Here is a 72,089-nt window from a genome sequence, read left to right as displayed (position 1 = left end):
AGGGGAAAAGCATAAGGTGAGAAGAAAGAACCAGAGGTATTAGCTGGATTTCACTTAGTTTCAAGATAGACATTGAGTAGCCATTGTAACTTCCTATATTTCATTAGCATTTGGGGCTAATGAAGTGCTTCCCATAAGTTTGGGAATTAAGAAAGTAAGACTGCATTTTAAAAGGTAGATTGTTAAGGTCAAAACATAGATCACACATCAATAAACAAAGTCACTAGGAAGAAACAGACTGCTCCCAGGCAACTTGGATTGACCACAACTCAGAGATCACTGGGCAGGTTAGATAAAGGAGTGCAGTTGACCAGGCAGTGGTAAACTGAATGAGATGATATTCTTTACTCCATTTTTCTTGAAAGGTGGACACCTGTTTAATTTTCTGTTTTCCTTCTCTGAGAGCTAGAACAACAGAATTTTATTTTTTCCTCAGGTTTATTATTGGGGGCAAAAACAAAACATAAAAGTAAATAATTGCAATGGACACTTGGCCAGAGTGGCAGAGACTATGGTGAACAGAACGCATACCCTGTCAAAAGGGGGCTGTCATTCCTCAGCTGTAGCTGGTTGTTGCCAGGTGAAATACAGGCCCAATATTGTCAGAAGACAAAAAATCTGAATTTATCAAAGTTTCCCAATTTGTAAACATTGACTTCAGTTTCCTTAAAACACTTTAGTTCAAACTAAAAATATGACTGAATTTGATCCTATCTCTACTTTGTAATATCTGCTATGACATAATTGGATATGTTAATATTTTATTATTTTATGAACATACCTGAAGCAAGTAGGAATTATTTAAAAAGTAATGGCCGATATAGAAATACAGTTATAATAGAGTCTTCGTATCTATTGAGGTGCATCTAGAGGAATAATATTACCCATTAATTCTTGGCTTTTTCTGATCTTAACACCATCTCAACAATTTCAGCAATTCCAATCTGGTCTCAGTTCTAATGTTAAGTCCACCTTAACCCATTGGTCCTGCTATTGTATACATTTTTCTGTGCATATTTACTTGAATTTCTGGGCATTACAGTGATAAAAACAACAGACAAGATTTGTCTTCTTGGAATTTACCATCTAATAAACTAGGTGAGGTTTAAATTAGATGGTTAAAATATACATCATTACAAACCATTGTAAGTTTATGAAATAAAGAGTTCAGTGAGATCATAAAAAAGGTGCAGCCCTATCTGTAGGACAATTTGAGCTAAAATATGAAAGATGGGTGGGAGTTACATAGATGAAGCCTTGGAGTTGGGTTGGGGAAGGGTATTCCAGGCCAAAGGAAGTAGACATGTCTTAGAAATGTTAAAAAGGCCAATCTGATTGGGATGCACAAAACAAAATACACGTGTTGAGTTGAAGACAGACAGTAGCCAGATTATACAGGTTTTTGTGAATCATACCAAGGATTTTGGTTTTTATTCCAAGATCAGTAGAAGTCATTAAAGGGGCTTAAGCATTTTTATGAGATCACCATTGCTATAATAGAACTGATAAGAAGGTTAACATGGATATGGATGGAGTGGACTAATAAATCAGTAAACTCATTATGCTCTTTATACTTGTTGATGCACCATAAGTCTCCACAAATCCCCTGGTCATCTCTTGTCCCCTTTCTCTAATTGCTTTTAGACTCTGTTCTTTGCCACCTCTTTGGTTCTAGTAACTCTTCCACAGTGTTAATTTATGGCCTGAGTTCTTAACCTAGATTTTAAACATTTTTTCACCTTCTTTTTTTTTTTTTTTTTTTTTTAGAGAGAGAGAGAGAGAGAGAATTTTAATATTTATTTTTTAATTTTTTCGGCGGACACAACATCTTTGTTTGTATGTGGTGCTGAGGATCAAACCCGGGCCGCACGCATGCCAGGCGAGCGCGCTACCGCTTGAGCCACATCCCCAGCCCTCACCTTCTTGCTATACGAAAAACGTGACTCTGATTACATTGCTTTCTATGCAGCTCTTTGAAGTGGTACCTAGTTTTTCTTCCACTGGGCTTGGAGATTAGAGAAGTCTTGTTCTCTTTGTTTACCATTTATTATTATTTTTTATTGTAGATGGAAACAATATCTTTATTTTTATGTGGTGCTGAGGATCGAACCCAGTGCCTCACATGGACGAGGCAAGCGCTCTCTACCATTGAGCTGCAGCCCCAGCCCCTTGTTTATCATTTTTCTTTCATTTTTCTCCTCTACATCCTCAAAACTTGCTGATTTTGAATCTTATGTAATCAAACGATATGACACATTATTGTTGTCAACACCCCTCGTAACTCTACAGTATTAATCCCTAAATCATGTCACTTACTCTAACACAATTTTTTAAGATTTTGGTATATAGTACCCTGGTCACTCAATTCTTTCAAGTCTCCTCTTTCAGTGATGTTCCCTATAATCACCTTCAGAACTTTTTATCATCACTAGTAACAGATTTTTCTCCATAATCTGAATTTCAAACTTCTTAACGAATAAATACCAATTCTTTTTTTTTCTGAAAAACACTTTATTTCCATTTACCAGATTATCATAAAAAATATTACCAAGGATAGACATGAACAAGGATAGACATGAACAAGCATCTAGCTGACTCCTTACCTTTAAGAGCAGCCTATTATATGTCAAATATTTCAAGGCACTTAAATTTTGATATCATTTTTTTTTAATTTTTTATTTTTTATATTGGTTGTTCACAACATTACAAAGCTCTTGACATATCATATTTCATACATTAGATTGAAGTGGGTTATGAACTCCCAATTTTACCCCAAATGCAGATTGCAGAATCATGTCAGTTATACATCCACAATTTTACATAATGCCCAATTAGTAATTGTTGTATTCTGCTACCTTTCCTATCCCCTACTATCCCCCCTCCCCTCCCCTCCCCTCCCTTTTTCTCTCTCTACCCCATCTACTGTAATTCATTACTCTCCTTGTTTATTTGCCCATTCCCCTCACAACCTCTTATATGTAATTTTGTATAGCAATGAGGGTCTCCCTTCATTTCCATGCAATTTCCCTTTTCTCTCCCTTTCCCTCCCATCTCATGACTCTGTTAAATGTTAGTCTTTTCTTCCTGCTCTTCCTCCTTGCTCTGTTCATAGTTGCTCTCATTATATCAAAGAAGACATTTGGTATTTGTTTTTTAGGGATTGACTAGCTTCACTAAGCATAATCTGCTCTAGTGCCATCCATTTCCCTGCAAATTCTATGATTTTGTCATTTTTTATTGCTGCATAGTACTCCATTGTGTATAGATGCCACATTTTTTTTTATCCATTCATCTATTGAAGGGCATCTGGATTGGTTCCACAGTCTAGCTATTGTGAATTGTGCTGCTATGAACATCGATATGGCAGCATCCCTGTAGCACAAGAATCAACAAATGGGACTTACTTAAACTAAAAAGTTTTTTCTCAGCAAGAGAAACAATAAGAGAGGTAAATAGGGAGCCTACATCCTGGGAACAAATTTTTACTCCTCACACTTCAGATAGAGCCCTAATATCCAGAGTATACAAAGAACTCAAAAAAATTAGACAATAAGATAACAAATAACCCAATCAACAAATGGGCCAAGGATCTGAACAGACACTTCTCAGAGGAGGATATACAATCAATCAACAAGTACATAAATACCAATTCTTATCTTCCCAACTCAACTCCCAGCATTTTAATTTCAGCAATTTTGACAACCTCTCCCAAACCCTGATTTCTATGGATTGTACACTTTTACACTGTTCCTCCCCTTTGATATTTTTATTTTCCCTTTTCCCAGCTTCATTTTCATGGTCAATTATTGCAAGCCCTGTCTTACATACACCTTTCATTCTTTCACCTTCTCTGACCTTATGTTATTCTTTTGGCAAAACTACATTCTAGTTAAGCCCAACTCTAATGTTCTGTACCTACTCTGTCAGCTGAAGTGGAGGCTATATAAAAACACTCAACCAAGTTGCCTGGTCTCACTTGAAATTCACGATCATGGACCTCAAATGGGTCCTCAATGCTGTCAGGTGAGCATTTTGTGAATTCGGAAGTCATTCTGTCTCTTGTTCTTCTAGATAATTATTTCAGATTCTCCCCCATTTTACTCAAACTCCCACATTTCTCCTCTGCTTGGCTGATGACCATGCTTCCAAGGTTATTGAGAAAATGGAAACCATCAAAAGAAAACATTTCAGACTTTTACCACTGCATCTACCTAAAAGCATTAGCACCTCCCACTGACTTCCTGTTACTACAGATTTCTAACCATTTCCTACTGCCAATTTCCCTACTTGTTCATTAGATTCCATTTCTACTTTTCTACTCAAGGAGAACATTCTACCAATCTCTCCTCTGTCTCCTACATCATCAGTGCAACTACAACTTGTTTTTTTCCTAATATATCACATCTTGTTTATTCATCAGATGATGGAAATTTCAGCTGTTTACATTTTTGGCTATTATGGATAATGCTGTTATGAACATTTGGGTATTTTAATATATTTTAACTTCTTTATTTGTTGTTTTTAGATATCATGATAGTAGGGAGTATTTTGACATACATACATAGAGTGTAATCATCTTTTGTTTGTTTTCTTCTGGATTCTTCCAATTAGCTTATAAAAGAAAGTACCTTGACTATTTCCCTCAACAATTACCACTCAAATTCTTTGCTTCTCTTTGCAACATGTCCCTTTAAAAGTATTGTCTGTACTCACTGTCTCTACTGTCTTGACTTCCCTCTTCTAAAATGATGCCAATGCTATTTGCCATCAGTGCATGGAAACCACTTTCTTCAAGATCACCAGTGGCTTCTTCTGTGGTTAATCTCTCTCCTCATCTTACTCTACCTATCAGCATTACGTGTCATATTTGATCACTCCTACTGTCTGGTAAGTTTTCTTCATACAGTTTCCAGGGTTTTATTTTACTAGTCAATCATTCTCCTTTGTAGGTTTTTCCTTTTCCCACAATCTTAAAATAAGGCATGCCCCAAGGCTAAATTGTTACTGCTCTTTCCATTGCTATTTAGAACTACCTACCTCACCTACCTCGGTGACCTCATGTTCACTCATGGCTTTAAATATTTATTTGTCAGTGACTCCTACATTTATATTTCTGGCTGAGATCCCTTCCCCAACTCCAGTTTGTATATTGAACTGTCAATTAATTATCTTCAATCAGTGTTTTGTGGACATTGCAAACTCAACATGTCCTAAAGAAGCTCCCTGTCTCTCCTCTACCTCTGCCACACACATGCACATATGCAGAAGACTTATTGCACTAGCAGCCTTTCTCATTGCCACTGATAGCAATTACAGACTAATGACTCATCTCTCACTCTGGCCAAGAAATATAGAGACTCTTCTTTATTCATATGCCACATCTGATCCATTAGGATATCCTAGTAGCTCTGCCTTCCAAATACACATAGCATCTGAATAGCTTCTCACTCCTTGTAGCTCTGATTTGTCTATCATTTCTTTCCTGTTTCAATTTTTTTCCCTAATAAGTCTCTACCTCTACAAAATTATTTTCCTAATAAGTTTCTACCTGTACAAAATTATATACCCTTACAAAATTATTTTCAGATAAATAGAGTGATCCTTATAAAAAGTAAATTTGAATATATATATCTGCACTACTTAAAGCACTTTAGTGATTGGCCTTTTTATACAGAGTAAAATCAGAGTCCTTGCAATGGCCAATAAGACCCCACGTAATCCACTTTCTAATCACTATTTTTCTTTTCTTTACCCTCCTAATTCAGCTTCAGCCACATTGACCTCATTGCTATTCCTTAAATCCTTAATGCTGAATTTTAGGTTGTTAACTTTTTTTTTTTTTAAAGATAGAGTGAGAGAGAGGAGAGAGAGAGAGAGAGAGAGAGAGAGAGAGAGAGAGAGAGAGAGAGAGAGAGAGAATTTTTAATATTTATTTTTTTTTTAGTTCTCGGTGGACACAACATCTTTGTTGGTATGTGGTGCTGAGGATCGAACCCGGGCCGCACGCATGCCAGGCGAGCGCGCTACCGCTTGAGCCACATCCCCAGCCCAGGTTGTTAACTTTTATATATCAGCATCCTAAAAACTTTTTCCCCAGTACTTGCTGAAATAATTCTCTTTTACTTCTTTCAAGTCTTCTTTTAAGTCAATAAGGCCTGAGTTTCCACCCTATTTCTACTATAAATTTCCTACCTCTTAGGTGTGAAAGCACTTCCAATTTTCCTTTGCTCTCATTATCCTCTTTATTTTTTAATCTTTAAAGAGTATTTAAAAAATTTTATTGATACATTATTCCTGCCCACATCTCGCGCGGGGTGGTGGAAATGGGGTTTCTCTCCGTGGAATGGGCTGAGAAATAAATGCTAAGAAAAATAGAGAGGTGAAAAAACCACAGAACACAGGAAATAATTTTAAAAGCAGGGGCGGGACTGGCTAGCCAATCTTAGGGATTGAGCTTCCACACTGAAAAGAGCAAAATAGAGCCCATGCTTGGTTTATTTATATCGGGGAACATCAAAGGTTTTCAATGGAATGTTCTTTGTCAAATAAGGTAGGAGGTGGGCTGTTATAGGGTTACAGAGCCCAACTCTGGAGCTACAAGAGAGGTATTCCTAGTAGAGCGTAGATAGAGATCATGTGCCTTGGACAATCTAATGTGCTACAGGGGAACCATGGATAGTTCCCAAGGATAAACCTAAATCTCCATGCCTCCATACCGAGAGAAGACCCTTAAGTAATCCACTGGTGGCTCCCTGCACATTATAATAATATATAATAGTGGAATTTTTTTGTGAATCCTTGTACATAACATACTTTATTCAATTTCATTCCCAGTATCTCCTTTTCCCTCCTCTTGCGTCCTCTCCTCTACTCATCTCCCTTCTATTTTCATGAGACTCTCTCCCCCGCTTTTTTCTAACTTCAACTTAAGAGAAATAATTTTTATTTTTTTTTATTTTATTTTTTTTTTAAATTTTTTTATTGGTTGTTCACAGCATTACAAAGCTCTTGACATCATATTTCATACATTAGGTTGAAGTGGGTTATGAACTCCCAATTTTTACCCCAAATGCAGATTGCAGCATCACATCGGTTAAACATCCACATTTTTACATAATGCCCTATTAGTAACTGTTGTATTCTGCTACCTTTCCTATCCCCTACTATCCCCCTTCCCCTCCCCTCCCATCTTCTCTCTCTACCCCATCTACTGTAATTCATTTCTCTCCTTGTTTATTTTCCCATTCCCCTCACAACCTCTTATATGTAATTTTGTATAGCAATGAGGGTCTCCCTTCATTTCCATGCAATTTCCCTTTTCTCTCCCTTTCCCTCCCATCTCATGTCTCTGTTTAAAGTTAATCTTTTTTTTCCTGCTCTTCCTACTCTGTTCATAGTTGCTCTCATTATATCAAAGAAGACACTTGGTATTTGTTTTTTAGGGATTGGCTAGCTTCACTAAGCATAATCTGCTCTAGTGACATCCATTTCCCTGCAAATTCCATGATTTTGTCATTTTTTAGTGCTGCATAATATTCCATAGTGTATAAATGCCACATTTTATTTTTTATCCATTCATCTATTGAAGGGCATCTGGGTTGGTTCCACAGTCTAGCTATTGTGAATTGTGCTGCTATGAACATCGATGTGGCAGTATCCCTGTAGCATGCTCTTTTAAGGTCTTCAGGGAATAGTCCAAGAAGGGCAATAGCAGGGTCAAATGGTGGTTCCATTCCCAGCTTTCCGAGGAATCTCCAAACTGCTTTCCAAATTGGCCACACCAATTTGCAGTCCCACCAGCAATGCACAAGTGTACCCTTTTCTCCACATCCTCGCCAGCACTTGTTGTTGTTTGACTTCATAGTGGCTGCCAATCTTACTGGAGTGAGATGGTATCTTAGGGTGATTTTGATTTGCATTTCTCTGACTGCTAGAGATGGTGAGCATTTTTTCATGTACTTGTTGATTGATTGTATGTCCTCCTCTGAGAAGTGTCTGTTCAGGTCCTTGGCCCATTTGTTGATTGGGTTATTTGTTATCTTATTGTCTAATTTTTTGAGTTCTTTGTGTACTCTGGATATTAGGGCTCTATCTGAAGTGTGAGGAGTAAAAATTTGTTCCCAGGATGTAGGCTCCCTATTTACCTCTCTTATTGTTTCTCTTGCTGAGAAAAAACGTTTCAGTTTAAGTAAGTCCCATTTGTTGATTCTTGTTATTAACTCTTGTGCTATGGGTGTCCTATTAAGGAATTTGGAGCCCGACCCCACAATATGTAGATCGGAGCCAACTTTTTCTTCTATCAGATGCAGAGTCTCTGATTTGATATCAAGCTCCTTGATCCATTTTGAGTTAACTTTTGTGCATGGCGAGAGAAAGGGATTCAGTTTCATTTTGTTGCATATGGATTTCCAGTTTTCCCAACACCATTTGTTGAAGATGCTATCCTTTCTCCATTGCATGCTTTTAGCTCCTTTATCAAATATAAGATAGTTGTAACTTTGTGGATTAGTCTCTATGTCCTCTATTCTATACCATTGGTCCACCTGCCTGTTTTGGTACCAGTACCATGCTGTTTTTGTCACTATTGCTCTGTAGTATAGTTTGAAGTCTGGTATCGCTATACCGCCTGATTCACACTTCCTGCTTAGAATTGCTTTTGCTATTCTGGGTCTTTTATTTTTCCATATGAATTTCATGATTGCTTTGTCTATTTCTACAAGAAATGCCGTTGGGATTTTGATTGGCATTGCATTAAACCTATAGAGAACTTTTGGTAATATCGCCATTTTGATAGTTAGTTCTGCCTATCCATGAACAGGGTATATTTTTCCATCTTCTAAGATCTTCTTCTACTTCTCTCTTTAGGGTTCTGTAGTTTTCAGTGTATAAATCTTTCACCTCTTTTGTTAGGTTGATTCCCAAGTATTTTATTTTTTTTGCGGATATTGTGAATGGAGTGTTTTTCCTCATTTCTGTTTCAGAAGTTCTGTCGCTGATATACAGAAATGCCTTTGATTTATGCGTGTTGATTTTATATCCTGCCACTTTGCTGAATTTATTTATTAGCTCTAGTAGTTTCTTTGTAGACCCTTTTGGGTCTTCTAGGTATAGAATCATGTCATCTGCAAATAGTGATAATTTAAGTTCTTCTTTTCCTATTTTTATAAAAGCCTTTAATTTCTTTCGTCTGGCTAATTGCTCTGGCCAGTGTTTCGAGAACTATATTGAATAGAAGTGGTGATAGAGGGCATCCCTGTCTTGTTCCAGATTTTAGAGGGAATGCCTTCAACTTTTGTCGATTCAGAATGATGCTAGCCTGAGGCTTAGCATAGATAGCTTTTACAATGTTAAGGTACGTTCCTGTTATCCCTAGTTTTTCAAGTGTTTTGAACATAAAGGGATGCTGTACTTTGTTGAATGCTTTCTCTGTGTCTATTGAGATGATCATATGTTTCTTATCTTTAAGTCTATTGATGTGGTGAATAACATTTATTGATTTCCGTATATTGAACCATCCTTGCATCCCAGGGATGAATCCTACTTGATCATGGTGCACAATTTTTTTGATGTGTTTTTGTATTCGATTTGCCAGAATTTTATTGAGGATTTTTGCATCTAGGTTCATTAGAGATATTGGTCTGTAGTTTTCTTTCTTTGAGGTGTCTTTGTCTGGTTTCGGAATCAGGGTGATGTTGGCCTCATAGAATGAATTTGGAAGAGCTCCCTCTTTTTCTATTTCCTGAAATAACTTGAAAAGTATTGGTATTAATTCTTCTTTAAAGGTTTTGTAAAACTCTGCTATATACCCATCCAGTCCTGGGCTTTTCTTGGTTGGTAGTCTTTTGATGGCTTCTTCAATTTCATCCATTGATATTGGTCTGTTCAAATTGTGTGTATCCTCCTGACTCAGTCTGGGCAAATCATATGACTTAAGAAATTTATCGATGTCTTCACTATCTTCTATTTTATTGGAATATAGGTTTTCAAAATAATTTCTAATTGTCTTCTGTATTTCTGTAGCATCTGTTGTGATATTGCCGTTTTCATCCCGTATGTTAGTAATTTGAGTTCTCTCTCTTCTTCTCTTCATTAGCATGGCTAAAGGTCTGTCAATCTTATTTATTTTTTTGAAGAACCAACTTTTAGTTTTGTTAATTTTTTCAATAATTTCTTTTGTTTCAATTTCATTGATTTCCGCTCTGATTTTAAATATTTCTTGCCTTCTGCTACATTTGCTGTTGTTTTGCTCTTCCTTTTCTAGGGCTTTGAGATGAAGTGTGAGCTCATTTATTTGTTGGTTTTTTTCTTTTTTTGAGGAATGACCACCAGGCGATGAATTTTCCTCTTAAAACTGCTTTCATTGTGTCCCATAGATTCCGATATGTTGTGTCTGTATTTTCATTTATCTCTAAGAATTTTTTGATTTCCTCCTTTATGTCTTCTGTAACCCATTGATCATTCAGTAACATATTGTTCATTTTCCATGTGATGTAGGATTTTTCCTTCCTTTTATCATTGATTTCCAGTTTCATTCCATTATGATCAGATAAAATGCATGGTATTATCTCGACCCCTTTATATTTACTGAGGGTTGCCCTATGACATAATATATGGTCTATTTTTGAGAAGGATCCATGTGCTTCTGAGAAAAAAGTATATCCATTTGATGATGGTTGATATATTCTATATATGTCAGTTAAGTCTAGGTTATTGATTGTGGTATTGAGTTCTATAGTTTCTTTATTCAACTTTTGTTTGGAGGATCTGTCCAATGGTGAGAGAGGTGTGTTGAAGTCACCCATAATTATTGTGTTGTGGTCTATTTGATTCTTGAACTTGAGGAGAATTTGTTTTATGAATGTCGCAGCACCATTATTTGGTGCATAAATATTGATAATTGTTATGTCTTGTTGGTGAATGGTTCCTTTTAACAGTATATAATGTCCTTCTTTATCCCTTTTGATTAACTTAGTCTTGAAGTCGGTTTTATTTGATATGAGGATGGCCACCCCTGCTTGCTTATGAGGACCGCGTGCGTGATATATTTTTTTCCCATCCTTTCATCTTCAGTCTGAGTATGTGTTTTCCAATCAGATGTGTCTCCTGGAGGCAGCATATTGTTGGATTTGTTTTTTTAATCCATGTTACCAGCCTATGTCGCTTTATTGGAGAGTTTAAGCCATTAACATTCAGAGTTACTATTGATATATGGTTTGTACTTCCAGCCATGCTTGATTATTTATCCTTTTTTCTAAAAAATTTAGTTTGTTTCTCCATGATTATCTTTCCCCTTGCCCTCTGTCTTTACCGAGGCACTTCCCACTAATGGTTTTGGTTATTGTTTTTCATTTCTTCCTCGTGTAGTGTTTTGCTCAAAATGCTTTGCAATGCTGGTTTTCTGGCTGCAAATTCTTTTAACTTTTGTTTATCATGAAAGATTTTTATTTCGTTGTCATTCCTGAAGCTTAATTTTTCTGGATACAGAATTCTTGGTTGGCATCCATTGTATTTCAGTGTTTGAAATACATTGTTCCATGGCCTTCTTGCTTTCAGCATCTGTGATGAAAAATCCGTTGTTAACCTTATTGGTTTACCCCTGAAATTAATCTGTCTCCTTTCTCTTGTAGCTTTTGATATTTTCTCTTTGTTCTGTATATTGGATATCTTCATAACAATGTGTCTTGTCGTTGGTCTACTGTGATTTTGTGTGCTCGGTGTCCTGTATGCATCTTCAATTTGTATATCTGTTTCCTTTTTTATTTCTCGAATGTTTTCTGTAATTATTTCATGCAGCAGGTTACTCATTCCCTTGGTTTGAATCTCTGTACCTTCTTCTATCCCGATGACTCGTAAGTTTGGTTTTTTTGTTATCCCATAACTCTTGGATGTTTTTCTTGTGATTTTTTACCAGCCTTTCTGAGTTGGCTAGACTCTTTTCAAGATGATATATTTTGTCTTCATTATGTGACATTCTGGCTTCTACTTGCTCCACTCTGTTAGTGATACTCTCAATTGAGTTTTTAATTTGGTTTATTGTTTCCTTCATTTCTAGAATTATTGTTTGATTATTTTTTATAATCTCTATCTCCTGATAAAGATGCTTAACTTCTTCTTTTATCTGTTTATGTAATTCATTCTCAATATGTTCTTTCGCTGCTTGAATTTGCTGTCTTGTATCCTCTTTAAGGTTCCATTCCATCTGTCTAATGTGTTCCTTGAGTTCTTTATATGACCATTTTTCTGATGACTCTAAGTCCTCCTGAATATTTAGGCTGTCCTGCATTGTTTGAACTCCTTTTCTTCCTTGCTTTTTGAAGCTGCTTATGTTACTTCTTGTTCTGTTTGACTGCTGAGTTACTGTTTACTCCTATAAATTTATTTGATGCTTGGGAGGAAAGGTATTAGAAAGGAAGGGAAGAAGTCACTAAAGAGAATGAGAGTAAGCAGGTAGAATTCAAGGAAGGAGGGATAAGAAAATTGAAAAGAAATGAAAAGACAAAAGAAGAAAAAAAATAGGAAATAAAAAAAGAAAAAAAATTAAAATAATAATAATAATAATAAAATTAAAATTAAAATTAGAAGAAGAAAATTTTTTTTAAATTGTAAAAAAAATTAAAAAAACAAGAAAGGAAAATGAAAATGAAAGAAAAAACCCAAATCAAAAAAAAGAGAAAAGAAAAAAAAAAACAACTAATAAATGCAGTCTTAGAGTTTGATTAACTTCTTTTCCAGTAGGTGGCGCTGTGCCCACCAGGCCAAGCTTCTCCTGTCAATGGGCGGGAACCAATCACTGTGCAGCAGCTCCTCCTCCCAGACTGGGCGAGTCTCCAATCCTGAGTGCCTAGGGCCTCCTCTTGTGTCTAGTCACTCCCCCACTTTTCCTCTAGCCAGGCCCCTCTCATGGGTGCCACTCACCACAATACTGGCTACACACCAGGTCTGCAGCTCCCGGGAGCCCTTGTGGCATGAATGACTGGGCACACTCTCCCAGTTTGCCTTTCCCTCAGACCCTAAGTTTGTAGAGCTTAGGGCTGAGAATCCTCAGCGAATGAATTTTACTTGCCCTCCGGTAGCCACGCTCCCGGTAGCTGGTTCAAGAGACTTCAGCTGTCAGCTCTGGTGGGAGCGGTAGTTCCGCACCACGGGTCCCGCGCCACGTCTGATTCCCTCGGTCTGGGGGAGCTGGGAGGGGCCCTTAAGTTTTCCCCGATGTGTGGAGAGGGAAGACTAGGGAATTACACACCTGTAGCCGCAGGTTTTAATGAAGTTATCTCCTCTGCCACAGTCTAATGACGTCAGTTCTCTGCCATGGTGGTATCTCTTGCAAATGGCGACAGTTCGTTTCCCTTTGCCAGGTGACCAATGCAACGGGTGGGTCCTTACTGTCTCTCCCAAGCCCCGTTTCAAACCTGTGGCCACTACCTGTGAAGGCTCGGTAGGCATTTACCTCCGTGGGATCAGAGGGGCTGACCAGTTGTTTCAGCTGGATGAATTAGTGCTGAGTCACAGCTGTTTGTCTGCGGGAAGCAGGCAAACGGAAGCTTGAATTCCAGCTGATCCGGGCTCAGTGTGTGTTCTGAGAGGTTCAGAATGATTGCCCCAGATCCACGTCAGCTCAGCATTGCCTAGTGATCCTCGAACTCTCTTCAGCGAAATAGGATCCTTCTCCTGTTCTGCTGACATTACAGACCGCCAAGCATGACTCCCCCCAGGCCACGGGGAATTCGGTCTCTTTCGAGAAATGACTTTTAAATGACATAATTTTATTCTTCATGGCTGAATATAACTTCATTGTGTGTATGCAACACATTTTTCTTTATCTGTGCATCTGTTGATGGATACCTAGGCTGGTTTCATAACTTGACTATTGTGAATGCATATGCATGTATTGGTATACATTATGCTGACTTTAATTTTATTTTGGACAAGTTCCAAGGAATGATATAGCTGGATCACATGATGGTTCCATTCCTAGTTTTTTGAGAAACCATACTGATTTTCATAGTGACTGTACTAATTTATGATTCTACTAACAGTGTGTAAGTTTTTCTTTTTCCCTGTGCTACAGGGGAACCATGGATAGTTTACTCTGCAGCAGTTATTACTAGTATTTAAAATTTTTTTATAGTTGTAGATGGACAGTATGCTTTATGTATGTATGTATGTATGTATGTGGTGCTGAGGATCGAACCCAGTGCTTCACACATGCTAGGCAAGTGCTTTGCCACTGAACCACAGCCCCAGCCCATTACTAATATTTTTGATAATTGTGATTCTGACTGGAGCAAGATGGCATCTCAATGTAGTATTGATTTGCATTTCCCTGGTGCAAAGGATGTTGAACTTTCTTTTCATATAATTGTTGCCAGTTTAATTATTTCTTCTTTTGAGATGTCTGTTCAGTTCATTTGTCTATTTGTCTATTTATTGACTGGGTTCTTTTTAAATTTTTTTTTAGTTTTTTTTAATATAGTCTATATATTAACCCTCTTTTGGAAGAGTAGCTGGCAAATATTTTTTTTTCCTTTCTGTACTGTCTCTTCATGCTGTTAATTTGTTTCCTTTGTTTTGAAAAATATTTTTTGATTTTAATTCATTGCATTTATTTATTTTTGTTTTTATTTCCTGAGATATAGGAGGTATTCAAAACATCATTGCCCTGCCCATATGTTGAAATATTTCTCCTATATGGTGTTCTAACAATTGTAAAATTTTTGATCTAATACCTAGATCTTTGATCCATTTTCAGTTGACTTTTGTATAGGGTGTAAGAAAAGGATCTACTGTTATCCTTCAACTTATGGATATCTAGTTTTCCTAGCACCATTTGCTAAAGAAGCTATTTTTTCCCAATGTTAGTTTTTGGTACTCAAATAACTTTAGTATGTAAATTTGTCTCTGTTTCTATTATATATTCCATAGGTCTATGTATCTTTTTTTTCAATAACAGTACTGTGCTGTTTTTATTAGTATGGCTCAGTGGTATAATTTGAAGTCAGGAATTGTGATACTTCTCAACTTCACTTCTTTCAGAATTGCTTTGGCTCTTCTGGGTCTTTGATTATTCCATATGAATATTAGGATTTTCGCCTCTAATTCTGAGGAGAATATCATTGGCATTTAAATCAGAATTGCATTGAATCCATAGACCACTTTTGCTAATATGGCCATTTTAACAAATAAATTCTACCTATCCATGAACATGGGAGGTCTTTTCATCCTCTGTGTCTTCTTCAATTAATTTCTTTCTTTTTAGTATCCTGTAAATTTCCTTTTGAATTCTTTTATTTCATTACTTAGATTTATTCCTAAGTATTTTATTACTATTATTGGAAAGTATTATGAATGGAATTGTTTTCCTGATTTTTCTTTCTTTGATTTCTTATTGATATATAGAGAAGCCAGTGATTTTTGTGTGTTCATTTTGTATTCTGCTACTTTGCTGAATTTGTTTATTATCTCTAAAAGTCTTCTGTTTGAACTTTTTTCTTTCTAATATTACTCTTTTCCTTTTCTTTCTATTCTTTTACTTCTCTTTTAGTTATTTAGCTTTTTTCTCTATTCCCCTCAATTACCTAATGTTAGTTTTATTGAGCACTTGCTGTTTTTATATTCTCTAATTTATTGCTCTTTTTTTTAACTTTTAGGTTTTATTTTTCTGCTTCTCTAAGGTTTTTATTACGGTTTTTCTCTAAATATCTTCATTTGAATGCTTATTTTTTCAAGTTTATTCTTATTTGCTAATATATATGTTTATTAGATTTTGGATTTTCTATTGAGTATGGATTTGGCTCCATCTTGTAAAATTTTTAATGTATGATGCTCATTGCTTTTAACTTTATGAGTTTTGATTCCTTTTCGGACAAAACTCATTTAAACATTTCTCTTTTAAATTCTAATTGGGTATTATCTAGAATTTTCTGTTAGTTTACTGATTTAAATCATTATCATCAGGAAGTATCATATCCAATTTAGTTTTAGAATTTATTAAGATTTACTTTGCAATCTACTTGGAATGCTGATTTATGACGTTGGAGGTTGACTGTGTGATCATAAGGTGATAATCACATGCCAAGAATGCCTGAGCAGAAAGTTAGAGGATACTGGGTGTGATATCAACCCTGGATGGCCTACTTATACACTTCTTACAGTATGGGAAAAAAATAGAATCCCTTAGTACGTATGAGATTTTTTTAAAATTAAAAGTTGATAAATGCATTCTGTAACTATATATTCCATAAATTATTATAGTATACTGATAATTAATAACCCCTGTATTAGTCAGCTTTATATTACGATAAAACATAATTGAGATAATTAACTTATAAAGGGAAAAGATTTGCTTTGGGAGGTTTTATTCCATGATTAGTTGGCCCATTTACTTTTAGGCCTATAGCAAGACAAGACATCATGGCAGAAGCATGTGGTAGAACAAAGTCACTTTTCTCATGTCAAGAAGCAAAGGGGCTGGAGTCACACTGTCCCCTTTGAAAGCATGCTTCCAGTGACCCCAAGACCTCCTCCATAGGCTTCACTTCTTAAATCTCCCAATAGCTTGATTCTGGAGACTAAACCTTTAATACATAAGCTTTTGAAAGACATTTAGCATCTAATCCATAACAACTCCTTTATGATTAAGTAATTCAAGTTCAAGTAAAAAAATAACCAAAAAATCTTTGGCTGAGATGGCCATTCTGTGTTAATTTCTTTCTCTTTTCTTAATATTCCTTCTTTCTGTCCACAGGTGTGGTAGTTGTACCTACTTTAATCCAGAATGATGAGCTGAAGGGTCACAGCAGTCAGAACCAGGTTCAAATGGAATTTTAACTGATGATTTTTTTAACCATTGTTTTGGTGTTCTTCTATTCTTATGTTCTATTCTCTGATGTTTTGAGATATAATGTGATGGAAAGAGTATAATTTTCAAGATATGCTATTATCAGGGTACTTCTTTTACATTCACAATGACATCAGTTGCATGGAGCTTTGCCTTTCAGAAAGTACTCTGTCTGAATATACTATTGATTTTCTCATTACTTTTTACTAAGTTAATTTCTGGATTAACTTTCTGGTTGTGGAAAGATGGGGAGATGAAACACAATTGGTTAGTGAAGCGGGGTGGGGAAGAAGTAGAGGGAGGTGAACGGTTGGGAAATTAGAAATTGACCTGATGGAATCCAAATCCATTCTGGAATGACATAGAAAGACTTTAGTTTTTTCTGTTGATGTGAACCCAGTATCTGAATCATAGATGAAGAGTTGAAGAAAATGATTGTCCTCCTTTTTCTGGTCACTTTTATTTTAGGAAGTCATCAGGATATGCCAGGAGTGAATGCTAGAATAATTTTCACTCACCCCAGATTCATCAGACTTAAGTTTGGAATCAAAACCTTCAAGATTCTGACATTAGATTGCTCTTAGTCTTTAAAAACATGATTCATTTATTTTGCATCTTCTAGATATTTAAAGAGAAATTGAGACAATATGCAGTTGGTCGTCAAGTCTAACAGCCCTTAATGCAACCTCTCCAAACTTCTTTTAAAAATATTGTCATGTAGTTTTACATACACAAAAAAAGTGAAATAGGTAACATGGATATTTATATCCTCTCATATCCTTTTCCCCATTTTCTCCTTCCCCTCTGGATTCTTCCCCAACTGGAGGTGATTCTGGTCTACTTATGTCTTCACCTGTGTCTTTTTGGTGACGTCTTTTTACCATAGTTTAGTGATGACTGAGCTGTCTTCTGACTCATGGTTTTCAGCTTACCTGTTCTTTCCACAGAGTCCTTAGGACCACTTTGTTATCCTCTCACATTCTGCCTACACACAGCATGACACATCTTTAGAATCAGGTTAGCCTATTTCCCATGGAGTCTAGAAGCAAACTTCCTATCAGCAGTAGACTGCCCATCACTGTATCCAGGAAGAATCCAGGTTCCTATGCAAGCCATCAAGTAAATGATGAATGCAATGTTTATATACATATATACTCTATCTTCTTAAGCCTCCATTCACACATCCCTACTGGGTTATCACCCACATTCGGTTCTCTCTTGTATACATAATCAGTAGGTTGCAAGAATTTAATTCTGTTTAGATGGGAAAAAGATACTATGACGTTTTAGGGAAACAATATTGCTTCTTTTCTAATGTTCTGTTTTCTTGTTGGACTTCTCCATTCTCACAGGTTGAACTCACACTTTAAAAAAAAAATGACTCCCAAGGTCTGGTTTCTCTCCTGAGTTCCTGTCCAACCACCTACTGAACTTCTCCATCTAGATACTCTTTTGTAATCTCAAATCTGTCATGACCTAAAATATACTCACATCTTTCCTCTGGACTTACCTGTTTCCTTACAGGTAAGTCACCGAAAATTTAATGTTGTAGTCATCTTTCGGTTGTCTACCTTCTATTCCTACACTCAATGACTGTCTTATGGAGTTAGTTCACCTTCATACTGAATCATCCTCTTACCTTCTTTGCATTTCCATGGGCACCACCCTAATACTGAGAGGGCCATATTAGAACTTCAAGGTTCCCTCCTCTCATACATTATTCAAATTTAAAAGTGTACTGCATATATTTACTGAGAGTGATTTGTTTGTTGTTGTTCTCTTTGTGCTTCAGTCTTATTGTGCAAATTTCTTATTAGTGAAAAGAATTTAACTCGAACCTTATCCAAACTAACAAAAATTTTTTGATTTTTTAATTCTATTACTTTGTCTCTTCCCTTTAATTTGCTTTATTCTCCTGAGTAAATCAATCTTTCTCAATCACAACTCTTTCTTCCCAGGAATTTGAAGTGCTATCTCTAGCCTATCAGATAAATTATCTACTATTCATATGGCAACAGCATCAAAGCAGTTTGAACACAGCCCACTTTTTTTAATATTTATTTTTTAGATGTAGTTGTCAATACCTTTATTTTATTTATTTATTTTTATGTGGTGCTGAGGATTGAACCCAGGGCCTTGCACATGCTAGGTGAGCACTGTACCACTGAGCCACAACCCCAGCGCCACAACCCACTTTTTAAGCCTTTTCTTCTTATTCTTCTTGTGCTTCACATTTCATCCAAGTTGGCTTTAGTTGTTCCCAAAGGACCCTTTATTATTTTTTCTCTAAGCTTTGCTTATGCTGAGTTCCTTCTAAGATTCCTTTTGCACTTTTCCCCATTTTTTGTTAAAATGTTATTTTCCAGGATCCATTTAAAATATTTTCTTCTATTTTATTCCTACCATCCACTTCAAAAAGAAGCAATCAAACAGAATATCCTCAGATCACATAGAGTGTAGGTATATTTCACATTGTATCCGAGTTTATGTGACTTTTTCAAATGCACAGGGCAGAGTCCTCACTTTCTTTCTGTACCACTAGATTCACATAATACTTTCTTAGATGCAGTGGTGTATATATATATATAGACAGTTCCTAGCTTTTCTCTACATAGTCAGTCTTCCTTAAGTTTATTTCCTTTTCTGATGAAAAAAAAAGTACATTTTCTAGAGAGTGGAAGTATGTGTATAGCATACCTGCTCCTAAATGTTAGACAAATTCTCTAATGTAATTATCTACATTGTTTGTAGCATATCCATTTATAGGTGTCTTGTTCCCAACTCTAAGGAATTCAGTAGTTTTCCAAAATTATATTATTTTAAATACATATGTGAATGTATGTTTATTTTTGATGGTACTGGGAATTGAACCCAGGCCTCATGCATGCTAGAGGTACTAAACTATATCTCTAGCCCTTCATTTTAAGTATTTTGGACTTCTCTATTTAACCTATTAATAGGAGAATAGATAATTAAATATATTTTAAGGATGAATAAAGCAGAAAAAAACAAATATACATTAGTTTTCCAAGGTTTTGAAGGTAAGTCTTAAGCAGAGTTCATGCTATTATTTATTAAATATTTTGGAATTGCTACTGCAGAAGATAAAATAAATGCTTCCCCTTTCCTCATCAAAATACAATAATACTTTTTGTGTAACACAGATATTTAAAATTTTGAATGATTATATGAGTTTATCAGTTTTCATCTGTTTGGCATCATATAGGTGCAGACCAAGTTAGCTCTTCTAGTTGTTTTCTGATAAGCAATTAAAGGATTTCTTTATAAGAATTGTATACACTTGTTGATGCTTACATCCTAGTTGCTGTGTAGATATTTTACTTCATTTTGTTCTTACAATAGTGTATGAAATTAGAATTGTAATTCTCATTTTACACAGGAGGAAATGAAGCTAAACTTGGCGAATTGATTATCTAAGTCACATACCTAGAGAGTAGAAAGAAGACAATTTTATCCAGGTCAACCTTCCTCTAAAACTTCCATCATTTTTAGTACTTGTGTATGATCAATCGTTTTTCTTTATGTAATCTGTGTGTTTCTGAAAACTCCAAGTCATGTGTATGACAATGGACAGTGAGTGTGGTCAGTAAGGCCATTAAGGCCACACTGACTACGTCCATGGACAGTTTTTGTTCCAAGGAAGAGGTTCTGGAATTTGGTAAAGGATCCCAATGAAATAAACTCAATGAAATAACTAAGAAATAAAGTATGCAAACCAGCATCAAGTATTTGGTTTTCTTATAGCTTTTTAAAAGGTATTAATAAATTTGGAGACTTTACTTTAGGAAGATAATCAATGATGTTAAGGTGCATCCGTGGGATGAGGGAATGTGTGGAGCCACTCTGAATAATTCGTGTCTTCAGTCTTGGAGCAGAGAGGCTTTGACCATCTTGTAATGACTTGGACATGCCCCAGTCCTAGAAGTTTGAGGATCATCATTAGACGTGACGCAGGCGGCGCCCTAACAGCCCTTGGGTCAAATTACACTCACAGGTCCCTTGTAACTCCGCCCCTTCTTACCTTTTTTGGATGGAACTTTCTAAGAATGAGGGTTTTCCCAGTAAAAGTTCACTTCCCAATGTACACTCGCTCTTTCTCTCTCTCTCTCTCTCTCTCTCTCTCTCTCTCTCTCTCTCTCTCTCTCTTTCTCACCATCCTGTTGTGACTCTCCCTCACTCTTCCATTTGGGGAGCTTGAGGCTGAGAGCGGAGGAGCCATCCTGAAGGTTGTTTAAAGGTAAAGTGTGTGTCTATGTTTTATTTGGTGTCCCTGGAAATTCACACAAGAGACCTTAAGTTCAGCTGCCTCCGTGGGTCGGGAGCAGCAAGGGAAAATCTGTGAAGCTAAATAAAGGTTGATTTTACCCTCCTGTTAAAAAAGTAACATTTCCCACTAGAAAAAGTTTTAAAATATAAAAAAAGTGTTTTTCCATTATCCCAGCTCGTAAGGAACACGATTAATATTTTATAAATTTAAGAATTTCAAAGTTTGAAGTTTTCTAAGATTAAAAGACGGTTGAAAAAAGCATAGATGACTGACCAAGGGATGCTAGTGACTGAAAACGTATTTATTTTAAGATGAGGCATGTTAGTTTCAATTACTCCTGTCTTAAGATGACTCAAGTCATTTGTTGCCTTTGTAGATGTCACAGGCAACTTGGTAACTATCTTTGTGCATAACACTTGAAATGGCTTGCATTATAAGCTACATGAATTCATATTTTTGAATTGTCAGGTAAGTCTAATTAGTGCCATAAATTACAAAAATGGAACCACATTAAGCAGCCTCTGATGTAGTTCTTTTCTTATGCTACAAAAATGGTTCCCTTTCTTGAATGATCAGAATAAGTGGGTCTGCCTAAGCAAGTTTTGAGTTGAAGTTAATCTTATGAAGGATTGGAAAGTGGATGTCTTGGTGCCATGGGCAACATGATTTACTTAGTCCTGGGTGTTGTAGTACATACTTTGATCAATGACAAAAATTTTCTGGACAAGGCAGTAGTCAGAGAAGAATCTGAGTAGATGTAGAAAATCGCCTTCATTTCTTGCTTCCTTTTTCCTGGTCCACTTCTCCTTCCTTTTTTTCAATCCTCTTTTTTAGTGTCTGCAAAGGGGATAGAAATAGTCACTGCAGTGATGTCAAGTTGAAGCATTTTCTCTGTTAATGCATGGCCTCTCTCATACGATGCAGTTTATGGCTTCTACTTTGCTCATGAACCCAATGCCACCTACATCTTTCTGGTCTCACTTTTTAGTTTATTTTGGAGACAAAGATTGGGAGGAAATGTTTCCCATTCCATTTCATAGCTGGTTTTCTTTACTCCTAATTGTTGTTTTCTTCCTCTCCAGGATTTGGAAGTCGTTAACCCATTCTACCTACAGTCTTGTAAGAATTTTACCGTTAATTATTTGAGAAAAGCATAGGCAGATAAATAAGGATTTTTTTAAACAAACTATGCAACCTTAGATACATGACTTAACCTTGAGTCAAAAGGAGTTGATTTCCTTGTCAGAAACCTAGGAGTAATAAAAGCACCTGACTCACTGGGTTGTTGTTATAGGGATGAAATGAAGTATGTTATGTGAAGCAATTAGCAAGAGCTGGAAATAGTAAGTACTCATTGGAAGGTAGCTATTATCATAATTGCTTTATATTACATTCTGATTGAGTAAGTCAGGTGTGCAAGCTGAGAACCAATACTGTGGGTGATTCTGAAACAACCCACTTTTGCTCTGTACAGTATTTGCTATCGTTATTAACAAACTAAAAAAAGTTCATAGACTAAAATATAATAGTTGTTATACTTTTCATGTCTAGTGATTAAAGAAGTGCATGATTGCCAGGCAGGGGCACATGCCTGTAATCCCAGCAGCTTGGGAGGCTAAGGCAGGAGGATTACAAATTCAAAGCCAGCCTCAGCAACTCAGTGAGACCCCAAGTAACTTGGCAAGACCCTGTCTCAAAATAAATAAATAAATAAACAAACAAACAAATAAATAAATGGCTGAGGATGTCATTCAGTGGTTAAGTGGCTCTTGGTTCAATCCTTGGCATTTCCCTCCATAATAAGAAAAAAAAAGTGCACGGAAACAAGTTGCCCTGAATTTATTAATACCTTGAAATAAATTTATATTTTAGTTTAATATAGGATATACATTTGAAAATAGTAGTAGGTATATGTGAAAAATGTTTCTTTAGTCAAAGACAATGTCCATTTGGTATTCCAAAGCAATTTTTTTTGGTAATAATACAATCACAAGTTCATATATTTGTTGGTAAATTGGGTTATTTGGTTTTTGTTATTAAGTCTTTTCAGTTCATTATGTATTCTGGATATTATTCCTCTGTCAGAAGTATAGCTACTATAGACCTTCTCCCATTTTGTAGGTTCTCTCTTCACATTCCTAATTATTTCCTTTGTTGTGTAGAAGCTTTTTTATTTGATGTCATCCCATTTATTAATTCCCAAACTTTAGGGGTCCTACTGAAGGTTGTTGCCTGTGCCTATATGTTGGAGTATTGATCCTACATTTTATTCTAGGAGTTGAATAGTTTCTGATCTGATTCCTAGGACTTTGATCCATTTTGAGTTAATTTTTGTGCAGGGTGAGAGATAAGGGTTTAATTTCATTTTTTAAATACAAATAACCTGTTTTCCCTGTACCATTTGTTAAAAAGACCACTTTTTTGGCACTTTTGTCAAGGATCAGATGACTGTAGATGGGTGGGTTTGTCTTTGTGTCTTCTATTCTGTACCATTGGTCTATGTGTCTTTTTTTATGTTAGTACCATGAAGTTTTTGTTACCATAGTTCCATAATGTAATTTGCACTCAGGTATTGTGAGTCCTCCAGCATTGCTTTTTTGTCTTAAAATTGCTTTGGCTATTCTGGGTCTTTTTATTCTTCCAAATGAATTTTAGGACTATTTTTTTCTAGTTCTGTGGAGAATATCACTGGTATTTTGATGATGATTGCTTTGAATCTATATATTGTTTTTGGTAGTATGGCCATTTTCACAATATTAAGTCTGCCTATGCAAGAACATGGGTTATCTTTTCATCTTCTGAGGTTTCCTTCAATTTATTTCTTAAATATTCTATAGTTTTTATTGATTTATTAGTTTTTATAGTTTTATAGTTTATGGTTTTTATCTATAGGTCTTTGGTTAGACTTACTTGTAAGTATTTTTTTGAGGTGATTGTGAATGGAATTGTTTTCCTGATTTTTTTTCTCAGCAGATTCATTGTTGGTATGTAGGAAAACTATGGATTTTTGTATATTGATTTTGTAACCTGCTATTTTGTCAAATTTGTTTATTAGCTCTAGCATCTTTTGGTGGAGTTTTGGATCTTCTAATTATAGGATCACATCATATGCAAACAGAATTTGACTTATTCCTTCCCTATTTTTATCTCACTTTTATTTTCTTCTCTTGCCTAATTGCTCCAGCTAGAATTTCTAGCACTATACGAAATAAGAGTAGTAAGAGCAGACATACTTGTATTTTTTCGCATTTTAAAGGATATGCTTTAAGTTTTTCCCCATTTACCATGAGGTTGGTTTTGTTTTTTTTCATATAGATTCTTTATGTTATTGGGGTAGTTTCCTTCTTTCCCTATTTTTTTCAATATTTTTATCATGAATAGAAGCTGAATTTTGTTGAAGACCTTCTGTGTATCTATTCAGATGACTTTGTGATTTTTGTCCTTAATTCTATTTATGTGATGAATTACATTTATTGATTTGTATATGTTAAATCATCTTTGCATCTTTGGAATAAAACCAACTTGATCATGATGTACAAACTTCTTAATATGTTGTTGTCAAGGTTTGCTAATATTAAGTAATTTTGCCTCTAAGTTCATCAGGGATATTGGTTGTAGTTTTCTTTCCTTGATGTGTCCTTATCTGGTTTTGATATGAGTGTGATACTGGCTTAAAGGAATAATTGGTAGTGTTCCATTCCTTGGTATCATGGAATAATTTGAGGAGTATTAGCATTAGTTCTTCTTTAAAAGTCTGGTAGAATTCAGCTGAGAATCCGTCTGGTTCTTGGCTTATGAAATAATTATTTTTTAAAAAACAATATATTTAAAATTATAGAATATACAGAGAGTGATATTACAAATATCTATGAATATTTTGTCTGTTTGTCTGTCTCTAAATAGAATATAAGTTACATGGGAACAATATATGTGTTTAGGTCATTGCTGTATCCCCAGCTCTCTAAATAAAGTCATATTGCATGTATGAATGTATGCAGGTATGAATTTTTTATAAATATGTATTACATATTTACTGTGTATACATTTATTCCACATATTAACTCATTTAGCGATCATAATAGCCCTTTGAAATATAGTACTATTATTATCCTGATTTACAAATAGGAAAATAGAGGGTCATGAAAGCTAAATCATCTGAAGAAGGTCAAAAAGCCAATTTGAGGGGCTGGCAATGTGGCGCAGGAATAAAGCACTTGCTTAGCATGTGTGAGGCCCTTAGTTCAATCCCCAGTATTGCCAAAAGAAGAGGCGGGGGGAGAAAAGCTAATGTAAAATGACTCATAAAATCTGTATTTTTATGACATGGGAATCTGTCAATAATACCTGGAAAATAACTTCATTTCTATGTTAGAGCTTTGATAGAAACAAAACTATTCTTATTAAGTTAATTTTCTTTTTAATTGCTGTGTAAATAATTACTTGTCATTTCTTCTCTTCACTTTTGTGGTGAACTTGTCTATATTAGTTACTTCCTTCTCTGGAAACATTCTGTTTTGTTTGTTTGTTTGTTTGTTTCTGAAACATTAACTCTCTCTTTGCTTTTCTCCAATCTCTGAGATTACTCCTTAGTATTTGTCTTTCTCTTGATTTTATTATTTAAATATTGTTGTTCCTTTCCATTCACAATAGCCTAAAAAAATTAAAATATTTGGTAATCAGTCTAACAAAAGAGGTGAAAGACCTCTATAATGAAAACTACAGAACACTAAAGAAAGAAATAGAAGAAGACCTTAGAAGATGGAAAGATCTCCCATGCTCTTGGATAGGCAGAATTAACATTGTCAAAATTCCCATACTATCAAAAATGTTATACAGATGCAATTCCTATTAAATCCCAATAATATTCTTCATAGAAATAGAAAAAAACAATCATAAAATTCATTTGGAAAAATAAGAGACCCAGAGTAGCCAAAGCAATACTTTGCAACAAAAGTGAAGCAGAAGGTATCACAATACCAGACCTTAAATTATACTATAGAGCCATAGTAACAAAAGCAGCATGGTATTGGCACCAAAATAGACATGTAGACTAATGGTACAGAATAGAAGACACAGAGACAAACCTACATAAATACAGTTATCTCATACTAGACAAAGGTGCCAAAAACATACATTGAAGAAAAGATAACCTTTTCAACAAATGGTGCTGGGAAAACTAGAAATCCATGTGTAGCAAAATGAAATTAACCCCCCATCTTTCACCATGCACAAAACTCAACTCAAAATAGATCAAGGACTTAGCCACTGCACCTAGCAGAAGAAAAAGTAGGCCCAAATCTTTATCATGTCAGCTTAGGAACTGGCTTCATTAACAAGACCCCTAAAGTACAAGAAGTAAAATCAAGAATCAAATATTGGGATGGAATCAAACTAAAAAGCTTCTTCACAGCAATAACATGAAGAGAGAACCTACAGAATGGAAGAAAATCTTTACCACATGCACCTCAGATAGAGCATTCATCTCCAGGATATATAAAGAACTCAAAAAACCTAACACCAAAAATCCAAATAACCCAATCAATAAATGGGCAAAGGAACCGAACAGACACTTCACATAATTGATCAAAAAATATATGAAAAAATGTTCAATAAGGATTACTAAGGATTGGGGACTGGGAAGGATGTGGGGGGATGGGAGGAAGAGTAGGGATAAAGATGGAACAGGGGTAAAGGGGCATGATCAATGTGTGATGTATGCATATGCAGAAATATTGTGAATCCTATTAATTTATACAATTAATGGGTTAATAATTATAGTAAAAAAGAGTAACTGAGTATTAACCTAAGCTGTGGCAAAAAAACTTTTAATAGTAAAGATGGTCAAAAAAGAATAATAATCTCAATAATATTATTGTTATTTTCATTTACTTATTTTTAAATTTTTTTCAATTGTGTCAACTTTTGAAAAATTTGGTGTTAAATATAAAAGTCCTACAAATGTATCATATCTTTTGACTCAACAAATGAATCAAGAAATAATCAAGGATCTTTGCAATTAACTGGACAACATTTTTAATTAGGGAAAATAAATGTTGTTTTAAAAATAAACTAAAATAAAAATTAATTTAAAAAATATTTTTATATTGAAATACATTCCCCCACAAATTGTTAAGAGTTTCTTTCTTTTTTTAATATTTATTTTTTTAGTTGTAGGTGGACACAATATCTTTATTTAATTATTATGTGGTACTGAGGATCGAACCCGGTACCTCACACATGGTAGGTGAGTGCTCTACCTCTGAGCCATAACCCCAGCCCCAAGAGTTTCTTTCTTATCATGAAAGAAGATTAGATCTTACCAAATGCTTTTTCTATATTTATTGAGATGATCATATGACTTCCCTCCTTCATTAATGTAGTGTGTGATTTTATTGATTTGTGTATATAGAACCATCTTTGCAACAAAGGGATAAATCTCATGTTGTATGTGCTGTTGAATTCAGTATTTTTCTTGAGGATTTCTTCCATCTGTGTTCATCAGAGATATTGTCCTCTAATTTTCTTTAGTGCACTATCTGCTTTTGATATCAAGCCAAGGCTGGCCTTATAAAATGAATTTGGAGTTTCGAAGTTTTTTTCTCTTACAATATTTTGGAATGGTTTGGAAAGTATTGGTATTACTTCTTTAAATGTTTGGTAGAAGCCATTAATGAAGCTCTTTGGTCCTGGGCTTTTATTTGTTGGGAGTATTAAAAATTTCTGATTGAATCTTCTTGTTCATTATTGGTCTGTATCGATTTTCTGTTTTCTTCATAATTCAGTCTTGGTAATTAGTATAGTTGTAGGAATTTATTTTTTCTAGTTATTTAATTTGTTGTGTATAATTGTTCATATCAGCCTTTTGTGATCCTTTATATATCTTTAGTATCAGTTGTAATGTCTCCTCTTCATTTATAATTTTATTAAGTTTTTTTTCTTTAGTTGTAGATGGACATAATACCTTCATTTTATCTATCTATTTATTTATTTATTTAATGTGGTGCTGAGGATCGAACCCAGTGCCTCACATGTGTAGGCAAGCACTCCACCACTGAGCTACAACAGCAGCCCCTCTTTTTTATTAGTCTAACTGAAGGTATGTCTCAATTTTGTATATCTTGGGGGGAAAAAAAAACCCTACTAATTTTATTAGTTTTTCTATTGCTTCTCTAGCCTCTGTCTCCTTTATTTTGTTCTGATCTTTATTTCTTCATTTGCTTATTTTTGGCTTAATCTGTTCTTTTTCTAGTGCCTTGAGATGCAATGTTAGTTTTTTTTTTTTTTCTTTGAGACAGCTGCACTGGGGAGGCCTGCTCAGATATTGGCTTCCTTTATGACAGGAAATGGCCACACTGGACTATGAGGGCTTGGGAGAGGAGTGACATGGGCAATGTGAAGCTATCCTTCCACCCTGCTTCCCATCTGAATGCATCTTTTCTTATTTCTGTGCTCTATCCAAGAGCTCTAACCCAGTTGAATTTCTTAGCTTTTGTGAAGGCATTTTTATGCATGGATAATTGTTCAAATGAATATTTCTGTGAGGGAATAAATGCTATAATCTCCCATTCTACCATTTTGCGGACATCACTTTCAGTTGAAAATATTTATATAAAAATCCTATTCCTACCCAATATGTGCTTTATTTGTGCATAAGAGGCAAGCAAACTAAAATTTTAAATATTTGGTCTTGGGGTTATAAATGAATTTTTCTCTTTTAATGATCATTTTCCTTCAAATTAGATGTAATATATTATAGTGATATATTTGCCAAATATCTGACTGAATAATTCTCATATTTTAGTGTGGGCTAGAAACACTGAGGAAAATATTTTAAAAAAGTAGATTCCTGGGCCCCATCTCTAGTTCCTTTTCCTCCCTCCTCACCTACTTAAGTTATCCTATTCCTTAGGATATCTGTGAATACCATTTCACATAGAATCCTTTCTCTCCACCCATAACACCTCCCTCTTGAAGTTCAATGTGGAATTCTTTTTTAAAAAAAATATTTTTGATGGACATAATACCTTTATTTATTTTTATACGGTGCTGAGGATTGAACCCAGTGCCTCATACATGCTAGCTAGGCAAGGGCTCTACTACTGAGCTATAACCCCGTACCTCCAGTGTGGCATTCTTGAGGTGTGTGTTCTCCTCCTTCCCTCACCTGGATCTCTGGTTTTAACTCCTGTTCCTTCTGGTCATTTTCCATAGAAGCTTTGCCTTGTAGCAATTCCAATAAACATTATTCCTTTTGCTTAATCTATATTTTACCCTTCTTTCTGGTCTCCAGTATTAATTTAGTTTCTGTTTGTTCTTAGAGTTAAATGTGATATGGTAAAAAGTGATTGATTTAGCACAGGAAAACTGGTTTCAGATCTCAACTCTTCTGTTACCACTACCACCCTGTGCCCTTGGGTGGCCATTTTATTTCTCCGGGCTTTATTCCTCCCTCCGTCAAATACATTAAAATAATGTTATTTCATTTAAAATCACGTTTCTTCCTGATTAAAACTTGAGGGCAGCCAGGCATGGTGGTGCACAACTGTAATCCCAGCAACTTGGGAGGCTGAGGCAGGAGGATAGCAAGTTCAAGGCCATCTTCAGCAACTTAGGGAGACCTTAAGCAACTTAGTGATAACTTGTCTCAAAATGAAAAAGTAAAAAAGGACGGAGATGTGGCTCAGTAGTTAAGCACCCTTTGGTTCAATCCTCAGTACAACAAACAAACAAAAAGCACACACACAAAAGCAAAACATGAGGGTAGAGTCAATGTCTTATTCTTTGTGACTGCAGGTTTTTCAGTGTTTTGTGCATGAGCTGTACCAAGAACTTTTGTTAAATTGAATTAAATGGGGTGAATCCAATTAACCATAAGTGATTAGAAAGCATTTTAAATCCTCTTTACAAATCTCAGGAGAGGATTAAAGCCACCCACTATCTTAATAATACTGCTTCTCCTCTAACATGAGGCAACTTGAAATATTTCAAAATGGAGAAATAATTATAGCATTTCTATACAGAGAAGTCTTGAACATAATGTGTTGACATTTTAAAAAATAATATTCTTTATGTCCTATAATATTCTTTATATGCTTGGTTTTTTATAATATCATAATTTTCTGTAAATTTGATAGCTTTTTAACAAGATCAAATAATCTAGCTTGATTTTTATCCATTTACTTAATTAATATTAACCAATATAAACAAGTCTTATGATACTTAAGTCTTTGGAGTTGATCAGAACAAACATAACATCACAAGTCATGTTCAGGTTTCTCCTGACTCATTAAAATAATGTCTTCAACCTTTGGCTGAGCTTTCTACCCTCAGTGATAAGCAGTTTTCTGACAACATAGTTTAAAAACTAATCGAAGATAATTTGCAGTGTGTGTAATCTGTAGCAATAAATCTCACCATTATTTTAATAAATTATTCATTTGGATGCTAAAGGTTCAGTGATTTCTGTCATCAGAAAGTAAGTATTCAGCTAGGCTTGATGGCACACCTATAATCCCAGTGACTCAGGAGGCTGAGGCAAGAGGATTCTTAACAACTTAGGCCCTAAGTTTAGTCTCAAAAATACAATTTAAAAAGGGCTGGATATAAAGCTCAGTGTAGAATGCCCCTGCGTTAAATCCTCAGTATCACCAACAAAGAAAGAAAAAAAAGAAATTAAGGATTCAAGTAACTATTCTTATACTAGTAGAGTTTGAGGATAACCTTTGACTTAATTATATTTTCCCTTAGAATTGTTCTCAAATTATTTAAGGGCTATATATCTTTCCTGGTTTGCCTATGAGACAAGCCCCTTTGGGATAGGGATTTTATTGTCCAGCATAGTATTATGAACTAAAAAATGAAACTCGCACATTTAAGTGTTGATTCCTGACTCTGCAGCCAGCCAGCAGTGTAGCATCGGACAGCTGCCTTAATTGTCTAGGACTTAGATTCCTCCCCTTTAAGATAAATGTGTTACCTGAATAGTCTCTAAATTCATCTAATTTTACCTTTTCCCCATTTTTAATTAAAAATTTTTATTTCTTTTAAAGCACTTTTACCCAGAATTCAAGTAACCAAAATGAAATTTGGTTTAGAATATGATTTGGGGAATAATGTAGATGTATAGACACCAAAAGAACCTCCCTAGATCATCTAGCTGCATCCCTTTATATTAGATTGGAAAATGTATTCAAAGACATTGAGAAACTTCCTTAAAACCATACAAAAATATAGAGTTTGTTCTAGGAAGAGAACATCAACCTCCTGACTAAGGCAGTCCAGTTACTGTAAATTTTCATTACCCCCTTTTCCTACTTTAAAACCTTTCATGGATCCTCAAATAAGGATGACATTATGATGCTTCTCATGAACTGTCCTGCTTCCCTCAGCAATACTACATACCATCAATCTACTCTTGATATTGATGTTCCAGCAGTACTGAATCACATTTCCACATGCAATATTATGCTGATCCATGCTTATTTATTTTCATTTTGGCATCATACTTTCCTTTTTTTCTTTACTTTTCCATTTTTTCCTTCTCTATGGCTTTCATGGTCTCCTGCTACAGACCCCTGGCTTCATGTATGTACATATCATGTTCTCTAGGGTTCTCTCCTGGGCTTCACTATACTCACTTTTCGTGGCTGATCTCTCTCTTTCTCTCCCAAGGGTTTGATTGCCATCTATTGAATCATCTCTTTAAACTCTTGATCCCAAGCTTATCTTCTAGATTCTGGGACTATGTAATCAGTTTCTTAGTAGACCTATCCAAATGGATGTTGCAGAGATACTCCAGTCTTAAGGTGTCATCTACCGCAGGTTGGCCTGTTCAACACTTATTTCTATTTTTTTTCCATAGTACTGTGAGAGTTCCAAAGCTCAGTTTTTAATTTTTAAAATTCTTTTGTATTTGTCAGGGTTTTCCAGAGAAATAGAACTAAAGTATATGTACAGATATAGAAATATAAGAAGAGATTTATTATGGAAATTGATTTACATAACTATGGAAACCAAGAAGTCCCATGATATGCCATCTGCAAGCTGGAGACTCAGGAAATCTAGTGGTGTTATTCAGATCAGGATTAAAGGCTAAGAACCACAGGAGCCAATGGTATAACTCCCAATCTGACACTGAAGACCTGAGAATTTGGAATGCCACTGGTATAAGTCCTGGAGCCCAAAGACTGAGAACCAGAAGCTATAATGTCTAGATGTAATCTTTAGCAATCAAGGTATTCTACTTTCATAAAGGAATGGCCAACTTAAAGAAAAAAGTATTTTCTTAAAAACTAGAGCACAGAGGACTTGGAGTGTTATTCTTAATGGGGTATAGAGAAAACAGGGGTACCAACTTTTAGTGTAGGCCTTAGGAAGATAATGAGGGAGTCCTTATGGCAAATCCATGGTTTAGTTCCCACAGAGTGCAATGATTTCTTAGGGATATTATAACAAAGTAACACCAACTGGGTGACTTAAAACAATAGGAACTTAGTCTCTCACAGTCTTGGGGGTCAAAAGTCTGAACTCTAAATGTTTACAGAGTTGGTTCTTTCTGTCTTTCTGGAGACTTGGAAAAACAATCTGATCTGTTTCTGTCTCTTTGCTTCTGGTAGCTACTGGCCGTAATTGTGTTCCTTAGCTTGCATGTGCATCATTCCAATGTCTACCCAATTGTTATATAGCCTTGTTCCCTTTGTGTCTTTGTGTATGCCTTTCCTCTTCTTATAAGTTCCCATGATTGGATTTAAGGGCCTAACACCTTGCTCTATTTACTAGGATATAAAGTCTTATTTGGAAATGAGACTCCCTCCCCCGTGATTTATTTGGAAATAAAGTCTCATTTATATGGAAATAGATGGTGTTTGCTGATTTAGTCACTCAACTCCATCTAAGTTAACTATAACTACACAGATCTTTTTTTCCAAATAAGTTCATATTCTGAGATTCTGTATATGTGTGGATTATGAGGGGAGACTACATGTAAGGGAGGGAGTCTCATCAATGTTCTAAGGAAACACCTGTAGGATAAAGTGTATGTTTTTGCAGAATGTCAGCTCTACAAAAGTTTATTATGGCAGAAGTGGTCTATCTAGAATACAGAAGTCCTTTTTCTTCCGTCTACCTTCATCATAATCAATACATCTAACCATGGTTGTGGTTCCCTAAATGTGAGCCTAATTTAACAAAATCAAAGGTGTATCACAATAAAAAGGATTGTTTTCTTAAGCAGTGGTTAAAAAAATGAAAAAAACTAGAAAATCAGAATTACTGGTTTTGCGATAGCATTTCTTAAAGGAAGCTGGAGAAGGAGATGTTACAAGTGGAGTTTTAGCAGCAGGCATTACCGTAAGCTGCATCATGGGTGTCATCTGCAGTGATTTGAAACCATAGAAACAAATCAAAGCTACTGCCGTGTTTGCATTGAGCTGAGATTGCATGACTGTGAACTGTTCACACCACCAAAAATGGAAGAGTTTTCACCAGCCAAAAATAGATTCAGGTACATTTGTCCTGTCTAAATGCATTTGTGGGTGCTTAATTACTCTGACAGTTATGTACTCATCTCTTTAACCTCTGACATGGTTGAGAAAGTGACTTTAGTTGTCTTTTATGGTAATTCAAATTGGAGTAGACTAGGTTGAAAAGAAAGAAGCTTGTAAAGTGGATCTGCAGGATGATTGTTAACACTACGGCTATAAAACATACCCCTCCTCTCAGCTTTCTGTTTGAATACAGATGGCACAGAGTGCTTAAGGATGAAAAGCAGCCATCTTTGACATATTAGCCAGGGGGAAATCGTGTTAAATTATTGAGGAGAAAGGAAAATATAATTCAGTATCCTGTATATTTAGGAAGACTACCACTAAAGAACATAAACTCTTTTAGTTTTCTTAAAAATGAATTTTGAAAAGATAAAACTTTTTGGGTAATAATTTAGAATCTTCTATTTGATATTATGTATGAAATGATCCATACAAATAAAATAAAATAGAACCAAATAGGACAGGTCTTGAGTATGTGGAAAGTTGAATTTTTTTCTTTTATGAAATTAAGACCAGAAAGATTTTAGAGTTGTTATTAAATTTCAGATTTTTGCAGATGTCTCTACATGTGTATATTAGAAATTACATATTTAATGATTCTCCTCCATTCCTCTATTAATAATCACAGATTGGCAAGCCCAAGGATCAAACGTGACTCTCAGATATTTCTTTTGACATTTAGTTTCTTTAAAATGGTTTTGAATATGAATATCTTTCATTTTCTAATTGATATTTCTTACCCACCTTGCCCTCTGTCCTTTTTTGCTTGACATGTCTAATATGTTCAGTCACACTTTCCATGTGATTCTAGGGTCCATTTGATGTCATTTCCTCGATCTGTGATAATTGCTTTCCTCAGCTTTTCAAAATGCTGCTATTTTTCTAAATTCCTGAAAAATTTTTTTCTCTATTAAATTTACTATAATTATTGATAACTTACCCTTCTGTTTTTCAACATGACTAACAGTGATGTAATACAATGAAGAAACTGAATGCCAAGAAAACTCAAACTGATCTAATTTCTACATACTCCCCACTACTCTAGAATCACAAGCTGGCTGAAGTCAACTTAATTAATGAAACTATCAGTTTCCTCTTTACCTTTATCTGGGCCCACTGAAATAGAGGAAAAGTGGAAAATGGAGCAAAAGAGAGAGAGAGAGAGAGAGAGAGAGAGAGAGAGAGAGAGAGAGAGAGAGAGAGAGAGAGAGAGAGAGATAAGGAAAATAACTAGAAGAAAACAGGGAAAAGATTGCAGAAAGTCTCTGTAAGAATATAATATGGTTTGACTAAAAGTATACATCTAGTAAGTGTCAGGCCCAGGACTTAAATCTAAGTCCTCTGATCCTAGATTTAATGCTCTTTCCACCAAACTACAGGTAGAGGTTGGAGCAAACCTCTGAGATGGAAGAGAATTTATAAAAGAGAATCAGTAAGGCAATTCCAGACCTATTGCAAGGAAACTGGGATCTGCTCCTGAATGTGTCATTCACAAGCTATGAAATCTTGGGTGAATCATTTTATGTGCCTAAACTTCAGTGTCAAGGAATCACACTAGATCATCTGTTATGTACTTCCCTACTGATTTGGACATCTTGTGATCTGTAGCTAAGAGCTTCTTATGCAAATAGTGTACAAAGCACGCTTATATAAACTATAAAGCTTCCTTGGGGACTCCCAAAGAGACATCTTGTGCTCTGCTGTGGTTCTATTTTAGACTCCACATTCATGCCACGTGAACACCTGTGAAAATGTCATCGGTTAGGAGGGTTAAACAGCAACTTAAATCAGCTTTATAATCCAACTCACGTGCTTCTCATTTGCAGAATAATTTTACCCTAAAGCTGTGAAAATTATTTGTGGATGAGTTAACTTTGACACTGTGATTCTTAGGATGCATTTATATGGCATAAAAAGCCACACCTGCAGAGCCTTTGAGATGCTCATCTGTTATACACTTGAATAGGAGGTTTCCACAATTCATTGTCCTATGACTGACTTCCCTTCACTATTTTAATGATGCATGTGATATTTTCTGCCTCAGTAGATTTAGGTTTGCAAATAGAGCAATATGACAGCAATTTGGAAAAATTGCCATCAGTGAAACCATGTCCTTTAGCAGTTTCACAGTCTTAAAAATCTCATCTTCAGACAGAACAATTATTGAAGTAAAAGAAAATGTAGCACACCAGGGCTCAGTTCTCTTAACTAGAAACTGGTTTGTGTCAGCAGGAAATAATATTTTGCAGGGAAATTATAAAATAATGCTTTATGAATAAGTTTAAGCACTGACTAACTAGAACTATCAGAGACTATAGATACATAAGGAAGGGAAAATGGGGGAAAAGATTGCAGAAAGCCTATGTGAGCATATAATATACTGGTCCTTGCCTTTCTTCTAAGAAAGATAATGGAATAAGTTCTCAGAGAAATGATGTGAGTGCAAAGGTGGGGATGTGACCCTTTGCATTAGGTCTCTTTCTTTTTAAATTTTTTTTGTAGTTGTAGATAGACAGCTTAACTTTATTATATTTGCTTATTTTTGTATGTGGTGCTAAGGATCAAACCCGGTGCCTCACACATGCCAGGCAAGCAATCTGCCACTGAGCCACGGCCCCAGCCCCAGTATTAGGTCTCTCTCTAAGTGACAGAAACCCAACTCACGTTAGTCACATAAAATAGAATTTATTGGCTTTTGAAACAAGGACATCCCAGAGGTAGGCTAGACCTCTGACTGCAACCAGGTACACAAATGATTTCACTTTCAGCTCTGATTCCTTCTGGATATTGGCTTCATTTTAAGTTCTTGGCATATAATGGAGAAATTGGCTATAGGAAGCTCCAAGGCTATATCCCTTCCTTCCCACAGTATGCATATATAAACAAACCCCAGGGACAAATTGAATCTGAGGGGTGCTATTTGGGTCAGAAACTCACCTCTGGACAAATAACTGTATCAAGGAGATTAAATACCCTTATCAGCTGGCTTGGGTCACTGCTCATGCCTGGGTTTAGGGCAGCATCATGACTGGCTGTGCATCAGGACTACAAGTTGTGGGGATATGGAATTTCTCTAAAGTAAGACATTTTGGACAAATAATAGGCCTATTTGAAACTTTTTTTGAGATTAAAACCCAGTCTTCATATGTAACATGAATCTAAAGCTACAAAGGTCAGTCATGGACAGGTTTTGAAATTATCCAAAATTACCCTAGAATTAGAATAAATGAAATAACCAAAATTGAATAAAACTTGAGTCTGGTGGTATGACTTTTCCTCAAATTCACATTTCCCTATAACTCATTATTAAAAGAACTATGCATTAACAAATACAAATTACTAAATGTAAAATGCCTGGTAATTTAGATGAGGATTTAAATACCTACAAATTAGACAATTCTTTCATAAAGGCAGATGCTATAATGTGCCACTGAGTACTTCTGCAGCTCTGAGGTCCCCCTCAGAGTAATCTATCCTCAATTATTAATTTGCTGCTACACTTGAATATAACCCATTAGATAATGGAAATGAAGTGATTACTGTAAAAGCTTAATGGTATTAGTTACTAGATTGAGTTCCATGGACAGACTCTGAGATGGATGAAATGTAGATTTATAAGAAAGAGAAGAAGTCAAGATTAATCAGAGGGGGGAAAACTGACCTGTCATGTGATGTGAATGGCAACTGACACCTCAGCCCATCCTAGGAGCTCTGGAGTGAGGTGGTCCTTCAAAGTTGCCCCAAACTGAGGCTGTGGGGCCAAGCCTTTGTATTCCTGTATTAACAGTCACCTGATGCAGGCTGACTCAGGGTGGTCAGGACATGTCTGCTTCCAGGCAGTTCCTCAACTGAAGGCAATTCCTGGGGAGGAACTCAGTTTTGAGTCCTAAGCAGACAACGGCACTGGGAGCTGGGGGAGGGGGGCCTCAGAGCTGCAGAGGTACCCAGTGACACATTATAGCATCCATGACGACTGCTGCTTAAAGGGCACTTCATGTACTACCCAAATGTCAGATCTGTTTTCATTTTTGGTATTTAGGCAAGAACTGTCTCTTTTGGCCAAAGGACCTTTAAAGTGTTTTCCATTGTCACAGCAAAGAAGAGAACAAAGTGATCAGATCAAAGAATGTGAATCCTGCTAGGGGAGGCAGTCGCCCGAGAGAATAAAGAGAATGAACAAGATAATTCCATGACAGGAACACAGCCACTCCCAGGGTCACTCGCAGGGTCAATAAGCAAAGACCTATTTGTGTAGGGTTTTGAAGCAAGGTTTAAATGCCCAGACAAAATCTTGACAGACAGCTTGGGGCAATCAGAAGAAGACACTCTGCACCCAGAGTCAGTCTCGTATCTAAATGACTTGGTTGTGATCACCAGTACCTGGGTGACCAAGAACTGGGATTGAGGTTCATTTAGAATAACTGCTGTAACTCGAGGTTTGGTTTTTGCTTTTCCTTCAAAGTCCTGTTATACTGATGTCTTAGGACAAAAGGAAGGTGGAACCATTGTCAGGTCCTCCATTCAGCAACTGTGCTCCAAATCATGTTCTCCTCTTACCATCTCAAGCTACATGATGAGCCAAACTTGTCCCTCTTGCTGGTCCCAGACCAGTTCCTTGGAAGGTAGCAGCTTTCCTACTGTGACTATGAAGTGGTGGAAAATATGGGACAAATCACATTATCCTCTGCTGTCCTGTCTTCATTCTCCATATTAACTGCACAGAAGGCTGTAGGGATCTGTTAGATTTTACTGATTGATTGGGGTGACTGGTGGAAATTACAGTGGAAATTAATTAGGAAATAAAAGAAAAAAAGTATTTCTATATGTGATTTTTCTGCATAATTCAAAGGAAAAGCAGTAAGAAATGAAATCCATCGTAGGTGAGTTACTTTGTAGTGGTTACCAGTTCCTTTACCCTGTCTTCAAGTTTGGGTCTCTTCGTGACAGCATTACCTTCTAGATTTGCCCATGGCTCCTCCTGTACTTTTTAGGTAATAAAATCTTCACAATGAGTGCTGGCCTTTCTCTGGGATTCACCCTTCTCTTCTCATCTGTCTTTTTAATTACTTCTGAATTGATCTGTTTAGACTGACATTCAGTAGGACTCAAGAAGAACAGTTTTTGGTAGATATTGTTCCAACTTTCCCAAAGGAGTTAGATTGACCACTCCAAATAGAGAGACCTTATTATCCCTCGGGCCCTGCAAACCAGACCAAGCATTCTGAGACTCGTTCCATTGAAGGTTTCCTCATTAGTGTGTGTCATAGACTTCTATTTCATTAATTTATTTATTTAGGTACTGGGAATTGAACCTGGGGGTGCTTTACTACTGCACTACATTCCCAGCCCATTTATTTATTTATTTATTTATTTACTTACTTACTTACTTACTTACTTATTTTGAGACAGGGTCTTGCTAAGTTGCTTAAGGCCTCACTAAATTGCTAAGGCTGGCCTTGAACTTGCAATCATTCTTCCTCAACCTCCTGAGTTGCTGGGATTACAGGTATACACCACTGAGCCTGGCACAGACTTCTATTTATTTTTTCACTTGTCTGATAAATAACTGTTGAATTTGATAATCCCACCCCCTGCAAAAAAAGAAAAAGAAATTCCTCACATTCATGTCTTTTAAGGACAGTCTAAACCCTTAAGAATTATCCCATAGTTTGCAGTCAAATTCTTCTCAACATGTATAACTGATGGCATGTCTGAAGTTTTTCATTGAATACTCAACCCCTCTCTATTTTGAATTGTGGAGATTTGGGGGTGTTAGGAATAAGAAGCTGACCATTTATTAATTATTTTCTTTAGTCATCATTCCTTTACCATCTATTGACAAAATAAAAGTTTTAAAATTAACTTTTTATGAGGTGTTAATTGAGTTATTTGTTCTAGAGGTCCTGTTGGGTAATTAGAGGCTAAGAGTGAATGGATGGGGGAAGATAGGAATCTACTTTCATATATATGTGGTACAAATTTTACATATTTCTCAGTTTAGAGTTTGTTCATTTTTTTTTTCAACCAATTCTTCTATACCTTCATGAAGCCCTTGCATGTTAACACATATAGATGCCAAAACCAAATGGACACTATTTTCATGAAGAGTCTGACCAAATAAGTAATTCCCATTACAGGATCTTGTCTAGTTTTTTCACACTTAATACTAACTCATCCAAAATATTTCTGAGTTTTTAATAAAGAAGCATCCCATATGATTTAGATTATGCATAGTGTTTATTTAAAATAAGGTCTGGGACTTTATTTACTCATTTTTATCTATCTATTTATTTATTTATTTATAATTTGAGCATGATTAAGTATTATCAGGATTTTTTCTTCTCCTTTTTTGTTTCTGAAATATTTAATTTAACTGGAGTGAGACTGAGGGACAGTGATTGTCATGCATGGGGAGGATGGGGTTTGAATAAGAAGGGGTGGGGAAGGAACTGGTTTGGGGGAAGAAGTTCATAAGAGGCTTTTAGAGGACAAGATTCAAAGCACAGAGACAAATTATTTCTGTTGCCTAACCAAAGTGGTGAGGTTGGATAGAAATGTAGCAGTTGAAGAAGTAGCACTTAGAATAAAATAGATTCAAGAAATAATTGGTGAGTCTAAATATTAAGTGAAGAGCTTGGACTCTAGAAAGATAAATACATATGTCCTTGGCTGTCAGCAGTTGGATGAATGCTCTTAGTATCCATCTGAAATAAGAATATAGGAAAAGTGTGGTTGAGGATGTAACTCAGTGATAGGGTGCTTGTCTAGCATGTAAGACCCTGGGTTCAATTCTAGCATTGCAAATATTAATGTATAAAGAGCAAATACGGGAGAGAGGAAGATGAGGAAAGATGTTGATTTGGGAATGTCGAGAGAACTTGTTAATTAAGATTCCCAGAAAAGAACTAGATATAGGAATTTGTGTTAAAAGAAGAAACTTTGGACTGGAGGAATAGTTTTTGAGTCATTAATACATGGGTGGTAAATGTAGGTGTGGGAATAGAAGAGATAAAAGGTAAGTAATTTTTAGAATGAGAATAGAAGAAATTTTGTGCAGAACCTTGAAAAATACTAGAAATGTATAAGGAAAAAAAAAGTGATTTCCTTGGCAGAACCCAGAGGGGATCAGACTCAGCAGACAAAGTTTCAAAATCAGAGGATGGAATTCTACACGTGGAATAGTCAACCGTTACAAGTACATACTGCTAGTTGAATGTCTTCTGACTCCCAGTTTCTTCTCTAAGCAAATTTGACAGAGTCCCTCACAAATAACCTCCAAATTATATCATTTAAGGACTTAAGTACAATGGCTCCTCTAAAGCAAATCAAGTCACTTGAAAAACTTCCTCCATGTTAATAGAACCTCAAATATGAACAAAGAATAAAGGATCTAGGCTAACACAATAGCACCAGTGGAAAACAAACAAATGTCCCCAAAGAAATAGATTCTATGCAAGGGACGAATGAGAAACTCAAATTCTAATTAGTGTCCTCACAGAGATTAGTGATATACAGAAAAGAAATACAGATAATAAAAGAGAGCTCTTGGAAATAGAAAATGTTCATTGAATTTTTTAGAATTCCACAGAAGAAATGGAAGATAACATTGAGGAATCTTCCAGAAAGTTGAACAAAATAGCTAAGTGTGGGTAGAGATTTCAAAATTTCAAAATTAAGTTTTATGTAAAGATTTAAAATTGTTGACATACAAAAGAGAAGAAAGAACTGAAAAGAGACACCCAAGACTGTTAGGCAGCATGGAGTTGGGAAAGGCAGAGGTTAAGGCCACAGTAAAGAAAGTCTGTGGTTATCTGGCTGTGTGGACTTGAACAAGTAGTCTCCTCTCTTTGAGATTTCTCAGCAGTAAAATGAAGGCAATAGTATAATCATTTGAAAGGTTAATTTAGTTCAAACAAGTAGCAGCACTTGAAGCCAGGCTCCGTGGTGAATGCCTGCAATCCCAGCTTTCTGGGAGATTGAAGTAGGAGGATCGTGAGTTCCAGATCAGTCTGAGCAATGTAGTGAGACTGTCTGGGGGCAGTGGAAGGAAGCAATACTTCCCTGATAGTTAAATACTCTAAATGTTAGCAATTACTATGAACTAAATAACTTCTCTTTGGAAAATCAATTTTTTGGAATAAAAAATAAAACACAAAATTTTATGTCAAAAAATACTCAGACATCTACATACACCCACACCTAGTTTTCATACAGTTGCTTCTGCTAGGAGTTAAACATTTACTTAGGAGCTCATTTGACTTTTTTCTGTCTGTATTGTTTTGCTTCTTCTCCTAAGGTACCGAGGAACTGTGGAATAACAAGATAAAACAAAGTTAATTCCATCACACAAACAGATGTAAAAGTTCATCTGTTTAAGAACCATAAAAAAGTCAGATGATAGCAGGATTATCTGTTTTTGAGGCTTAAAATAGTGATAATTCAGACTTAGGTTGAAACAGAGCAATCCCTGAAGTCTTCTCTGGAGAAAGCCAGGCCTGATGTGATGGGAATTCTCACTTGGGCTTTGAGAAAAACGATTAATGTTTTTCTGGGGTCCTTTCCTGTAGCAGCAGCAGCCTGCTCTGGGAAGAACAGAACATTCTCTGGAAGGGACACTTTCTTCCTTCCTAGGATCTTCCAGCTTCCCTGACTTTGTGTGGCCTAGCATGATTTTATGATTATGATAGTATTATCTTTTTATGCACTGCGTGTAAGTTTGCCATACGCCTTAGCCAAACAAATAACCTTTCAGTTATCTATGAATCCTAAGAGTTTTCTCCAAGGTTTTGTGTTTTCTTTTTTTGGTGGGGTGGAAACCGGGGATTGAACTCAAGGGCACTTGACCACTGAGCCACATCCTCAGCCCTATGTTATATTTTATTTAGAGGCAGGGTCTCACTGCGTTGCTTTAGCGCCTCACTTTTTGCTGAAGGTGACTTTGAATTTGCAATCCTCCTTTCTCAGGCTCTGGAGCCACTGGGATTACAGGTGTGTGCCACCAGGCCTGGCTGTGTTTTCTTTTTTTAAGAAAAATTTTAATTTATTCTTTTTAGTTCTACGTGGCAGTAGAATGTGTTTTGACATATTATACATAAATAGAGTGTAACTTCCCATTCTTGTAGGTTTTGTTTTCAAGTATCAGAAATGTTTGTTTAGTTGCATGGGAAGAGGTATGAATTAGGACACATGGCTGCCAGTGACAGAAAGAAGTTCTCAATCAAATTTATAAAAACAAAATATCTGTTTACTGACATACCAGGAAAGTCTCAGATGCAGCTAACTTCAAGTTAGCTGCTTCATTGATACTAGAGTTTTCTCTTGCTCTGTTTCTCATTTCTGCTTGTTTCTCTTCTGTAGCATGTTGGCCTCTTATTATTGTAATATTGAGAAGTTTCCCACTTAACTTAGAAGGTGGCCATTGAGCAGCCTTAAATTTAAATCTTTTCAGAATTGTGACTCCATAGGCAAAGGAGGGATGCTGCCAATTTGGACTAACCTGGTAGTTACATGGAGAATTCTGATTGGCCCATCTGGGCTTGTGCTCCTCTCTGAAGGAGTCACTGTTGCTCCACGTGTGGGCCATTGTGATTGGCCTGACATGGTCTTTTGCTCACACCTGTGATAGGGCACTGTGATATGAGGGGAAGGGGAAACTTTCTTAAAGAAGAAAGGCATACTGTTTCCACAAGTGTAGCAGATAAAACTTGAATTGCCACACTTTGCATGGTGAGAAAGTAAAGAGGAGACAGACTGCTTTTTGTTTTCATGAGGTTGACTTACTAACCATATTCAATCTTACCTTTTCAGAGACCTGGTGGATATTCTTTCAAAAAAAAAAAAGTATTTTTTTGCCAGATACATTTGGCAACTGGCAGTCGTACACATTTACACACAATATTATGAGAATTCACAATGAATAATGCTTTCAATTGAGCTACTTATTAATTTTTTAAAAATTGTTTTTTGCAATGAACTTTTGTCAAATAGCTAATACAGGCCGTGAACAGAACAACGGAGTCATAGTTTCTGCTTCACCGTAATTAGTGTGTAATGAAGGGTTAAAACAATCACACAAGGTCTGGTAGAGCAAATTACCTTGCATGCATGAGGCACTGGGTTTGATCTTCAGCACCACATAAAAAAATAAGTAAGATATTGTGTCCATCTACAACTAAAAAAAATTTTTAAAAACTAATCACACACATATATATGCCCTTTGAATTTGTTTTAAATGCAAATGTAAAATTTATAATAAGAGTAGACACCTGGCTTATATTGGCACACCAGAGGCACTGTGTCACAAGAAGTTATGGTTAGGGGGAGTCTTCAGTGATGAGTAGGGATTAACCAGTTATAAGTGTAGAGATAAGTTCCAGGGAAAAGAAACAGCATGTGTTATTGACCCAAATTGGAAAGAAAGTCCTGAAGGAAATCTGCATCAGACTGAAGAGTGAGGGGAACAAATTACAAAGCCAAATATAATGTAGGGGATCATGCATGTTGGTTGAAGTCTACGTTTTTCTTCCCTACCTATAATGGGAATTTTGAAGGGTTTAAATTAAGGCAATGACACAATTTGATTTATGTTAACAAAAATAATTCTAGTTCATTCATTCATTCATTCATTTAGGCTATGGATGAACAAGACTGCCTGAATTTGAAGTCTAATTCTACCACTTACTACTTGTGGGACCCATAATGAGTTACCTAACCTCTTTGTACATCAGTTTTCTCATCTGTGAAATGATGTTAGTCTCAACAACTATGTGATAGGTTTCTCAAAAATGAGAATTAGATAACCTAAAATATATTAGGGTTATAAAAGTGTTTTATGTATGATGGTATCTAATATTTATGTATGATGATATCTGTTTGCTAATATTATTGTTTAACATTATTGAGCAGTCCCTATGAGCCAGGCATTAAAAAAGCATGAAATGGTCTTTGCAAAGAGTAGGAGTCTTTGCTCACTAGAGAATTTATGGTAAGGTTATCAGACTGTGTTGAATAACATTTTGAGTTTGAGTGATCATGATTTTTGTAAGACTAACATGCCCACATGTTTTTCAACTATCCAAGCTATCATCTATGGATTTCAGAGTTAGATATACAATACAGACTGGATTTCATTTTTGGCTTTGCTTCTTACAATGACTAAGCCTCAGTTACTGTACTGTAATATGGGGACAACCTCATATTGTTTATTTGAAGACTAAATGAGATCACATATATCTGTATTTGTGTATTTATTTGTGCTCGGTCTGTAGCTCAGTGGTAGAGTGCTTGCCTTGCACATGTGAGGCACTGGTTTCAATCCTTGCCACCACATAAAAATAAATTAGTAAACAAAGATTGTGTCCATTACAACTAAAAAAATATTTAAAAAAAATTCTTAACACCATGCCTGCCACATTGTAATAACTTTCTAAATGGTAGTTATTATTAGTGGTAACTTAAGAGGTGGTGGTATGGTATTTTTTTAAAAAAGCAAGTCTAAATGCTAAATTTATGTACCCTTTCAACACATGTTCTGAGTTAATGAAAGAAATGAATTAGCTGCTTAACATATATCTCAACAAGGAAGAATACACATTGAATTATTATTAAAGTAACTTTTAAGTAGGGAATTGGAAAAAAACAGAATAGAAACAAGGGCAGACTTTAATATTTTACTGAAAATACTTGTGGATTTCTTATACCTTGGATGGTGAAAATAGTTGATAAGGTATTCATATGTTAAATATAATTATTGAAAAGAAGAAACTAAAATGCTGGTAAACCTCAATCCAAAATACTTCCTTAGCCTGCTAAAAATGAATATTTCTAGAATTGCATATGCAGCTTTAAATTTTATTCTCCTTCTGTTATTTAAATAAATAAGGGAAAAATGATCTAGTGGATTTTACAAAGCACAAATGTTTGCTCTTTAAAAGATGAAGTCTATACTGAGTGTGGTGGCACACGCTTGTAATCCCAGCCGCTCAGGAGGCTGAGGAAGGAAGATTGCAAGTTCAAAACCAGCAAAAGTGAGACTCCAAGCTCTAAGCAACTCAGTGAGCCCCTGTCTTTAAATAAATTACAAAATAGGGCTGGGGATATGGCTCAGTGGTCAAGTGCCCCTGAGTTCAATCCTTGATACCAAAAAAAAAAAAAGAAAATAAAAAGAAAAAGAAAAAAATTTTTCAAACCTGTTTTGAATCTACCCTTTTAATTTCTATTCTTCTTTAGATAAACATGAATTATCATGTAACTACAGGCATATGGGTTTAATTTTTATTATGTTCTAACACAAGTGGAAAGTGGAATATGAAAAGGATATTTCCATTTTTATAGCAATAAGTTAACATTAAATCTAGCTTTATGGTGTTTAACTTGGAGGCATCCTGCCAAAACACATTGATTGATAGGATGAAAATTAAAACCACTAATGGGATGCCTTGTTCTGTAAATTAGGGTTGAGGATTATGGAGCTAAGATCACTTTTTTTTTTTTTATTGCTCTTTGAAAGAAGGAAAAGTAAGCAAACTAGTCTGTGTCTGGGGTGCCTTGCAGGGATACCAACAGAAGGCTGGGTAACTGGCCTCTGGAGTCTATAAGCCCATGATGGATAGAATTCAACTACTTAGAAACAAATCAAAACAAGTACCTGCAAGTGAACTGTCTATAGGACAGAGAAAAGAACAATACTGTAAAAAGATATGCGAAGGAAAAGTGAATTATAAGGCAAAACAACCAGCAAACGCAATTCCTTCATAGTCACAAGCCAGAACTTGAGTTTAATTCCTGCCTTACAGTTGGCAACACAACCCACTGAGATGGGTGTTTCTGCATTTAAGATATAAGAGAATAAAGACTCCTTTGGTGAGAATTTTCCTCCTAAGCAGCAGTGCAGAGACATGTATCTCATAAAGGAAGGGAATTTATGCATGCATCTGGCATTTCAAGACCCACATAAGCCTCAAAAAAATTCCAAAGTATAAACTAGAGATTTGGCATGAAAAAAAATTAAAAGAAGTATGCACTGTTTTTTTTAAAATAAAATAAAGTAAAATAAGTAAAAGATTTATTCTAAACTTGTAGAAAATAAATGCTTTATTTGTTATTGAATTCAGTTCCTTTTCCACTTCCATACTTTCTCCTAGATCACTGGAATTTCCTCTCTCTGATTCCTCTTTTCCCTGTGATTTTGCTTTTCTTATTTTCCTTGTTCTGTTTTCAGTGTCCAGTGAAACTAGATAGTTATATATAGTCCAGTGGATCCCCGAGTTTAAGATTTCTGGGATGAGAAAGTAAAAATAAATCAGAGGACATCAATATAGGATTAACAACTTTCTTTTTGTTTTGCTAATGACAGATATCAAAAACAAGATTTAATAATATTAAATTTAATTACATGTAAAATTGACTACATTGAAGTTATTTCTCTGATTTCTTCTTAGACTGGTAAAAAATGATTGACTGGTTGACCCCAATCTGGAGACTCACTTTGGATTATGGTTCTAACCTGCAAGAATTAGTCTAAGGTATCTCCTTCATTTTATGATTGCAAAACTTTTACATCAAAATGCTTTCAAAATTACATTTACTTTTTCCCTAAAGGAAATATGTTCCTCTGGACCTTTTCATCATGTTTAGGATGAAGCCTGCAATTTTTAAGATGCCTTATATTTTTACTATCTGGTCCCCATTCATTGTTACATCCTTTTCTTCCTACCACCTATTCTTTCCACCCTAAGCAGGTCTGGTCATAGGTACTGTCAGGCTTCTTTGTGCTTTAATATGTGCTACTCCCTCTGAGGGACTTTGCATTTAAAACCCAATTCAAGGCTAACTCCTAGGGGCAGTACTTCCTGGAAGTACCTCCAGCTAGAGATCTTGACTAGTACTTCCTATGTTCTCTCAGGAATATATCCATATTTACAAAAAGTAATTATGTTCATTTATTCATGAGAAAAAAATACATGAAACCTCTACTGTTGTACCTCTTACAATCTTGTATGTCAAGGTTTTATTTATATATTCTTTCCTAGAAGAACTTCTTGAAGGTGACACTACATGCTTTTAGATTTTTGTTATACAAATAATGTACATTGCTGCAAGACTAAAATGCATTAGTCAAAAGCCATCTAAGTTTTGAAATTATAATATTTTTAAAAACATGATTAAAATTTTATACAGTGTAAGATTCCTCTTACCACTGGTTTTTGTAGGCAAAAGAAAATAGAACAGAATTATTCTCCCACTTGTGTGAATTCTGCTATTCTGATTACCTTCTATCCCACTCCCTATCATTGCCACACCAGCCCTGAGGAGACAGTGTGACTGTAGTCATGGAGTTTGGTTAACATAGTACTCCTCACCTAATGTATCAGTGTGCCCATGTGAATAATGAAGAAAAGATATCTGGATGCACACACACACACACACACACACACACACACATACATGCACACACACACACACACACACACACACCTTTATGGTGCATTTCTTGCTTTGCCAATAATTGTACTTTTATTTGATCATTTTTAATACTGCCTAGGTAGACTAGATGGCTCTATCTTATTTGTATTTTTATTCTCTGGCACAGTGTCTAGGTGAATATCTGTTGAATGAAGGGCAAAACATCTCCTCAGTACTTTTCTCTAAATCTGATATGAGAATCTATTGAGTCCAACAGTGTGATCTTAGCTGCAGCCTCCAATGAGAAAACAGAAAGGAAAACGAAAGGGCTGTAGTGGCAATGGAGTGACTCATTTTGTTTTTGAATATAATTCCCTCTTATCATAAAGTAAAAACAGTGGCTGAAAAAAAAGAGATGTGGTTTCACAAAACATCATTATTATTTCCTTACTAAAAGTACAATACAACAACATATAATTATGGAAATTGAGTTGGGAGCCCAGATTACATGCCCATGACGCAGGATGCAACAGTTACTTTTACCAAAACATTACCTTTACTGATATTAAGAAATCTGACATCATGTTATGGAATAAAGTAATTGAGAAAACAATAAATTGATTTTGGAAATTCTTTAAGTATATGGATTAGCATTCTATGATAGGTAAGAGACATGCAATTGGGAAGGACCAACCCTCAATAAGCCTAAGACTGGTTAATGAGGTTATAGGGCATACCTGCCAAACCCCAGGGAGTCAGAGAAGAAACTATAGCATTTCCAAAGTTCTCTAAAGATTTTTACCCTTGAACAACTCCCTCCCTTCACTCACACCTGGCCACCTACTGATTTGAGTAGAATGTGAAGCTGTTATGGCTCAAATCCCAAACCACTGTTCATCAAACTAGGCCTGCTGTTGCCTAGAGGAATTCCCAACAATTGTCTGCTCCAACCTTTGTGGAGGAGCTATTGCTCTGAGTAGGGAGAGAGGGTTTTCCCTTTGTCTTCTCCCCAAACAGGTTTATGGCATAGCTGTGGTCTCTTCCTAGTGTGAGTTGCCTACTCAAAAACCAGTCTTCTTTTTCCTTGTTAGCAAAACCCTGATTTGGGGTGTTCACTTCTCCCCCTCTGACTCCAGTGTAAAATCCTGATTAGTTTTGATAATCCTCTTCCCTTGTTAGAGATTGATTTAGAGGTAAGTATATGATAAAAGAGATCCAGGGATGCTGTGGTACCAAGTATGATACTAAGACTGCAGAGGCCACCTGATGATAAGAAGAGAGATTTAACCCAACATGACAGAATAGAGAAAAATGGAAAAAGCAAGTTTCAATGGTGACTTCATAAGCCACTGGAATGACCTGCCCTGGAAGTGTTACCTATGGACTCCTTGTCTTGAGATGGCAAGTTGCCTTGCTTGTTGAGGTTGGGCTGTCTCCTTCTGGAAGCCAGAACATCCTTACTGCTGTACGCTCAACCTTTAAGGAAGCACTAACGACTTCTGCTCCTACCAAAACAATTTCCAGCTCTTCTGGGTCACTCATGTTCTTTACTGTTTATGAATCTTTACTAACACTATTCCATCTATGGAACATAATATTACATTGCACTTATAGCTAGTGAAAATATATTTCAAATCTATTATATATATTCAAATATATATATTTCAAATCTATTCCAAATCTTATTACCTGAGATAGCCTTCTCCAACTTGCCACTCATCCCTTCCTTCAGTCTATGTGTTGCTCTTGGTTTGAATCAGCCTTCTAATCTTTGTTCTACTTTGCTTCATTCTATATGTGTCAGTCTCCTCAAATAGTATAAAATATCTTTAAGGAAGAAATGAAATAATTTTTTGCCAAATGATTCAAGGAATCATGAATTTTTCATGTTAGATTTGCTCCCTGATACACTGCCTCTTAGCAGGTGCTTTATACAGTTTGCCAAATTGGTCATGTGTGAAATGAAAGGGCTGGATTAAATGGTACCTAACATCCCTTCTGACTGTAAGGTACAATGGTGATGTCTAAACTGAAATGAAACTATTTCTTAATGATATATAGAAGTTTGAGAAGTGAAAAGGAAAATCATCAGTGTGGGTGGTGGTGGAATACAAATATCTTGGTCTTTTTAAAAAGATTGTTGTTTTTAAAACAATACTTCTATTTTTGGACATCTTTACTCGTGATATTTACTTTTTGATGACTATCCGGAATAGCTCATTGTAAATGAAAAAAGTCTGGCTGCTGACGAGGAATGTGCTGAAAATAGAATCTCATAATCCATGGTCAATCATAAATCTTTCACAGACTTGCCAATATTTTGGGATTTATTGGAGAGTTTTCTGCCCTTGTTTCAAACGGAGCATATTCCTAATATGTTGCACTTGGAGGGGGATTTATTTTGCTAAAGGGAACAGTCCAGTGGGCTATTTTTGTACTCACTTTTGACATTTAGGCTTGGAAATACTGTATTTCCAAGATACTTATCCCTGGATAAGCCTGCAATGCTGATGTAAAAGCAGATCGGGTCAAGAGTTTAATCGTCTGTTAACGTGACCTTTCATAGAGGATTTCCCTATTGTGGAGTTCTCTTTGTGTAGAGTAAGTGATGGGTAAAAAAATAAATACAAGACCTAAAAAGTCTGAAAGGATCAAGGAGTCAAATTTGTTCCTTAATTATTTACCTCACATTTTCATTTCTAAAGTTTATGAACATAGGAAAAGACATACACACAAAACTCCCGGAGACTCTGTTTTGTTCTAGTTTAATGATGGATCAAATCTCTGCTTGTTTTTCCACTACTACCTCAATTAGCTCTATTGGCTCACATGAGAAAAGGCAGCTAGGTACACAGTGGCTACTTGGAAGGTTCCATGGAGGAGATGGAGTGAGGGGGAGGGGGAGAAAACAGGAGGAAGGAAATGAAGGCTGCTGCAGGAGGGTGGAAAAACAGGAGGGGGAAGCCTCATGGATTTCCCTTTTGATTTGTTTTGTTTTTGCAGTGCTCTACTGTGAACTGTGCCCCAGCCCTAGCGTGCCATGCATTTCTTAATTGGGTATAGAAAATGGACACTTCACTCTGCTGCAGTACCAAAGCTGCTGACGCAGAAATCCTGCCTGTCTAGAAGCAGGTCCAGCCTGGGGAACTTGGCAGAGTGACCTGCAGCTAAGACCAAAGTAAGTGCAAACTCGAAGTGGAAGGCACCAGTAAATGTGTTAAAACCAAATTTTGCTTCTGACTGGTGACCATTTTTTTTTATTTTTCACAATGAAAAGTAGCCTCTAAGCCAATATGTTTTCAATTTTTCTGTAAAACACCAGTGTTTATACCTCCGTGCCCTTGTTCATGCTATCCTATCTATCTGGAAGCATTCCTATTTTTCCACCTATTGCCTACCCTTTCCCCCAAATTTGTGAGCATCTAAACATTTCTTGAAGCTCTTTCACCAGGTAGAATTTACCATCTGTTTATTTTATTTTAATTTTTTTAGTTATAGATGGACATAATACCTTTATTTTATTTATTTTTGTCTGGTGCTGAGGATCAAACCTAGTGCCTCTCATGTGGTAAGCAAGCACTCTGCCATTGAGCTATAATCCCAGTCCTACCACCTGTTTTTGAGTTTCCACTCTGGGTGGTAAAATACATGTAATCCCTGTAATACTTCAGTGCATTTAATGTACATATCTTCCGTGGCTGTGTTTTTTTGCTCTCAATAGGGCAGGAACTATCATCTGCATCTCTGGAATTTAGCAGAGATTTTCTCATTGTAGGGATTCAGTATTTATCATCCCTAGGCATAGATCAGTGAATGAAGAGTGGCAGTGGTGGTTGTGGTAGGGATTGAGGTTCAGAGATTAACTTGGCAAGGGCTAAAGGATTTCAAAGCCTTTCCTGGTGGATGTGTGCAATGGTGGTTACTACCCTATAACTATTTCACCCAAAACTGTCATTCCCTTCAGGGCGTGGAGCACTGCAATGACGAGAGTCCCTTCCCTGCTGTTTAGGAATCCTGCTATTAGTACATTACCAAGGCTTTGTTGCTATTCCCCTAGCTACATCCCATGTGACCTCATGGAAGAAATGAAGAATATCTAATCGTCTGGAAAAGGTTACAAATTTTCATCTAAATTAATTCAGTAACCTTTACCAGGTATTTACTGAGTATCTATAATGTTCCAGGCATTATGCTAACTTACACACTGGGTGAAGAATTCTGTAATTTGAAAAATCTGTACAAACCACTGTCTCACCTTTGAAGTTCCCAATGAAAAACATTCCAGAACACAATTTGCTAATGCTCTATATTTCCTTTTCCCCCTTATATTTATTGGTAGTGAATTAAGAGTTCAACAGGAAAACTTTCTTTTCTTCTGGAAGGTATTTGGGTACCTAGGAAAGAGTATGGGCTTTGGAGACCAGCAGATCAGACTTTACTTAGAGCTGTATGGAAATCAATTTCTTCATTAACAAAAATAATTCCAATAATTGAGATAACAAACATGAGAATGAATCTAGGAAATTACAATGCTCAAAAAATGATAGTCTCATATTTTTCTTTTCTACATTAAGCAGCCCTTCTGATGTCTTTGTGAGTATGTATGATTTGTACATTTAGAGCAGATGCCACATATTAACTCTTTCTTAGAGTGATAGGGATCACTTGTAACATGCTGAAAAATACTTTGATGGAAAAGTGAATCGTGGGCTTCAAATCTTCCTGCTCAGCTTTGCTAAAACTAGATGGGTGATGGTTTAAAGGACAACACCAACAGTGGAATTTGTGCTGTGGAGTTCAAAAAGCTCAAGTTGAAAACCCTTCTTTGCCACTTACTAGCCAGTTGATGTTGAGCAAATTAATCAAACATCCTGTGGTAGACAGTATAATGCCCTCCCATCCAACAATGACCATGCCTTAATCCCTAGAATGTGGGAATCTGTTGCCTTGCATGGCAAAAAGGAACTTTGTATCACACATGTGAAATTAAGGAACTTGAGATGGAGAAAGTATCTTGCTTTATCTGGGTGCATTCAGTGTCATTGCAAAGGTCCTTGTAAGAATAGAAACAGGGTATAGTGTGTGCTTGTAATCCCAGTGCCTGGGGAGGCTGAATTAGAAGAATCACAAGTTCAAAGCCAGCCTCAACAAAAGTGAGGTGCTAAGCAACTCAGCAAGACCCTGTCTCTAAATAAAATATAAAAAGGGGTAGGGATGTTGCTCAGAGATTAAGCACCTCTGGGTTCAATCCCTAGAACCCCAGGTACCAAAAAAAAAAAAAAGAAAGAAAGAAAGAAAGAAAAGAGAAAAAGGGTAGAATCAGACTTAGGAAAAGGACATGAATCAGGTGCCTGGAGGCTGGAGTAGGAGGATTTTAAGTAGCCTCAGCAATTTAATGAGACCCTGTCTTGAAATAAAAAATAGTCTTTCTTGAATTCCCTTTTCTTTACTTGGAACTGTATGGTAATTCACTCAATATCTGTGAACTTCAATTTCTGCATCAAAAAAGGGCTAGGATTGTTGTTCAGTAATACAGTACTTATAGGTCCAATCTCTCTCTCTCTCTCTCTCTCTCTCTCTCACACACACACACACACACACACACACACACACACACACACACACACACATACACACACACACACACACATGAGAAGATGAGACTCCAGAACCAGAGTTTGGAAAGATGCTCTTTGAAGATGGATGAAGGGGTCGCAAGCCAAGAAATGCAAATAGCTCTGGAAGCTATAAAAGGCAAAACAATTGATTCCTCCTAGAAGCTTCCCAAAATGACACAACTTGTGGGAAAAAAATCTAAGTTTGTGGTAATTGGTTTTAGCAGCAATTGAAAACTAGCATACAACTTAAGCTTTAGATTTTTATCTCTGATATAAGAATGCAGCAGAGCATGGTGGCACATGGCTAAGGAAGCTGAGAGAAGAGGATCATAAGAACAAGGCCAGCCTCAGCAACTTAGTGAGACCCTGTCTCCAAATAGAAGGCTGAGATGTAGCTCAGTGGTGAAATACCTCTAGGTTCAAACCCAGTAACATTAAGACAATAAATAATAAAATAAAATAATTATTTTATAAACTGATGTCTATTGCATCAGATAATATTTTAGGCATGGAAGTTATAGTACTTGATGCAAAGTCACTGCCACCAGAGAAATTACATTATAGTGGGGAAACAGATAAGAAGTAAGCAAATATTTTAAAATAATATAGTGAGCAGGTGTGCACAGGAGGATCCATTGCAGATGGGGGTGTTCAGGAACTCTGTAGCAGCAATGTAGAGCAGAGACTTGCGTGAGAAGGAGGCAGATAAATGAAGATCTGCAGGAAGCACTTTCCACAGGGTGGGCACAACACACCCTGTGGTAGGTCAGGAATTGTCCAAGAAATGCCCATGCAGCTAAAGTGGAATAAGCAAGGAAGCTAGAGGCCAAGATGACCGCCAAAAATGTTAGAAGTCATGTAGGAGTTTGGATTGATTGATTTATACCAGGGATTGAATCCAGGATGCTATACCACTGAGCTACATCCCCAGATCCACAAAATTTCTTTGAGGCAGGGTCTTACTAACTTCCTTAGGGCCTCCCTAAGCTGCTGATCCTGGCCTTGAGTTTGTGATCCTCCTGCCTCACCCTCCTGAGTTTTTGGCATTACAGGCGTGAACCACAGTGCCAGGTCTAGGAGTTTGGATTTATTCTAAATGCAGTAGGCAGAAGAGAAATGACTTAATTAGATTTATATTTAAAAATTGTTCTAACCACATGAGATATCACCTCATACTTTGTGTACTTGAAAATTTATTTTAAAAATTAGATCTTAAGTGTTTTCCCAAGAACAAACAAACAAAAAACAAAACTATGTGAGGTGATGGGGTACATTAACTAGCTTGATTGTGGTCATCATTTCACCATGTAAACATACATCAAATCATCAAGTTGTACATCTTAAATATACACAATTACTATTTGGTAATTATACCCCAGTGAAGCTGGAATGAAACCATTTTGACAATTTGGATCAGAGCTCTGAGGAGAGGTCAGAGCTGGAGGCAGTTTTCAGTGTGAAGTTGGTGTTCCAGCCACAGGACCAGAGAAGCTTGCTCTGGCAGTGTGTAGGTACAAAGTCTGGGGCCCTTAACAGTAGAGGTCAGGCGAATAGCTGAGAAACATCAGCAGGCAGATGGGCAGGAACCTCATCTCATGCACCTGAAGACCTCATGCCCCTAAAGACAAGGGAAGACTCTGTTTCAAGCGAGAGGCTGGGGTCATCTTGTTAACAAAATCTCTCAGTCTTATTTCAGTGACTAGAGACAATACACAGACACAAAGGTCAGGGCTTGCAGGAAACTCTTCAAAATGATTGTTTACTTAATTAATTGTTGAATTAATTCAGACCTCTCTTGTTTGCTCAGAAACAATATGTTAGAACAAACCAATCTTGTAGGGATCCAGTTACTTTTCTTCTTACTTCTAGCACCTTCCCTCTTTTGTACCTTCCTACCTTTTCTCTTGGTTGTTCCATTCTGGTCGTGGGCTCTGCAGACAATGAAGACCAGGAAAAACACTTAATGGACTCTTTTTCTGGTGTCAGGAATAGCTTTGGAAGGACAACAGCAAGAGTTTAAGACAAAGTGATTCTTTGAGGTAGCTAGGAGAAATGCTGTTTGCTAAAGTACTGCCAGCTTTGCCCCATTTCCATTATAATGAAATGACAATAAATTCCACTTCGTAGCATACGAACAACTGCATAGTGCCAAGATCGGAAACTTCATTATGTGTTCATTATTAACTAAAGATTTGAGTAAGTGATTTCTAACTTCTTTAGTGCTAAAACATCCTCTGCTTACTCGATGTTTTTGGTCTTCTGTCACTCTCTGCTTTTTCTCATGAGAGCGGTAATGGAATAGTTTTATTATTTAAATTAAATATAATTTTGTTTTGAAAATTCTTACATTTCTGAAGATTACTGGAGATAGTTGCAGTGTAATAAAATTGCACAGGGGGAGTAATAGGGCTACAAGGGAAAACAGATGTATGATGGAGTTATCATTCATTTCAACTTGAGAGCATTTCTTAATATCACTCTGAAGACTCATCTTTTCATTAGGTTTTCTGAACATGGTTCATGCTCTGGGCTGGCCAATGGCAGAATAAGCCCTCTCCAAATATACGGAATTTCTCCTCTCTGCTTACAGTTGACCATAGGCTCCTGATTCTCTTTCTAGAACCACCTGACACTTTCTTTCCCTGGGTGTCTGTTACAGTAGTTTTTTGGACTGCTCTCACCTTCCTGCTTAAGGGCCTTTGCAAAAATACTTGCTTTGCTGGAGCTTAGATACACTGACTCTCAGAACAGGGAATCAACTCAAAGAGTTGGGCTTTCCTGTGACTGTAGGATCTGAGCCCAGGGCCCTTCAGGGAGGCCTAGTAACTTGCAAACATTCTGGCCAGTGTCATGGTATGAGATGTGCCTCTCGAGGGAGACTACTCTCATTTCCATCATCTGTGGCTCCAAAGCGCAGGAATCTCAGGACATTGCCACAGCCATGTGGAGCCCATTGTTCAAGCCAGTTAGAATTGCCACAGTAAAAAACTCCTTTGCTTCAGTTCTCCCTCTGTATTTGTTTCCTATTCTGTAGTAACAACTGCATCACAGACTAAGTGGCTTGAAATTACACCTACTTATTATTGCATAGTTCACAAGGGTCAGGAGTTCAAGCACACTGTAGTCAAATCTCCTTGGGTTTTACAACCCTGCATTGGCCAAGATGTAGACTCCTCCTCCAAACTCACATAGGTGTCTGGAAATTTTATTTACTGCAGCTTCCTTTAGACCAGCTGGAGAGCATCTCTGAGCTCAAGGAAGGCCTAACCCTTCTCTGAAGGCTTATATGATTAGGTCAGGCCCACCCAGGATAATCACTTTTGGATTAAGGACCAGTAAAATCTCTTGCCACATAACATAACATCATCATGGGAGTGATATCCCATCATATCCACAAGCCTTGCCCACACTCAGAGGGCAGATGTGTAAACCAAGAGACATGAGGTCCTGGGGGCTTATTCTGTCTATCACCCACTCTGTTGTATGTATCTCCTCAACTCCAGACTCTAGTTGTTTTTAGCATTTTAACCAAAAATACAGATATTTATATTGCAAAAAACACACCAACAACAAACATTCTGACTAATCTTATCTTAAATTCCCAACCACAAACTTAACCACTAACTCAATGAGGCCCTGAGGGTTTCTAGCAACCCAGCCTATTTGTTCTCTTCCTACTTTAGATGGGACACTCCCCTCTCATACTCATCTACTCTTCCTCAATGTTTTTTTGAATGAGAATTTAGAAGCAAATGGCAGATGACTTAAAGTCCCCACTACTATCTCTGCCACCTTCCCTTCACCTGTCTGTGCCCACACACTCTGCTTTCCTGCCTGTCACACTGGATGAACAGTCTACATGCTCAGCATAGGAAAAAGGGAGGGCTGTTAGCGTGCATGTGCGCACGCACACACACATAAACACACAAACATACACACACACACGTATGTACATAAAATATATCTGCAGGGAACAATCTCTTTCGCTGCCCTGAACACAATCGCCTCACCTGTTGGAGGACACACTGTTTCCTTTTCATCTTCCACCATTCAGTTTTCCTGCTATAATGAATCATTCCTAATTTCAAGCAAACGTGCTATAATTTATCCCATATTAAAAAAATTCCTTTCATGATTTCACCCGTGACTCCATTATTCTATTCCCCTTTATAGCAAAGTTACTTGGAAATCGTTTATGGCAAATTTGTCTCACAGAATTCTGTATCCATCCTTTCCTCCATTCTTTCTTGTTCCATCTTAATTAGGCTATTGCACCCATCATTCCCTTGCAACTGTTCCTGTTGAAGCCATAATGACCTCCTTTTTTGCCAAACCCAGTGGCCAATCCTCGTGTTGTGTAAATACTTTGTACAACTGAGTATACCCTCCTGTCTTAGAAACATTTTCTTCATATGATTTCCAGGACACTACCCTTTAGTGCTTTTTCCTATATTGTGATATGACACAATATCCAATAGTTAAAAAAAATAAAAGGAAAGCACAAGAAAGTATGTATACAAATGTATAGTATTTATGTTATCTAATTTGCTTGTATATGCATAAAATATATCTACAAAGAAACAAGAACATTGTTTTCTAGACATGGAATCTGGGTGACTGAAGGCAGTCTTGTTAATATCTTGTTAATTTTTGCCATGTGGATATATTACCTATTCAGAAGTAAATTAAATTGAAAGCATATGATACCCACATGGTAGAACTAGTCAGCTGAGTGGTGTCTAAGTGGTGTCAAACTTGCAGTAGCTTGTGGGTGTCTGATACTACTGATCCCTAGAAACCCAGGCAGCTGTGGTCGAAGAGTGCTATGCAATTCTCAGAACACTCCGGTCCCTGAACAATGGCACTGAGATTATGGATTTGGAATGCACTTTTGGCAACAGAGCTGATTAAACATTTCACTAGTAAAACAATGCCAAGGAAACACTACTCACTAATCCCATTTTGTCTGTGAATTTAAACACCACCGTCCCCCCAACACAAGGCAGAGTTACATGAAGCAAGAGGTATTCAGGAACTTGAGATCTCATTTCTCAAACTCTTGTGATAGCAGAGAAATGGAAAGAGAAGTAGAAAGTCCATCAAAGAAGGGGAAATTAGGACAGTTTGATTAAAGATACAATCAAAAGGAACCTTTAAGTACATGTTAATTTTTAACTAAAATATTTTTTCTTACGAAGCAATATTATTTTTGTCAAGTGTTTATTTCAGGTGCAATATTGTTACTGTTTATTGCCTATAGAGTATGTCAATCTTTTGCTCCTTATTTCTCAGCTAAAACCATTTTTTCAACTCACAGAAAGTGATCCATTGAAGTTCTGCAGCATTGAGTTCTATGGAAGTAGTAGTTTTCTGGTGAATGTACATGTGTGGAGTGTTTTAGAGGTGGGCACTGGAGGAGACTCCTTTTTAAAAATTACCAAATATCTGAAGGAGACTTGGAAAATTTGAGTCATGGAAAGTTCTTTCTAATTTGATCCTATCAGAAGTCTCACTTCCCTCTTTTCAACCTGAACCTGATGATACAAATTACCCTTCTATCTATTTCATTTTTTGACTTGGGATTTGTTAAGAATAAAGTTGTCATTTCCTTCCTTATTAAAGCTTCCTTTGATGACCCTAAGTTCTAAAGCTCTTTTATGATTATCCATTCATCTGATATCCGGGCAGTGAAGAGTTTGGGGAATTGCTAGATTTTAATTCCTCGAATGCTACAGGACTAGCTTCAGATGCATAGAACAAATTAAATTTCAAGTTGTGTTAATACATGCAAGGGACCAATAAGGAGGATGCTATAGCCGTCCAGGTAGACTGGGCAATACACCAAGTAGGTTGTATTCTTGGGAGGTTTTTTTTTTTTTTTTTTTTTTTTTGAGAAGGTTTGAAGAATTAGGAAGAGGGGTGAGCATGAGACTTGTCTTCAGGTATTTCAAGGATAAAAATGAGGACAAGAGTCTAGACTTGCAGTTAAGTGCCAAGTGGTCAAATTGAACTGAAATGTAAGAAGGTGCAGAAATTCAGACCAATGGTTGCATGAGATTTCAGGAAGAAAATGATTTCCCCAAGAGCTGGGATGAGAGGCTTTGGGGACAAGGTACAAGTATTCCTGGCACTACTGCAGCATAGGATGGCAGTTCTATTTTCCAGTTGGATGATTGGAGGAGATGACATTCACATCTTTTCTGCTTCTATTTATATTCTAGGATGGTGGCACTTGACCTTTTCTGAGTCTTGGATTCTTCTGAAAATCTAATAAAAAGTATTACCTTTCTCCCCAGAATCGAATGAACATATGATGCCTTTTCTTTCTATAAATGATATAAAAAACATATAGAGAACAACTCTATGGAAAAAAAAACGACCCTAGTTTGAAAGCTACACTGTCGAGTTATTTCTTGGTTGCAAAGGATTTGAATAATTAAAGTAATCAGTGGAAAACTAAGGATACTTTTTAAACTTGCTTCAAAAAATAGAATTTTATTCCAAGTTTGTTTAAACTATAGCACATAAAACTTAATTTATTTTTAAGGGTTGATAAAAAAATAGATTAGAAATAATAAGAGTTTAAATATTTATTAATATAAAAGACTTTTGAAAATTATAACTCTAAATTTAGCTGAATGTAGGTGCTATTTATAGATTAGTGTATAATAAATCACTTCATCTCTTTTGTTATTGTATTCTTCTGCTACAGGCAGAGCATTTATAATCACCCCCAATTATAAACTACCAAACTGAACTTCAGAGAACTTACTTGATTGGTTCAAGATCCAAATTAGAAGACACACATATCTCAGGAATAGTCAGGTGTAAATCCATTCGATTCCTGGTTCTGAAGTGTGACTTGAGGGAACTTACTATCTCTGTGACTTGGTTTCCTCAAAAGTGAGTGAAATAATAATATTAACCTTCTAGAGGTGTTGCTAACCTTTAAATGAGACTAATGTCTTTTTTACACATCAGTAGGGAGTTTCTAAGGCACATATCCTGATATAATATGTGCAAAGCACTAAACTCAAAAAGTAGCTTAGAGTAAGCAATTATTTGTTTAAAAAAATAGGGAGAGAGAGAGAGAAAATTAAAGCAGAACCCTAGGAGTTTAGACTGTGTCATACAATATCTTCTGAGACTTATAAAAGATTTTAATAAAAGTAATATATTTATTTTAAATGGAGATTTTCTTATATGCATGACTCATAAAGATGTTTTGATGCAGTGGTAATAACAGAAAGCCTGTTTTGTTACTGATATTGTTATTTATAATTGTGTCATCTTGGGAAAGTGATTTGTTTATTTTAGTTATTTAATGCTGTGTAACAAAACATCCCCAAAAGTTAGTGGTATAAAACAGTCTTATATTGTGATCTAGGTTTCTGTGGGTCATATTTCAACAAGGTACACAGGAGAAGGCTCTTTTCTACTCTATTCAATGTCTGCTAGTATGTCCTGAAGACTGAGGTCTAGAATCACTATTTTTCTCACGTCTAATTGGTGATGCTGGGAAGACTCAGACATCTGGGGCCTGGATTCTGGGGTCCTTGGGCATCTCTATCTTTACATGGTCTCTGCATGTGGTATTGCTAGTATGGTGGCTTCAAGGAAGCCAAACTTCTTACATATCAGCAAGGAGTTCCTAGGCCATGTGTCCTGAGAGAGGGCAAGTGCCAAGCTGAAGCTGCATCCCCTTTCTAACCTGGCCTCAGAAGACACGTAGTGTTTCTTCTGCTGGTATGTATTCATTAGAAGTAAGTTTCCAAGGGTGACTAGTCAAAAGGAGGAGAATTAGACTCCATCTTTCTATGCAAGGTTTTATTTTTATTTATTTATTTATTTATTTATTTTTAATTGCTTTTATGTTTTTTATGCAAAGTTTTAAACCCATCATGCTCTCTTTACTAATGAATGCCAGGATAAGTTGTTTGTGAATACTTCAAGGGTGTGGGCGGAAAGCAGCTGTACACAGAGAGAAAAGACTTCATCTCTGTCCTCCAGAGAAGACAAAACTTTTCTACAAAATGAGAATCAAGAACATTTTTGAAGTGAAAAGTTCATGATAAATTGTACTTCCAGTGAGGAAGAGCTTTACTTGTTTAGCTCCAGCTCTTGTACTAACATGCCATGTATCAAGGACCATGTCATTTTTTCTCTCTGGATTTCCAATTCTTTATCATATGGAGGAAGTGGGTGGAGACTGGGGAGCCCTCTGCTTCTTCTTTGGTGCTTCTTTAAGCAGTAAATCTGGCATAGTGTGGATTATAAGAGAGGCTGAAACTTAACTTATTCATTTCTTAAAATAGATCAAGTACATCGTGCATGAAAGGTGCTCCACTACATGCTATAGGAAATGCAGGTAAATTAATTCAGATGCAGTAATGACCTGGTATATCTATATTAGTATATATTATATACACAGTGTATCTAATTCTTACAAATAGAAAAAGGTTTCTTTACTATATAATGTAAAACAAATATAAAATGACACACATGAATACTATGTGTATATAATAAACATTCAGAATTCTAAGAAAAACCTATGAAATTGGTATATAAACTTAACATTATATATTCAATAATTGTCTGCACTGACTAGTGACCTTTAGCATAATGGACACCTACTGTCTCCAGAAGCAGCAGACTCAGCTTTAGTGGATTCTGTCATTACCTAGTTTGATAATGATAGGGAAAGTTACTTGTTTTATTAAGCCTAAAAAACCAATTTATAGAATAATGGTTTATAGAACTCTGTACTTTAAAAGATGTTTCAAGCTCTTGAAAAGCCTTGATTCACTGACTTTTGCTTTCTTGCTTATAAGTATGTGTTATAAACATATGACCAAACACATGTTAAAATGTTTTGCTTTCTCTCTCTACCATCTATTTTCTGTGGTATAAATACTTGAATGTATTAAGGATTCCCTTTAGAAAAATTTTCCTCTTAAATACTCTATAAAGCAAACAGAGAAAACTCTTCTTATAATAACAACCCTGTAGTACCTTCTACTACATTTTTTAATATTATAAAGTATATCATCCATCTATCTACAAAATATTAGGGCATTGCCTTATGTGTCTTTGTTCACTCTTAAAGTGTTTTATTTGTTAAAATTCTGATTTTATCTAGTGCCTGGGCTTCTCTGTTCTTGCCCTTTTAAGGCCCTTCTGTGGACAGTCATAGAACTTCTGGGCCCCAACCCAAAACCTCCTTGATGGGTAAACAGTGTATTGCCATGTAAGAGGGATGAATCTTCTGGTAAAACAATTATGGTAGAGCAATCTGCACTTTAGGAAAATTACTGAATCATACTTGATTTTTTTTAGAGTGACCCATTCCTTACATCCTGGCAGAGAGGAGTCCTGCTTAGATTTTTGAGAAGGAGGGTAATAATTTAGTTTATATGCATCTCCTTATTTAATCCTCAATCTTATATGGTAAGTAACAAGGTACAAAATGACAAGGCAATTTGCCTGAGGTAAAACATCTGGTTAAGAATGCAGGACCAGGAAGAGAAGGTTGAATGTGGTATCTCTGTTGGGGGTCCCTGTCCTGGATTAGCACACCAGCAGCACCAGTAGCACCAGGGTATGTGTGGTAGCCAAATCTGTTGCAATGTGCATGTTTTGGGGCTTAGGTTGCAATACCTTTCAGAGTCTGTGGCACATGGGAAGGGAACCTGGGAGCTGGCATGCCCCAGTGTAGCATGTATCCAAAATTTTAGTTCAGCCCCTAACTATGAGGGTCAGGATTTGCCCCTTGAGTCTACTTATGCCAGAGTTACAATGACAAAAAATACTGAATAAACCATGACAGGTTAGGAGAGACCCTGTAGATGAAAGAAAAAAATTATATATATATATATAAAATATAGCTATCTTTATATCTGTATATGTATATATATATTCTTTAAGGGTACTTTTTGCCTTGCTTTTTGCTCTGAACTTAACAAATCTACAAATTAGCTGATCTTAGTTATATCTTCATCATCTTAACTACTTACACATTCAAATGTCATACTTAACTCATAGTGCCCTCTTCCCTGTCCTGCCAGACCCTGCAGTGTCAGGGTGGAGAAGGGCCCAGGTGCTATGGTGGACATGATGGGACAGCCTCATAGCAGCGGGATGAGGGTGTTGTTAGTGCTCTGCTGTTCATTGTGTTTGCTCTAGTTCTGCCTGCAGACCTGGGGTGACCCAGTGGAGGCTCCTCCCAATCCTGCTGATGAGGAATTTACTTCCAAGGAGCTTTTCTGGGTATTGGTAGGCTCTCCCAAGATTTGGCAGCCACCTTTGGCCACTAGTCTGTAGTTTCCCTGTTCATCTGAAATAGGCAGGAACCTTTGGGCTGATAAAGGCTGTGATCTATCCTCTGGCCCTAATTTTGCTGTCACATTGTGTATCTCTGGACAAGCACACGGCCCCTGGTTGCCATACTAATTCTCCACTAGTCTTTAATAGCACTGAGCTGCACTGAGTTGCACTGGTCATGCTGGTATCTCTGAAGACATCTGATTAGGGAAGAAAGTAGCCTTGTGACTACCTCTCAGTTACCTAAGAACTTGAAAAGCAGGTCTCTTCTTGAACTTAGTTCACAGAGTTTGAAATAGAAACCCATCAAAAAAGGCTATTCATAGAGAAGGATGGTCTCTCTTTACATTTCTCCCTTCCCCACAAACAGTCCTGATTTTGGGGCTTGGAGTTCCATCTTGTATCACTTGGGGGTGAAAGATATAAAACTGGTCCATTCTGTCTTATATCTTGGGGCAGAGCAGGGATCTATTACAAGAACTGAGCCCTTTTTGAACTTAAAAGTAATATTTCTACTTTCTATAAAACACCAATTCCTTGGCAATCCCTGCAGCCATTTAGTAAGGAAAAGATCTTAATTAGCTATACCTCACAAACCCTGTTATCCACCTTAAGACGTAAGATTTTGTAAGATAAATGCAATAAATATACCTGTCAGCATCATTTATAAGTATTTACTGAGTGTCACATACATAACATTTTTTGTAGATTCTGTGTAAGGCAGAGACCTTATCCTTGAGGACTTTTCAAGCAGTTAGAAGAGACACATACTTTAAGATATCAAAAAAAATGCATGGTAATATATGTAAAATATTAAAAGACATTACAGGCAACAAGGGTTGTATAAGGTTGGAGGGAAGAGAGATTTCTGTGATAGGGAATACTTGGCATGACCTAGAGTTTGAAAGACAGAGAGCACAGGAGGCCTTGAAGGGTGGGTACCATTTACAGAAGCTATAGGAAGAAGGAAGTGCCATTCAGAAAGGGAGAATAATTAAACGGGAAGAGAGTCCAGATTGTCTATTGTTTGATAAATACTTTGTAGTACTTTACCCAGAATCTTTGATCATTTTCTTTTTAAAATCTCCCAGCTTCTTCTCACAAGTCGTCTTGCCCTGGAAGCCATTCCTGCTATAGGTTGCTGAGGGGAGCCAGTTTTTGATTGGAATTCATTTTAGATGGCTACCATGATGGAGGTGGGATTCTGCCAGACTGTTGTCTGACCTATGGCATTCCAAATCTGGCCCCTTCAAATGTGAAAGACCAAAGGATGATTTGTCTTTACCTTTAGCAGGTAACTAGTGAGCCATCCATGATACAGATGTGCTCAGACACATAGACCCAAAGGTAAACATTAGTTCCTAGATACTGTACAATCCAGATACCTGTTCAGGGAGATAAAACCTAAGCTAGTTGGGCATCCCTAGATGTACCTCTTCCAGGTACTGGAGTACTTGTAATTTATTGAGAGTACTTGTAATTTATTGAGAGGAGAATTTCAGAGACTAAGAGAAGTAAGAAAGGGGAGGGTTGGAGCTGAGTAAGGGTGACATCCTGGGTAAAGTCTGTTCCTGACCTCATCAAGGGGAAGAGGGAGGTGATGAGAATGGGCTTTGGGACATAAAATTGTACTTTAGAGGAACAAGGTATACTTTTGAGATAAGAGGCTATACTTTTGAAGTCAATGTTTTGTATGGGTTATGGGTTCTGATGGGAGAAGAGGTAAGACTAAGCTCTCAATCCTAGCCAGCAGAGGGCTTGAAGAAAGGAGTAGATATGAGTTGCTGACAGCCAATATTCCTAACAGCTGGAGAGTGAGCATACAAGTTCAGTAAAGTAGATGTGGTCAGAATGAGGCAAGCACATTGCAGCATCTGCTACAATTCAGTAAAAGAACTCTCATAATTATGCAGCTCAATGCATTCTCCATCCTAATCCACTTACCCAGGCTCTGATTGGACCCCAAGGCCTGCCTAAACAACAAACAGGGCCTATCCCAAAGCTTTCTGTTGGTAGCAATACAAGAAAAGGTCAAAGCTTTGACATTTCTTTTCCTCACTGTAGGCTGATGGCTCTCCTCAGAAGGGCAGGGTGTCCCCATTCCATTCTCTGCAAACAAAACCAGGGTTATTATGGGCCTTCAGTACTAACAGACTTCAGGGTCAGCAATTGGGTGAGAATACATATAGATTTCCTCTTTATACAAGGAAATAGCATTGGACTTGAAATGTCTCTGGTTTTTGGTTCTTTTGAAAATTAATTCATATTGAATTCGATTATAATATTTGACCAGCATACTTCTTCACTAAGTGGAAACACAATCAGAGACAAATTTATTTTAGACTCCAAGATTTCGTTTTGTAATTGAACCATGAAAGCTTTAACATTAAGTGTAAAAAGAAATGGAATGAGCGAGTTTTAAATTCTTATAAATTTTGATCGTGGACATTATGGAGTAGGTGGAAATACAGTAGGAGTATAAGAATGATAGGAATCAATTGTTCCAGATTGAAGGGGGGAAAAAAAAGAACAAAAAATAGAACAACCAAATAAAAACAATTTTCTCAAAATCAGCCATTTTTAGAATTTTTTACACATGGCTATACAAAATAAAGATCATAGGAAGCAAATAATTTTGAAACCAACTTTTTAAAAAATTAATAATGATTAATTTCATCTGTTATAAACTTATTAAAATAAAACACATCTTTAAATGGATCATCTTCCATTTTACAAATGTGCCATAATGCATTTATTTAATCTACTAAGTATTTTATTTATTTCTAGGGCAGTGGCATTTTGATTTAATTATGTATAGTGCTCATCAAAGTATTGAGAATAAATACTCTGGAGTCAGGTTGTTTGGTCACAGATTTGCCTTTGTTATTGAATGAAATTTGTAAGAGTAAATTTGCCTTTTGGAACAACAAAATTTACTAAGTGGTTGTGTTCTTGATGACGTGACTCATGTGATGAAAACCAATGCTGTTTAAAAGTACAATTTTGTTTTAAAAATTGTCCAACAAATATGTACTTCCTCAAGCAGAATTTTCCATTTCAAGACTTCTGAGGTTAAGGAAATTGGTATAATCCTTATTTCCACAGCAAAATTAAAATAACACCACAATAAAGGCATTATACTAAGTAGTTAGTGATTCCAAGAAAATGGTTTTTAATTAGAGGAAACCCAACAAATGACATTTAATCACTAGCCATTTTTTGTACGACATTCACTGCTAAGAATATTTGAGAAATATTTGATCTGAAGGTCAATACAAATCATTTTGTTGTTCAGACTCTCAGCCTGTTTTAAAGACTAAAATATGCTCCCAGCTGGTGTGTCTCACAAGTTCTTGCCTAATGAATCGAGCAGGGGGCCACTGTGTGATCACTATAGTTCCTTCTGTCCTAAGAACAGAAATTCTAACAGAAAGATGCTTGAGTTCATACAGAGATAATCCCATGACTAGGGAGTGTTGCATTTATATGATTCTGAGCTCTTTAGAAAACTCTCTCTCTCTCTCTCTCTCTCTCTCTCTCTCTCTCTCTCTCTCACATAATTAATTTAAAGCATAATGTCAAACCCCTATCAAAAGACCAATTCACACTCAGCTATATCATCAACAAGCTGTCTTAGATTTCACCTTTGTGTGTGTTGAATTTTTGACATAAAGCAAGTCATTAAATTGGAACAGAGGGAGAGTCATAGTCTTTTAGTACAGGAAAGTATTTTATTGAACTGATCTAATCCCTCATTTTCTTTCTTTCTTTTTAAAATCTTTTTTTAATTTTTATTTTTTATGGTGCTGGGGATTGACCCCAGGGCCTTGTGCATGCAAGGTAAGCAATCTATCAACTGAGCTATATCCCCAGCCCTAATCCCTCATTTTTCTAAATAGGAAACCTCATTCTAGAGAGGGTAAACAACTTATCTGGGGTGAAATAAAGTGTAAGGAGCAGAGTTTAGGTTCATGCCCACATCATTTAATATCCAAATCCACTATTCTTTCATTTCACCTATCAATTTCTACTTTGTTCTTAAATGTATGAAATTATGATTATCCAAATGAAGGCTTATATTAATTATAAATATTATAACTAGAATCCTGAAAATTTAACTTTTTTTTTTTTAAAGTTTGTTAAAGTTCAGCAGTTAGCCCTGAAGCTGAGTCCTGGTCTCTTACCTAACTTCACTGACAACATGGGCTTCTTCACCTGCTCCACCACCTACTGGTCCCTGGGCTTTGTCTATTTGCCCAGCTACCAAGTTTGGCCTGCCAGCAATGTAGCCAGAGTATATACAGGTGCTGGGGACTAGGATTCCTGGATCTCTATGTCCTGCACCATCTGTTTGCTGGTGGCTGGGGGTCCAGGGACCTGGAGGTGGGAATGGGCAAAATTCAGAGTAAGAAGGAGACCATGAAATATCTGAATGACCACTTGGCCTCCTATCTGGACAAAGTAAGGTGCCTAGGGACTGGTAATCAAAGTCTGGACAACAAAATATGGAAACACCTGGAGAAGAAAGATCAGAGATGAGGGGAAATACTTAAAGACCATAAGGAGCTGTGGGTTCAGATCTTTTCAAATTCTGTGGACAGTGCTCAATTGCTCTGTAGATCAACAATGCCCATCTTGCTGCTGCAGTATCAAGCAACAACTTTGAAGTAGTAATTAAAAGCTTTCCAACTAAGAAAATTCTAGACCAAATAGATTCTCAGCTGAGTTCTTCCAGACCTTCAAAGGAGAACTAATGCTGATTCTCACCAAATTATTCCATGAAAAAGAAAAGGAGAGAACTCTCAGATTTGTTCTATGAAGGCAGTATTATCCTGATACCAAAACCAGATAAAGCCACATCAAGAAAAGAAAACTACAAACCAATATCCCTGATGAACACAGACACAAAGATCCTTAAAAAAAAATAGTAATCTGCATTCAAAAACACATTAAGAAGATTTCACAGCATGATTAAATTGGTTTCATCCCAGTGATACAGGTTGGTTGAACATACACATAACAATAAATATGATTCATCACATAAATAGAATTAAGGGCAAAAATCACATGTTCATCTTAATAGATTAGAAAAATCTTTTACAAAATCCAGCACCCACTCATGTTTAAAACACTGAAGAAATTTGGGCCAGAAGAACTTACCTCAACATCATGAAGAATATATATGGGGGGCTAGGATTGTGGCTCAGCCGTAGAGTGCTCACCTAACACGGGTGGGACCTGGGTTTGATCCTCAGCACCACATAAAAATAAAGGCATTGTGTTGTGTCCATCTACACTTAAAAAATAAATATATTTTTTAAAAAAGAATATATATGACAAACCCAAAATCAATATCATGCTGAATGTAGAAAAACTGAAAGTGTTTTCTTTAAAATCAAGAACTATACCAAGACGTGAATTCTCACTATTCCTATCAATGTAATTCTTGAGAGTGTAGCCATAGCAATCAGGCAAGAGAAGGTAATAAAGGGATACAAATAGGAAAAAGAAGAAGTTGAATTATCTCTGTTTGTTAATGACATGATCCTTTATCTAGAAGAACCCCCACCCCCAAAAAAACCTCAATTTCTAGAGCTGATTAACAAATTCACCAAAGTAGCAGAATGCAAGATCAACATACAAAAATCAATAGCTTTCCTATAATCCAACAGTTGTTCTGCTGAGAAAGAAATCAAGAAACCAATTCCATTTATGACAGCCTCAAACAAAATAAAACAAAAAATGTGGGAAGAAATCAAACCAAGAAGGTGAAAGAACTTTAAAATTAAAATTATAAGACACTGAAGGAGGGGAGGGGAGATAGTAAAGGATAGGAAAGGCAGCAGAATACAACAGTCACTAATATGGCATTATGTAAAAATGTGAGGGTGTAACTGATGTGATTCTGCAATTTGTATTTGGGGTAAAAATGGGAGTTCATAACTCACTTGAATCAAATGTATGAAAGATGATATGTCATGAGCTTTGTAATGTTTTGAACAACCAATAAAAAAAGGAAAAAAAAATAAAATTATAAGACACTGAAGAAAGAAATTGAAGAAGACTTCAGAAGACGGAAAGCCTTCCCATGTTCTTGGATATACAGAATTAATATTGTGAAAATGGTCATATTACCAAAAGTGATCTACAGATTCAATACAATTCCCCATGAAGATACAGATGACATTCTTCACCAGACTAGAAAAAACAGTCCTTTAAAAATTCATATGAAGGAATAAAAGACTCAGAATAGCCAAAGCAATACAGAGCAAGAAGAACAATGCTAGAGATATCACAATACCTGATCTCAAATTATACTACAGAACTATAGTAACAAAATAGTATTGTATTGGCATTAAAAAGACATGAATACTGATGGAATAGAAAATACAGAGACCAATTCACATAGATATAGTCATCTTATCCTTGACAAAGGTGCCAGAAACATACCTTGGAGTAAAGATAGCCTTTTAACCTAGTGAAACTGGGAAAACTGGATATCCATATGTAGAAGAATGAAACTATATCCCTATCTCTCATCCTGCACTCCAACTCCAAGTAATTCAAAGTCCTAAGAATTAGCCCTGAATGGTTGCAAGTGTTAGAAGAAAACATAGGGGAAGCAAATTCCAACATATTGGCACAGGCACTGAATTCCTTAGCAAAATTCCTAAAGCTTAAGAAAAAGCAATAATCAATAAATGGAATGATATCAAATTAAAAAGCTTTTGCATAGTAAAGGAAACAAGAGCATTAAAAGGAGTCTACAGGAGAAAATCTTTGCTAGTTATTGCTCTGACAGGGGATTAATACCAAGAATGTATAAAGAGCTCAAAACACAACACACACACACACACACACACACACACACACACACACACACACACACCAATCAATAAATGAGCAAGTGACCTAAATAGACATTTCTCAAAAGAATAAATACAAATGTCCAAAAAAAATTTTAAAAGTTCAATATCTTTAGCCATCAGGGAAATGCAAACCAAACTACACTGAGATTTTATCTTACTCCAGTTTGAATAGCAATTATCAAGAATACAAATAAAAATAAGTGATCACAGGGATTGAGGAGAAAATGTACATTTATACATCATTGGTGTGTGTGAGTGCAAATTAGTATAAGCAGTTTGGAAAGCAGTATGGAGTTTCCCTAAAAGATTAGAAATGGAATCACCATGTGATCTAGTTATCCTACTCCTTGGTATTTATCCAAAAGAACTAAAATAAATACATTAAAGTGATATATGCATACCAATGTTTATAGCAGCACAATTCACAATAGTCAAAGTTATGGAACCAATGTAGGTTTCTATCAAGCAACAAAGAAAACGTGGTATATTAGGGCTGGGGTTGTAGCTCAGTGGTAGAGAGCTTGCCTCACATGCATTAGACCCTGGGTTTGATCCTCAACACCACATAAAAATAAATAAATAAAAATAAAGATATTGTGTCCATCTACAACTAAAAAAATTGAAAAAGAAAATGTGGTATATATACAAAATGGAGTTGTACTCAGCCATAAAGAAGAATGAAATTTTGTCATTTGCTGGCAAATGGATGGAATTGAAGAACATCATGCTAAGTGAAATAAGCCATACTCAAAAAGTCAAGGGTTGAATGTTTTCTTTCATATGTAGAAGCTAGAGAGAAAAAAAAAGGAATAAAAATGGATTCTCACAAAAATAGAAGGCAGATACCAATAGGTAGAAGAAGGGGATTGAGAGGAAGGAGGGTTTTTCATGGGTCAGCATTGAAGAATGAAATCTACCAAATTATGCTATGTCCATGCATGAATATATCACAATGAATTCCACTTTTATGTGTAATTATTATAATATATCAATTAGTAAAACAATAAATAGGTGGAAGGAAGACCAATAAAACAGAGGAAGGAGGTTGGGGAGAAGAGAGTGAAAAGTGAAGTTCCTTAAAGTGGAGCAAATTATATGATTTATGAATATGTCCAAATGAACATCACTATTATATATAACTATAATGTATTAACTTAAAAAATTGGCAATTAGCAAACCAGATTTGAATGTCTTTTAAACAGGAGAATT

This window comes from Ictidomys tridecemlineatus, chromosome 10 (assembly GCF_052094955.1).
Source record: "Ictidomys tridecemlineatus isolate mIctTri1 chromosome 10, mIctTri1.hap1, whole genome shotgun sequence".
Lineage (NCBI taxonomy): Eukaryota > Metazoa > Chordata > Mammalia > Rodentia > Sciuridae > Ictidomys > Ictidomys tridecemlineatus.
Note: the sequence above shows the minus strand (reverse complement) of the source record.